At 39.0% G+C, this 72,089-nt stretch overlaps 1 gene segment (V, D, J or C); it reads left to right on the plus strand.

Moving 5' to 3' along the window:
• Positions 1–50,286: 50,286 nt before the first annotated feature.
• On the plus strand, positions 50,287–50,966 carry LOC110542804 (immunoglobulin kappa variable 4-1-like). The segment is given in 2 exon segments: positions 50,287–50,353; positions 50,520–50,966. Coding segments are annotated over 2 exon segments (378 nt in total).
• The last annotated feature ends 21,123 nt before the right edge of the window (positions 50,967–72,089 follow it).

Raw genomic sequence — 72,089 nt, forward strand, 5'->3', positions numbered from 1 at the left:
AGGGGGGAGGGGATGCTCATGAGTTCATGTCAAAAACAATTCCTGTCCTTCATACTAGGAAACCCACTTGGATACTGAGCTACCATGGGTTATGTCTGAGCAGGGGTTATAGGTTATATCCATGCATGGCCCTTGGTTGGATAAACAGTGTTATAGAAGACTCCTGTGCTCAGATATATTTGGACCTTGTGGGGCTCCCTGCCCCCTCTAGGTTATACTAATCCCTCCTTCCTTCATATGATTCCCTACACTCTGCCAAAGGCATGGTTATGGGTCTCAGCATCTGCAACAAAACTAACTTTCCCAATATTGTTTTAGTTTAATTTTGTCACAGAATATATATTTTTCTTCTTTTATGCTGATTGAATGCTTTTCTGGGTATAGTAGTCTTCTATGGCATCTGTGGTCCCTTAAAGTCTGCATGACATCTGCCCAGGTCTTTCCAGCTTTCACAATTTCTATTGAGAAATCTTGTGTGATTCTTTTTTCCCTTTTTAAAAAATTCTTTATTAATTACAATTTATTCACTTTGTATCCCCCCTGTGGTCCCTCCCTCCTCCTGTCTCAATCTCTCCCTTCTTCTGCCCTCTGAAGGCATTCCCTGCCCCAAGTCCACTGATAGCGAGGTCTTCTTTTCCTTCCTTCTGATCCTAGTCAATTAAGTCTCATTAGGAGTGGCTGAATTGTCTTCTTCTGTGGCCTGGTAAGGCTGCTCTCCCCTCAAGTGGGGAGGGTGATTAAAGAGTAGGCCAATCAGTTCATTATTTTTTTCTTTATTTTATTTTATTTTTTTTATTAATTACACTTTATTTACTTTGTATTCCCCCATAGCCCCATAAGCCCCTTCCTCCTCCCCTCCCGATCCCACCCTTCCTCCCCCTTCTTCACGCATGCTCCTCCTCAAGTCCACTGATAGGGGAGGTCCTCCTCTTGTGTGAGTCTTATAGGTCTGCCTTTTTATGTTACTTGGCCTTTTTTATCTTTTAAATATTTTTTATTCTTTTTAAATTATTTTATTAATTACAATTTATCCAATTTGTATCCCAGGTGTAGCCCCTCTCTCATCCCATTTCACACCCACCTTCCTTCCATCCTTCTCATCCCTTGCCCCACCCCTACTCCCATAAGGGGAATTCTACCACCCCTTATATCTGACCCTAGCTTATCAGGTCTTATCAGGACTGGCTGCATTCATTGTCTTCCTCTGTGGCCTGGTAAGGATGTTCACTCCTCAGGGGGAGGTGATCAAAGAGCCAGCCACAGAGTTCATGTCAGAGACAGCCTCTGTTCCCTTTGCTAGGAAACCCATTTGACAACTGAGGTGCCATGGGCTGCATCTGTGCAGGGGTTCTAGGTTATCTCCATGCATGGTCCTTGGTTGGAGTCTCAGTCTCAGCAATGAGCCATGGACCAAGAATTTTGGTTCTGTTGCTCTCCTTGTGGAACATCTGTCCCCTCCTGGTCTGTCATCTCCCCCTTCTTTCCTGTGATTTCCTGCAGTCTCCCCAAAGTTTGGCTATGAGCCTCAACAAGTGCTTCAATACTCTGCTGGGTAGACTCTTTCAGAGGCCCTCTGTGGTAGGCTCCTGTCCTGTTGGCTGTTTTCTTCCTCATTCAATGTTCATCCCATATGCCTTTCTGAATGGGGATTGATCATCTTACCCAGGGTCCTCCTTCTTTCTTATCTTCTTCAGGTATACAGATTTTAGTATGTTTATCCTATATTATATGTCTAATATCCACCTATAAGTGAGTATATACCAGGTAAATCTTTCTGCTTCTGGGATACCTGACTAAGGATTATCTTTTCTAGTTCTCATCATTTGCCTGCAAATTTCATGATTTCCTTGTTTTTAATTGCTGTGTAGTATTCCATTGTTTGAATGTACCACAATTTCTATATCCATTCCCCAGTTGAGGGACATCTGGGTTGTTTCCAGCTGAACGTGGTTGAGCAAATGTCAATGTTGTATATTTGTGTATATTTTGGATATATGCCTAGTAGCTGGATCTTGAGGTAGCACAATTAGGAATTGTCTGAGAAAGTGCCAGACTGATTTCCACAAAAGTTGTACAAGGTTATATTACCACCAGCAGTGGAGGAGAGTTTCCCTTTCTCCACATCCTCTCCAGCATGTATTGTTACTTGAGTGTTTGATCTTAGCCATTTTGATGGATGTAAGATAAAATCTCAGGGTCACTTTGATTTTGATTTACCAATGTTGAGCATTTCTCTAAGTGTTTCTCTGTCTTTCAATATTCCTTTATTGAGAATTCTCTGTTTGCCTATGTACTCCAGATTTTAATTGGATTACTTGGTTTGTATATTCTGGATATTAACTCTCTGTCAGATATAGGGTTGGTGAAGATCCTTTCCTAGTCGGTTCACTGTCGTTTTGTTCTGATGACAGTGCCCTTTGCTTTACAGAAGCTTTTCAGTTTTATGAGGTCCCATTTATTGATTGTTGATCTTAGAGCCTGTACTGTTGGTGTTCTGTTCAAGAAGTTGTATCCTGTGTCAATGTGTTCAAGGCTCTTCCCCACTTTTTCTTTTAACAGATTTAGTGTGTCTGGTTTTATGTTGAGGTCTTTGATCCACTTGGATTTAAGGTTTGTGGAGGGTGATAAATATGGATTTCTTTTCATTTTTCTACATGTAGACATCTAGTTAGACTAGCACCATTTGTTGAAGATCCTCTCTTTTTTTTCCCTTTGTATGGTTTTAGCATCTTTGTCAAAAAGCCAGTATCTGTAGGTATGTGGGTTTCTTGGTCTACATTTCCATTGAGCCACCATTTTGTTTCTATGCCAGTACCATGGTGTTTTTATTACTATTGCTCTGTTGTATAGCATGAGATCAGGGATTGAGATAACTCCCGATGATCTGTTGTTATACAAGATTGTTTTAGCTATTCTAGGTTTCTTGTTTTTTCCATATGAAATTGAGAATTGTTCTTCCAAAGTCTGTAAAAAACTGTGTTGGTATTTTAATGGGAATTGCACTGAATCTGTAGATTGCTTTTGGTAGGATGGCCATTTTCACTGTTAATCCAACTGATTCATGAGCATTGGAGATCTTTCCATCTTTTGATATCTTCTTCAATTTCTTTCTTTAGACACTTGAAGTTTTTTACAGATAGCTTTTTCACTTGCTTGTTTAGAGTCACACCAAGGTACTTTATGTTATTAGTGGCTATTGTGAAGGGTGTAGTTTCCTTAATTTCTTTTTTTTAAATATTTTTTTATTTTAATTTTTATTAATCACACTTTATTCACTTTGTATCCCCCCATAGCCCCCTCCCTGCTCCCCTCCCAATCCCATCTTTCCTCCCTCTTCTCCATACATGCCCCTCCCCAAGTCCAATGATAGGGGAGGTCTTCCTCTCCTTCCTTCTCATCCTAGTCTATCAGGTCTCACCAGGAGTGGCTTCACTGTCTTCCTCTGTGGCCTGGTAAGGCTGCTCCCCCCTCAGGGTAAGATGATCAAAGAGCAGGCCAATCAGTTCATGTCAGAGACAGTCCCTATCCCTATTACTATGGATACCACTTGGACACTGAACTGCCATGAGCTACATCTGTGCAGGGGTTCCAAGTTACCTACACCAATGGTCCTTGGTTGGAGTATCAGTTTCAGAAAAGACCCCTGTGCCCATTACTTGGCCTTTTTACCTTGCTGCTTTTTGTGCTTTTTTCTTTCTTCTGTAGATTTATTGTTTTGACTATGATGTGACATAAGGAGTTTCTTTTCTGATCTAGTCTATTTGGTGTTCTGTAGGCCTCTCGTATGTTTATTGACATCTCTTTCTTAAGTTGAAAAATTTTTCTTCTATGATTTTTTTGAAAATATTTTCTGGACCTTGGATCCTGGAATCCTCTTTTTCATCTGCTACTACTATTCTTAGTTTTCGTCTTTTCATGGAATCTTTGATTTCTTGGATGTGTTGTGTTTCAAACTTTTCCAATTTACTTTTTCTTTGGGAGATGTATCAATTTCTCCAAGTGTATCTTCAGCACCTGAAATTTTCTCTTCCATCTCTTGTATTCTACTGGTGATGCTTACCTTTGTGGTTCCTGATGTTTTCTCTAATTTCTCAGCTCTAGGGCTGTCTCTGTTTGTGTTTTCTTTATTGATTCTAATTCTGTTTTCATGTCTTGGACCATTTCCTTCATCTGTTTAAATGTGTTTTCCCATCTTTCCATGATGGCCTTTTTTTTTTATTCATTTCCTCTCTATATGCCATGAATTGTTCCTCTATCTGTGCCTATATTCGTTTGGCTGTATTTGCCTGTACTCCTTTGAGAGCTTTGTTCCTTTCCTCTTTAATGTGCCTCTAATATCTTGACAAACCTACAACTGAGATTATTTTCTTTTGTTTCCAATGAAGTGTAATGTCCATTGATATTTGTGATTGCTGGTGAAGCCATAATGTCCTGATTTTTGTTATATGTGTTCTTATGCCGACCTCTAGCCATCTCCTTTTCTGTAACCTTCAGTGTTTGTTCATGGAATCTGTGCTTCGGACTGTGTCTCTCTTTCTCTGGTATCTGTAGTATACTTCAGGAAGATGAGAGAGGTCCACCAATTTGAGAGGAGATGTTGTTGTTTCAGCTATAGCTAAGGGAGGAAAGTCACAAAGCAGGTGCACAAGTGTGGGAAAGCAAGTATGGGCATGTGCATGGAAGTGTGCCTTGAAGCACATGGTATTAGAGAGTATAGATGCCTGGAATGTGGGTCTTAAGTGCAGGAGGGGTGCAGGTGCTAGAGCTGTTCACAAGAGCAATTTGCATGTGCAGGTGCCCTGAATATCAAGCCTACTCACCCTGCATTTTTTTCTGCCCTTGTTGAAAAATTAACTGTGTTGGACTTTACTCATTACACACAATGTTGGATTTTAGAAAAGCAATCTTCTTACAAGATTATGTTACATAACCATATTTATACCCAGTACTGATGAGATTTTATGTCAAATTGACACAAACTGAAAACATGATGGACAAACCTCATTTAAGAAAATGCCTTAGTACTAAGTACTAACACATTGGGCAAGCCTGTTGGGCTTTTTCTTTTTTAAAATTGAGTATTTTTTTATTAATTATAATTTATTTACTTTCAATACCAACTCTAGTCCCTTGTCCTCTCCTAATCCCCCCTTCCCCATTCTTCTCTACCCATGCCCCTCTCCCATTCCACTAATAGGGGAGGTCCTCTTTCCCTTTCATGTGATCCTAGTCTATCAGGTCTCATTAGAAGTGGCTGCATTGTCTTCCTCTGTGGCCTGGTAAGGCTGCTCCCCCGTTAGGGTGAGGTGATAAAAAACAGGCCACTGAGTTCATATCAGAGACCGTTCCTGTTCCCATTACTAGGGAATTCACTTAAACAATGAGCTACCATGGGCTACCTCTGTGCAGGGGTTCTAGGTTACCTCCATGCATGGTCCTTGTTTAGGGTATCAGTCTCAGAAAAGATCTCTGTGTCCAGATTTTTTTTTCTCTTTTTGTAAAGCTCCTGTTCCTTCCAGGTCCTTCTATATCTCCCATTCTTTCATAAGATAACCTACACTCTGCCCAATGTTTGGCTATGATTTTCAACCTCTGATTTGACACTCTGTAGGTTAGAGTCTTTTAGAGTCCCTCTGTGGTAGGCTCTTGTTCTGTTCCGTGTTTTCTCCCTCTTCTCATGCCCATCCCTTTGACCTTTATGATTGAAGACTGATCATCTTGCCCAGGGTCTTCCTTCTTGATTAGCTTCTTTAGGTGCACAGATTTTAGTATGTTTATCCTATCTTATTTGTCTAATATCCACTTATAAGTGAGTCTATACCATGTGTGTCTTTTTTGCTTCAGGGATACCTCACTCAGGATGATGTTTTCTAGTTCTCACCATTTGCTTGAAAATTGCATGATTTCTTCGTTTTTAATTGTAGAATACTTTTCCCTTGTGTAATTGTATAAAAATTTCAGTATCCATTCCTTAACTGAGAGAAATCTGGGGTGTTTTCAGCTTCTGGCTATTACAAATAAAGCTGCTACAAACATTGTTGAGTAAATGTACATGTTGTTTGTACTTGATCATCTTTTGGATATATGCCTAGGATGGGTATAGCTGAATCTTGAGGTAGCACTATTCCTAATTGTTTGAGAAAGCACCAGATTTGTTTCCAAAGTGGTTGTATAAGTTTACATTCCTGCCTGAAATGGAGGAGATTTCTCCTCTCTCCACATCCTCTCTAGCATGTGTTGTCACTTGAGTTTTTGATCTTAGCCATTCTGATGGGTGTAAGGTCAAATCTCAGGGATGTTTTGATTTGCATTTCCCTGATAGCTAAGGATGTTGATCATTTCTTTAGGTGTTTCTCTGCTATTCTTTATTCTTCTACAGAGAATTCTCTGCTTAGCTGTGTACCACATTTTTTAATAAGATTACTTGATTTGTTGCTGTCTAACTTCTTGAGTTATTTATATATTCATTATATTAGCCCTCCATCAGATATAGGTTTGGTGAAGATCCTTTCCCAATCTGTAGGCTTTCTTTTTGCTTTGAGGACATTTTCTTTTGCTTTACAGAAGGTTTTCTGTTTCATGAGTTCCCAATTATTTATTGTTGATCTTAAACCCTGTGCTGTTGGTATTCTGTTCAGGAAGTCTTCTCCTGTGCCAATGAGTTCAAGGCTTTTCCCCACTTTTTCTTTTAACAGGTTTAGTGTGTCTATTTTTATATTGAGGTCTTTGATCCACTTGGACTTTAGTTTTGTGTAGGGTGATAAGTATGGTTCTAATTCATTTTTCTACATGTAGATATCCAGTTAGACCAGCACCATTTTTTGAAAATGATGTCTTTTCTCCATTGTTTGGTTTTGGCATCTTTGTCAAAAGTCAGGTGTCCATAAGTGTGTGAGTTTATTTTTGCGTCTTATATTCAATTCCATTGATCCACCATCTGCTTTCTCTGCCAGTACCAAGCAGTTTTTAATACAGTTGCTCTACTGTACAGTTTGCTATCAGGGATGGAGATAACTCCAGATCATTTATTGCAGACCCTAAGAGAACACAGATGTCAGCCCAGACTACTATTCCCAGCAAAACTATCAGTCATCATAGATAGAGAAAACAAGATAATCAATGACAAAAAACAAATTTAAGCAATACCTACCCACAAATCCAGCATTATAGAAGGTACTAGAAGAAAAAATACAACCCAAGAAAATTAATTTCTTTTAAGAAAACACATGAAATAAATAACCTTGCTTCGGTAAAATTAAAAGTAGCCAAGTACACAAATACACTACCACCCCCAACATCAAAATCAAAGTATCTAAAAGCCATTGGTTATTAATCTCTCTCAACATCAACAGACTCATTTTTCAATAAAAAAACACTGACTGACAGAATGGATACTTAAACAAGATCAATCTGTTTGTTGCATACAAGAAACACATCTAAGTCACAAAGATAGACATTACCTGAGAGTAAAAGACTGGTAGACGGTTTTCCAAGTAAATGGACCCAAGAAGCAAGCAGAAGTAGCCATTCTAATATCTAATAAAGTAGACTTACAATCTAAATTAATCAAAGTAGGTGGGGAAGGACACTTAATATTCATCAATGAAAATTCCACCAAGAAGACATCTCAATCCTGAACATCTATGCCACAAATACAAGGGCACCCACATTCCTAAAAGAAACCTTAATAAAACTTAAAGCACACAGAGATCCCCACATTGTAGGTGATGCAGCTATTGATGGTGACCCTGGGTTCCTCAACAAAGCAACCTGAGCAAGCCATTAGGAGGAATCCAGTAAGCAGCACTCCTCCTTGGCCTTTGCTCAGCTTCTACCTCTGGGTTGCTTCTCTTTTTTAATCCTAGCCCAAACTTCCTTCAATGATGGACTGTTATCTGGAAGTGTAAGAAGAATAAAATTTCTCCTCCTTTTAAGTTGTTTTTGTTCATGATATTTTATCATAGCAGTAGTAATCCTAAATAAGACACACCCATTACTCTCCTGTTTCTCTGTTCCATGCTTCATTGACCTCACTCACCAAATTCTACTCCTATACATCCACCACAATTGTGTTCACTTTTATATAGTGATGTTTAAACTATAAGATTTATAAGCAGAGGGTACATGAGATAGTTTTGTTTCAAAGCCATTTGTACACCTCTTCCTTCTGGGTCATATACCACTCTTAATTCTCCCTATCTGCTCTTAAATGTAGAGAACCACAAACATCACTCTATACTAAAGCCTTATATGATTTTGTGTTGATAGACATTAACTTCCAGGCTTTTATCTTGTATTTATGAGTAAATTTCAAATTCATGAAGGGGAAACCCAGGCCTATGTAATCAATATGCTAACTAATGTCATCTATATATTCCTTAAAAACAAATTGGATCAACTGCTTTTGGAGGCCATGGCAGTATTATAGTCGAGATACAATTCTTCATGTTTTGTGTGTCTTCTTACAATTATAATATCTACTTGATGAATTCTCCATTTTTATTAGTTGTTTTTCTATTGTGATAAACATGATAACCAAAGCAACTTCTAATGAAAGTGTTTATTGGGGCTTTCAGATAATTAGAATCCATGATAGCAGAATGAAGGCAGCTGACCAAGTAGTTGCTTGAGCAGAAGTTCAGGGTTCACATCTCCAACTCTATGTATGTATTTAGATATGTATATATGTATGTTTGTCTGTCTGTATGTCTGTCTGTATGTATGTATGTATAACATGTGTGTGCATAACTAGAATTATAGATGGCTGAGATTTATTAAACAATTGCTTGCAATCAAACATGAGTTTTTTAAAAGAGAAACAAATGCTCATAACCATTGACCTGACACTCTACCCCTAAACCTTTCCATTTTAATATTTATCCTCTTTTATCTTCTCTTTTATTTCTCTCCTCTCCACATTTATCATCCCCCCATCCAGATTTCCCTTTTCTTCTCTCCACCTTCTCCTTTCTTTCCTTTCTCTCACCTCCTCTTCTCCTTCCCCTTCTTTATTTCCTTTCTTCTTTATCCCTTCCCCAATTTCTTCCTGCTGTTGTTAATCAGGATATTTATTGTTTCCTCAGAATTGTAATCAAATGTTTTTTCTACCATTATTCCTGTGGAACCCCCTTGGCATAAAATTTTTTGTTTCAACAGAAGTTTGTCATGAGTGCATCTTGATATTTGTGGTTTGAGAAATCTACATTGGTTCTTGAACTTTTATGTTGACTCCCCCACCCCAGTGTTTGCTTACTCACTGTGATGATATTTTTGCCTGTAGATTTAACCTGGACACTCTCACAATGCAATAGCCAGGCTATTTTCTTTTTTATTTGATAACTACTTTGCATAAGTCCCTACAAGCCAACCCAACTTCTCATATTTCATAAACCAGGCCTTTGCCATGAGAACTGAAAAACTTCAGAGAGGCAGGGGAACCAAGATGGAGTCACAGACCCAGGGGTTCATATTCCTGCTCCTCTGGATGTCTGGTGAGACATTAAACACTATTGGAATGTCATCAAAATAATTCATTTGTAGAAAAACAGCTATCTCCTATTGGAATCCCATAGTATGCTGGCAATGTCATTAGAAAAGGCATTTTCGATACCAACATTTGTATCAGGAATTCATTTTGTGTATATTTTTATATTCATTGTCTTTTTCTGATTGCAGGTGCTAAAGAGAACATTGAGATGACCCAGTCTCAATAAAAGAAACCTGTTGGTTTTGTAAAAAAAAGTAAAAGGGGGGAGTCAAGATGGCAGCGCTGGGAGAGCACCACATCTGAGAAGCAGGACAGCACTCTCTGTGCAGCAACCAGGAGACTGAACTCTGGGCCCTGAAACTACATCATTCGTGTTTCCCAGGTAAGGGGAGGCTCCCACGGCGTGGGAATCAGTCAGGTCCACTCACAGCTACCTAGCCAGAACCCGAAGAAATCCCGGGTAACAGGGGCTTTGGGTCTCCAGGCTGGAGCCGCAAGCGTGTGTGTCCCAATCACTTTCCCAGGCTGATCTATGGGCACAAGGGTGCGTGAGACTGGGAGTCCCAGTCGCAAGAAAACCCCATGGGGAAGAAAAGTTACCAGTCTGATCACGGGTCACCCAGTCTTTCCCCAGAAGGTCTCTAGGACAGCAGCTACCCGCCGCCATCACAACAGAGCTCCTGCCGCACAGAGAGCTGCACGCTCAGCTCAGCAGTACAGATAAACTGCGCACCCCAGTACAACAGGGACTGGGAACACCTGTCCAGAGAGGACCCCACAGGGAAGGAAGAAACCGTGCTGCTGGGGTCACCTAGGGAAAGTATAGCAGACTGCAGATCGCAAACAGGTGAGTACACCCAGCCATCACAGATCTGGGCCCAAACAGGGAGCACAGAGTGATTGGAAACTCAGCTCCTGCAGACTAGCAGGTGGGCCCACACTCCGCCAGCCCAGAGGCCAGCTTTGTACCAACTACACCTTACAGACAGAACTGTGTACCCCAAGACACCAGAGCAGTACTCACCTGCCACAGATTACCTCTTGGGTTCTGGGGCACAGAGCCCCAACCTCAGACCTACAAAAGACTGGGAACCCTGAGATCAACCCCCAGATACTGCTCCAAGGGGCAACCAGTTATCCCTAACAAAACCGACCGAACCATGGACACACAGGATAGAGCAGCTGATCACTAAATTTACAGCAAGAAACCCAGAAGGAGGGCAGCTGTCTCCAGGACTTCTCCCAGTGAGAGGAGAGCCCTCTTGACTAATCAGGACCACAGTTACCACCCAGGTATCTAGGCCTGAGGTGAGCTGTAGCAACTCCTGAAAAACACCGGACATCCAGTGACTATACCCAAAAAGCTGGGAAGCCTTCCTTCAGGAAAAACCATCATCCTGCCAAAGAGATTCTCTCCACTACAAGAGTCCAGGAACAACCAGAAACAAATTCAAACAACTAAGATAGCCCAATGGGTAGAGGACAGAGTAAAAGTTCAACCAACAAAAGCCAGAGCAATATGGCATCTCCAGAACCCAGTTATCCAGGGGCAAATAGCCCTAGACACCCCAGCATAAATGAAATAAAAGGAGATGACCTAACATCTATGCTCATGAAGAAGATAACAGAGGAAACAAATAAAATATGAAAAGAAATAGAGGAAGCTGCAGCCAAACAGTCTGTGGCCTTTAGAGAGGAAATGCTTAAATCACTGAATGAAATAAAAGAAACAGTAGATTGTTCAAACAAACAGCTGAAGGAATTGACGGAAAAACATGAAAATACAGTCAGACAGGTGAAGGAAAACAGCAAACTAGCTCAAGACCTGAAGATAGAATTGGAAAAAAAAAACACAAATGGAAGAAATTGTGGAGAGAAAGAACTTAGGGAAGAAAGCAGGAACTACAGAGGTTAGCATAACCAATAGGCTACAAGAAATGGAAGAAAGAATCTCAGGGGTGGAAGATACAATGGAAGAAATAGATGTATCTGTCAAAGAAAATGTTAAATCTCAAAAATTCCTGACACAGACCGTCCAAGAAATTCAAGACAACATAAAAAGACAAAACCTAAGAATAATAGGAATAGAGGAAAAAGAAGATTCCCTGCACCAAGGCCCAGAAAATATTTTCAACAATATCATTGCAGAAAATTTCCCCAAATTAAAGGAGAAGCCAATAAGAATACAAGAGGACTATAGAACACCCAATAAATTAGACCAGAAAAGAAAATCCTCCTGCCACATAATAATCAAAACCGTAAGTATACAGAACAAAGAAAAAATACTAAAAGCTGCAAGAGAAAAAGGCCAAGTAACATGTAATGGCAAACCCATTAGAATCACACCTGACTTTTCAACAGAGACTATGAAAGCCAGAAGGGCCTGGACGGATATCTTGCGGACCCTAAGAGAACACAAATGTCAGCCCAGGCTACTATACCCTGCAAAACTCTCAGTCCTCATAGACGGAGAAAACAAGATATTTAATGACAAAAACAAATTTCAACAATACCTACAAACAAATCCAGCATTACAGAAGACACTGGAAGGGAAAATACAAACCAAGAAACTAGCTACATCCAAGAAAACACAGGAAATAAATAACCCCACTACAGTAAAACAAAAAGCAACCAAGCACACAACCGTATGACCACAGCCAACATCAAATTCAAAGGATCTAACACCCATTGGTCGTTAATCTCTCTCAATAACAATGGACTTAATTTTCCAATAAAAAGACACAGAGGAACAGAATGGATGCATAAACAAAACCCAGCAATCTGTTGTATACAAGAAACACACCTAAGACACAAAGATAGACATTACCTGAGGGTAAAGGGATGGAAGACAGTTTTTCAAGGAAATGGATGCAAGAAGCAAGCAGGAGTAGCCATTCTAATATCTGAGAAAATAAACTTTCAACCAAAATTAATCAAAAGAGATGGGGAAGGACACTTCATACTCATCAAGGGAAAATTCCAAAAAGAAGACATCACAATCCTGAACCTCTATGCCCCAAATACAAGGGCACCCACATTTGTGAAAGAAACATTGATAAAACTTAAACCACACATAGATCCCCACACACTAATAGTGGGAGACTTCAACACCCGACTCTCAACAAAGGACAGGTCAACTAAACAGAAATTAAACAAAGAAACAATATCTCTAACAGAGGTCATGAAACAAATGGACCTAACAGACATTTACAGAACTTTACACCCAAACACAAAAGAATTTACCTTCTTCTTAGCACCTCATGGAACCTTCTCCAAAATAGACCACATAGTTGGTCACAAAGCAAGCCTCAACAGATACAAGAAGATTGAAATAATCCCTTGTATCCTGTCTGATCACCATGGAATAAAGCTGGACCTCAGTAACAACGGAAATAGCAAAAAGCCTACACACGCATGGAAACTGAACAACGTGCTACTAAAAGACAGCTGGGTCAGGGAAGAAATAAAAAAAGAAATAAAATCTTCCTAGAACTCAATGAAAATGAAGACACAACATACCCAAACTTGTGGGACACAATGAAGGCAGTGTTAAGAGGAAAGTTCATAGCACTAAGTGCCTTCAAGAAGAAATTTGAGACAGCTCATTCAAGCAACTTAATGGCTCACTTAAAAACCCTAGAAAAAGAAGAAGCAGACACACCAAGAAGGAGCAGATGGCTGGAAATAATCAAACTCAGGGATGAAATCAATCAATTAGAAACAAATAAAACAATTCAAAGAATCAATGAAACCAAGAGCTGGTTCTTTGAGAAAATCAACAAGATAGACAAACCCTTAGCCAAGCTAACTAAAAGGCAGCGAGACACCATCCAAATCAACAAAATCAGAAATGAAAAGGGGGACATAACTACAGACACTGAGGAAATCCAAGCAATCATTAGGACTTACTTCAAAAGTCTATATGCAACAAAATTTGAAAATTTAAATGAAATGGACAATTTTCTTGATCGATTCCACTTACCAAAGCTAAATCAGGACCAGGTAAATCAATTAAATAGTACTATATCCCCCAAGGTAATAGAAGCAGTCATTGAAAGTCTCCCATCCAAAGAAAGCCCAGGACCTGATGGTTTCAGCAAAGAATTCTACCAGACATTCAAAAAAGAGCTAACTCCAATTCTCTTCAAACTATTCCACAAAATCGAAACAGAAGCAACATTACCAAACTCATTCTATGAAGCCACAGTCACCTTGGTACCTAAACCTCACAAAGACCCAACAATAAAGAGAACTTCAGGCCAATCTCTGTTATGAACATTGATGCAAAAATACTCAACAAAATACTCGCAAACTGAATAGAAGAACACATCACAGATATCATCCACCATGACCAAGTAGGCTTCATCCCAGGTATGCAGTGGTGATAAAATATATGGAAATCCATCAATGTGATCCACCATATTAACAAACTGAAAGAAAAAAAACCACATGATAATCTCTTTAGATGCTGAAAAAGCATTTGACAAATTCCCACATCCAGTCATGTTCAAAGTATTGGAGAGATCAGGTATACAAGGCACATATCTAAACATAGTAAAGGCGATATACAGCAAGCCTATAGCCAACATCAAACTGAACGGAGAGAAACTTAAAGCAATCCCACTGAAATCAGGGACAAGACAAGAATGCCCACTCTCTCCATATCTCATCAACATAGTTCTGAGGCCTTGCTAGAGCAATAAGACAGTTGAAGGAGATCAAGAGCATACAAATTGGAAAGGAAGAAGTCAAATTATCACTATTTGCAGATAATATGATAGTAGACATGAGTGACCCCAAAAACTCTACCAGGGAACTCCTAGAGCTGATAAACACCTTCAGCAAAATGGCCAGATACAAAATTAACTCAAAAAAATCAGTAGCCCTCCTGTATACGAAAGACAAAAAGGCTAAGAAAGAAATTAGGGAAACAACACCCTTCACAATAGCCACAAATGACATAAGGTTCCTCGGAGTAACCCTAACCAAGGAAGTCAAAGACTTGTATGAAAAAAATTTCCAGTCTCTGAAGAAAGAATTAGAAGAAGATATGAGAAGATGGAAAGATCTCCCATGTTCATGGCTTGGCAGGATTAACATAGTAAAAATGGCCATTTTACCAAAATCAATCTACAGATTCAATGCAATTCTCATCAAATTACCAACGCAATTCTTTACAGACCTGGAAAGAAAAATTCTCAACTTCATATGGAATAACAAGAAACCCAGAATTGCTAAAACAATCCTCTACAATAAAAGATCTTCTGGAGGTATCTCCATCCCTGATCTTAAGTTGTACTATAGAGCAACAGTTTTAAAAACTGCATGGTACTGGCATAGAAACAGAATGGTGGATCAATGGAACTGAACAGAGGACCCAGAAATAAACCCACACACTTATGGACACCTGATCTTTGACAAAGATGTCAAAACCATACAATGGAAAAAAGATAGCATGTTCAACAAATGGTGCTGCTCCAACTGGATGTCTACATGTAGAAAAATGAAAATAGATCCATACTTATCACCCTGTACAAAACTGAAGTCCAAGTGGATCAAAGACCTCAACATAAATCCAGACACATTAATCGGCTAGAAAAAACATTGGGAATACCCTAGAACTCATTGGTACAGGAGAAAACTTCCAGAACAGAACACCAACAGCACAGGCAACAATCAATAAATGGGACCTCATGAGAATGAAAAACTTCTGTAAAGCAAAGGACACTGTCATCAAAACAAAGCAACTGCCTACAGATTGGGAAAGAATCATCACCAACCCTTTATCTGACAGAGGACTCATATCCAGTATATATAAAGAACTAAAGAAGCTGAAAAGCAACAAACCAAGTAATCCACTTAAAAAATGGGGAACAGAGCTAAACAGAGAACTCTCTGTAGAGGAATATCGAATGGCAGAGAAGCTTTTAAAGAAATGCTCAACCTCATTAGCCATTAGGGAAATGCAAATCAAAACAACTCTGAGATTTCACCTTATACTCATCAGAATGGCCAAGATCAAAAACTCAAGTGACAACACATGCTAGAGAGGTTGTGGAGAAAGGGGAACCCTTCCCCACTGCCGGGGGAATGTAAACTTGTACAACCACTCTGGAAATCAATCTTGTGCTTTCTCAGACAACTAGGAATAGCGCTTCCTCAAGGTCCAGCCATACCACTCCTCTTTTGGCATATATCCAAAAGAGGCTCAAGTACACAAAAAGGACATTTGCTCAACCATGTTTGTAGCAGCTTTATTTGTAATAGCCAGAAGCTGGAAACAACCTAGATGCCCCTCAACTGAAGAATGGATGCAGAAATTGTGGTACATCTATACAATGGAATATTACTCAGCAATGAAAAATAAGGAAATCATGAAATTTGCAGGTAAATGGTGGGACCTGGAAAGGATCATCCTGAGTGAGTTTTCCCAGAAGCAAAAAGACACACATGGTATATACTCACTCATATAGACATACAAAGTAGGACAAACCCACTAAAATCTGTGCATCTAAAGAAAGTAAGCAAGAGAGAGGACCCTACCTAAAACGGTCAATCCCCATCCTGAAAGGCAAAGTGGATGGACATCAGAAGAAGAAGAAAACAGGAAACAACCTAGGAACCTACCACAGAGGGCCTCTGAAAACCTCTGACCTAGAGTATCAAAGCAGATGCTGAGCCTGATGGGCAACTGCTGGGCAGAGTAAATGGAATTTTATGTAAGAACTGGGAAATAGTAAGACCTGGAGAGGACAGGGCCTCCACAAAGAGAGCAACAGATCAAGAAAATTTGAACACAGAGAACTTCCCAGAGACTCATACTGCAACCAAGGACTATTCATGGAGATAACCCAGAACCCCTGCGCAGATGTAGCCCAGGGCAGTTCATTGTCCAAGTGGGTTACATAGTAATGTGAAGAGGGACTGCCTCTGACATAATCTGACTGGCCTGCTCTTTGCTCACCTCCCCCTGGAGGGGCACAGCCTTACCAGGCCATAGTAGAGGACAATGCAGCCACTTTTGATATGAACTGATAGACTAAGATCAGAAAGGAGAGGAGAACCTCCCCTAACAGTGGACTTGGGGAGTGGCATGCATGGAGAGGGAGGAGGGAGGGTGAAATTGGGAGGGGAGGAGGGAGGGGCTTATGAGGGGATGCAGAATGAATAAAGTGTAATTGATGAAAAATTAAAAAAAAGGAAAAAAAAGATAATTAAAGAACCTTAAAGGACTTTCAAAAGTGGAGGAAAGCATGGAGTTAGTCAATTTACATGGAACACATCTCGCCCCTGGGGGCAATGGTCTCCTGAACCTACTCAGACCTCGGACACACCACTGCTTGTTCTAGAACTGATGCAGGATGTTCCAACGAGGGGGTTAAGGCTTCTCATAATATTTCCTATAAGCCCACACCTGTTTGTTTATATCCCCCATTTTTATTCATTGTTAGCCAGATAGAGCCAAGTAATTGTGGTAATGATACTTGCTTCTTTGCCCAATGCTGGAATGCTAGTGAATTTAGGTATGCCCTGGTTACTCGCATGCCTCACTGGGTGCCTGTGCCCGTTGATGCCCCTCACGCTATGACTCTCTTCAGACAGAAAAGGAATCTTGAAATTACAGCCGCCATTGTTACTGCCATCTCATTGGCGACTGTTGGAGCTACCACCGTGGCATTAGCCATGAGTCATACTGTGCAGACTGCTCAGACCCTGAATAATCTTTTATCCAATGTAGCTCATGCCTTAGATGTACAAAACAGAATTAATGCTCAACTAAAAGGAGGCTTGATGGTGTTCAATCAGAGGATTGACCTTGTGCAGGAGCAAATTGATACCCTATGGCACATCGCTCAACTTGGCTGTCAATGGAAGTATTCTGGACTTTGTGTCACTAGCATACAATATGAGAATTTTTCCTGTGCTGCAAATCTGTCTAAACAATTGTCTAGCTATATTTTAGGTAATTGGACTGGAGAATTCGATACTACGATGGAGCAGCTGAGAGTGGTCATTGTCACGGTAAATTCTACCTGAGTGGACGCAGGACTAGCCACAGGAATATCATCATGGATTGCTGCAGCCATGAATCATCTGAAGGAATGGGCAGGCATGGGAGCGTTAGCAGGCCTTCTGGTGTTGGTCTCCTTGGTTTGCCTGTGGTATATATGCAAGATTAGAGTCTCACAACAGCGTAATGCAGCCATGACCATTCAGGCCTTTATAGCCATTGAAGCAGGACAGTCTTCCCAAGCATTGGAGCTAAAATGTTACACTCAGGATACGAAGCTAAGCACTGCACTCAGGGTCTGTTGCTTTTGACCCAGAGAAGAGCATGTCTGATTGCATGCGGCTTGATGCCCCAGGTCCCGCCTCTGAGAAAAAGGTATTGGACGGGTCTGATGCTCTTTGGGTGGATGATACCTAAATGAACATCGGTACCAAGTCCCAGTTTATTTCTAATATCAGAGATCAGACCTCTACTCTTGCCTGATGCGTCTAAAACAAAAAGGGGGAACTGTAGAGAGCTGCGTAATGCCGTGCCTTAAATATGGAGCTGGTTTCCTCTTTCCACCTTCCCGATGGTGAGTGTTCTCTGTCACAAACAACTCCATATTTGGCTAAGGCTGAGGATCTGGCTTGCTTCCGTGAATGCGGACCTATTTGCATTGCCCATGTGGCACGCTGTAGTTGGCTACCCAGAGGCTATTTAAGCTGTGGGCTGGCTTTCCTCAGAATATAGGGGGAATTTACAGCCAATAAATGACCTTTAATCCAAATCTATAAATGTCTTCAGACAGTAAAAAGCTGATAAGGAAGAGCATGAACTGCAGGTGAATGCTAGGATTGCACACAAGTTGATGAACTTACTTTACTGTGAGTAAAGCAGGATCTTCCTATTGTCTAATCCCAAAGCCAAGGCTGGATGGACCAGATAACATCACAGACTGAAGAATCATTCCATTGGGTTCTATTTAGAGTCAGGAGTATCTAGTCTAGTATCTATCCTAGAACTGAGGAACCCAAGTTGTCTCCTAAGTCACAGTACTTGGTAGAATTATACAGTTATTTGGTTTTATTTTTAAGACACCATACACAAAACTTTTAACATAAATATTTCTTGGAGCTTTGGAGAATAGCTCGAAAAATATTACAGAGGTATGGTGGCCTGAATGCATGAGAAATTTCCTCTATAGACTCAAGTATTTGAGTACCTGGTCCTCAAGTAAGTGGAGCTAATGGAGGGCAGGAGTATGGAATTTTTAAGATGTAGAACCTTGATGAGAGAAGTATTTCACTTTTTTGGGGTTTTGAGTTTTTATGGCCTCCCCTTCCCTTCATTTCACTCTTTAATTCCTGTATGCACTTATAGGTTTAGATGTGCTCTCTCAGCTTCCTGCTCAGCTCTCTTATGACTGAGCTTTCCTTGCCATATGAATATCTAGTCCTCTGGAACTTTAATCCAAAATAAACTCTTTTTTAAGTTGCATTTGATCATGCTGTTTATCCACAGTTTCAGAAAATAGCTAATGCAGGAAGTATTTTAATATATATATAATGTGTATTATGTATATGTATATTATATATTATATATTATATATGTTGTATATATTATTTACATTATATATTATATATGTTATATATATTATCTATTATTCCATATATATGTATATTATATATATGCATATAATATATATTAGTATATTGTGTATATTATGTATATATTATGTATATTATGTATATATATTATATGTTATATATATTATATATATTATTCCATACATATGTATATTATATATGTATATAATATATATTATGTATATTATGCATATTATGTATATATATTATGTATATGTATTTTAATAGATAGATAAGTATACTACAGTCATTATAAAAAAAATTCAGGCCTGTGGAAATAGATCATTGGTGAAATCCTCATATCCACAGAAACATACAACAGTCATTATAAACATAAATAAATATATAAATATATGTCGGGCCTGTGGAAGTAGATCATTGGTGAAATCTTTATATCCACAGAGAAACATTCAACAAGGCCATTGGGTAAAGTCCTTGCTATGCAAGGCTGAAGAACTGAGTCCAGATCCCCATCAGTCACATCAGATGTCAATTATGGTGATACAAGCTTGTAATCCCACAGCTGGGAAGGCAAAGAGAGACCTGAGGATTCCAGAACCTTGTTGCCCAGTAAGATTAGCAAAGTCCATTCATCTCTAAGAGTGAAGAAAGGTAAAGAGAGATTGAGAAGACTCTTACATTGACTTCTTACTTTTATTTGTTCATATATGCAATATTTATGTGTTTAAGTGTGTATACATGTGCATAGGTATATGTATATAGTATACATTTCAACAAAATTGAATTTTTAGATAATAAAAAATTAATTTGTACTTATATACTGTGTTAGCTTTTGTATTACTGTGGTAATGGTCATAACCAAAATAAATGTGGGAAGAAAGGAGCTTATTTGGAATATATGACTCGATTAGTCCAGCATGAGGCAAAGTCCAGTCCTAGACTCACAGTAGTAACATGGAGTCAGGAGCTGAAGCAGAGCATGGTGGAAATGTTGCTTATGGTCTTTCTTTCCATGGGTGGCAAGGAACAAGAATTAAACCTCACTCATGGAGCATGTTTAAATTCCAACTAGAAGGTGGGTGAGTTCTCCAAAAACATCTCTTTCACTATTTGTGCCAGTGGATACATATCACCTGGCATGTCAATGGTAGTTGTATATCACTTGAATTTGGTTTAATCATGATGTTGAGAGGCACACTGATTAGAGGTTTTCCCAGAGGCTCTGATGAAAGGACAAAGATAGTGTCCTTGCCCAGGGCAGGCTTGGCAAGGACCAGTCTGGTTCTGGGTCTTGGGCCTCTAAAGAGTTAAGGTTCAGTTCTTGTGAACAGGGCTTTCCCCTCTGAAGGGAAATATCATTTCATGGTATTAAATTTAATACACATCCTTTAAAATTTTTGTTATTATCAATTATTACAATTTATTCCTCTTTATCCTGGCTGTGTCTCCTCCCAATCCCACCTTCCCTCCTTCTTCTCCCCCTAAGCCCCTACCATAACTCACTGATAATAAATGTTCTAAGAATAAAAGAAAATAATTATTTACTATGAAGTTTCATGGTATTAAATAATAAAAAATGGTATAAGAATGTAAGTTGAATTTATTTTAATAAAAACATAAAACTATTTTAATTAATAAATATTTACATATGAAGGTTGAGATGACTATATGTTTACAGAATAATATTTAAAAGATTTTGACAAGTTCTGATAGTCTAAATAAGTTATATAAAGTCCTAAAGAAGCTAAACAACAAGGAGGTCCCTTGGGAAGATGCTTAACATTTCTTCAGGTATGCTTTTTTGTGTTACTTGGTCTTTTTCGTTAGCATTTCTAAATTATTCTTTCTGCTTTCTGCATGTTTAGTGTTATGCTTAATATGTGACAAGGAGAATTTCTCTTCTAGTCCAATCTACTTGGTGTTCTACCTGTTTCTTGTGCGTTTATATCCATTTCTTTCTTAAGGCTAAGAAAATTTTTTTTCTGTAATTTTGTTGAAAATATATTTTGGGTTTTCTCTGTATTGGCTGGTTTTAATGTGCTTTGGTTTCTGCTTCCTCTCTGGATTTTTAGAGAGAGACTATGTTGCCTGTTTTAGCGGGCTGCTCTGCCTGGTGTGTTCACAGAATGCTGGTGTTGGAAGACAGGTGAAGAAGCCTTTGGGGGAGATGAGGTCTGTTGCAGTGCTAGGGGCAACCCTGAGAATTGGAGTGAAACAGAGAGAGTGTGTCCACAGAAAGCCTACCTGCTCATCTGGCCAGCATACCTGTGGTTTTGCAAGTGGTTTCTGCCCAAGGTAGAAACTTGTAGAGAGTCACAAGGGTAGGAAGGGAGGCAGGAGGTGATGGCCTGTGGCATCCAAAGGATGTATGGATATGGGAAAAGTGAGGATGCATCTGGTGTGCTGTTGCACAGGTAAGGGTGACCCTGAGAATTGGGTCTGAGTGAACAGAGAGTGAAGAAGGTCCATGGTCATCTTGCCTGATCTTCTGGCAGGTGTGCTTGGTCAAGATTCTTGGTTTTCAAACTTTCTTACCAGGGTTATTTTTCCTATTATTCTTTTATTTCCATAAGTTCTGGTAAATTTTATCACATTTTAGTTAATTAATTATTTGTGTGTGTGTGAGTGAGTGAGTGTGTTTGTGTGTGTGCATGTGTGTGTAGTTGCATGTGTTTGTGGAGGTCAAAGGACAGTATTGAATTGGTCCTCACTTTCTATCATGTGGGTTCTGGAAATCAAACTTAGGCCTGACATCTGGCTTGATGGCAAGTGACTTACCTTCTGAGCAATCTTGCTGCTCCCTAAAATTCTTTCGGATCTATACTCACTGTATTCAAGTGTCAGCAAAGCAATGTCTTTCAAGTATCATATATTTGACAATATCCATTAATCTTCCTCATTTTCCCTTCCTATTCTGCTGTTATATATTCTTGACTCTGTGTCTCTTTTATTTTTAACTAACACACACACACACACACACACAGCTTAGATAACATTAGATAAGTTTATGGGTGTTGCTTCTGACATTCACAGCAGACACAACCTTACAGAAAACTTCCTATTCCTCCGGTTCACACAATATTTTCATTTTCACTTTCAAAATTATCTTAAGCTTTAGGTGCAGGAGTTTTGTGTTGTAGGTGTGTCAGTTGTGACGAGGCTCCTGAAATTTACCTTTTGATAAGTTGTGGGTTTTTTGTAAAAGTCTCTCCATATTCTTCAAAAAAAATGTCCTTAATGAGATATGATAATTGCTGTTATCTGTGGGTATAAACACCAATAATAAGATAGAGTCAGAAATTATATGGCTTAGTAAAGTGGTGGTGGTAGTTTCTCCTCCAATATCCATGAATTAATTAGCCCCAGGTAGTTGCATAGGTTTTTGGTACCAGGCATGATTTACCTCTTGTTGAGTGTACTTTAAGTTCAGTGTATGTATGTCATTATTCCACCCTTGTGGTTTCATGTATGCTGGTCATTGTTTTGGTTCATAGGAAGTATAACTAGAAATGATTGCTTTTAATTATTTATTTTATGTATATTGGTGTTCTGCCTGCTTGTATGTGTGTATGAGGGTGTTAGCTCTCCTAGAACTGGAGTTACAAAGAGTTGTGAGTAGGCATATGGGTGCATGGGAATTGAAGCCAGGTCCTTTGGAACAGCAGTCAGTCCTCTTAACCATTTAGCCATCTTTCCAGCCTTCTAGAAAGGATTCCTCTTTTGGAAGCTTGTATGGTGCCTTTTCGTACTATGAAAGGTAGTTCTCAGAGAGTGCATATTAAGGTCACTTGAGTCTTCTAGGTCTTTTTTCTAAAGTGCAATAGGGACTTACCTTCTTCTATCTCTGGATGACACCCAAGAGAAACAACAGTAGCTTACAGTATAAAGAGAAATTATCCATGATCATTCAGGTCTTTACAGCCATTGAAGCAGGACAGTCTCCCCAAGCATGGTTGGCTACCATAAAAAGCTAAAATGTTATGCTCAGGATGTGAGGCTAAGCACTGCACTCAGGGTCAGTCGCTTTCGAACCAGAGAAGAGCATGTCTGATTGCATGCGGGTTGATGCTCCAGGTCCCGCCTCTGAGAAAAAGGTATTGGACGGGTCTGATGCTCTTTGGGTGGATGACACCTAAATGAACATCGGTACAAAGTCCCAATTTATTTCTAATATCAGAGATCAGACCTCTACTCTTGCCTGATGCGTCTAAAACAAAAAGGGGGAACTGTAGAGAGCTGCGTAATGCCATGCCTTAAATATGGAGCTGGTTTCCGCCTTCCACCTTCCCAATGGTGAGTGCTCTCTGTCACAAACAACTCCATATTTGGCTAAGGCTGAGGATCTGGCTTGCTTCCGTGTATGTGGACCTATCTGCATTGCCCATGTGGTACGCTGGGGTTGGCTACCCAGAGGCTATTTAAGCTGTGGGCTGGCTTTCCCCAGGGTCAGAAGATTGTTCAAGGTTCCTGAATAAACTGCATTGAGAAGAAAAAAAAAAGAGAGAAATTATATTTTTTTAAAGATTTATTATCTATCTATCTATCTATCTATCTATCTATCTATCTATCTATCTATCTATCTATTGTTCTGTCCTCATATATTGCTACATGCCAGAAGAGGGCACCAGATCTCATTATAGATGGTTGTAAACCACCAAATGGTTGCTGGGAATTGAACTCAGACCCTCTGGAAGAGCAGCCAATGCTCTTAACCACTGAACCGTCTCTCCAGCACCAAAGAGAAATTTTCTATCCACTTATACATGAATATACACCATGAATTTCTTTTTGGGTTTGGGTTACCTCACTCAGGATGATATTTTCTATAGTTCCTTCCATTTATCTGAAAATTTCTTGATATCTTTTTATTTTTATTCTTTTTATTTATTTTATTTTATTTTTTTCAATGCAGTTTATTTTATTTCTTGATATCTTTTTACTTTTATTCTTTTTATTTTTTTTTATTTTATTTTTTTTCAATGCAGTTTATTCAGGCCTGTAAAGGCTTGAATGATCATGGCTGCATCACAATGTTGTGAGACTCTAATCTTGCATATACACCACAGGAAAACCAAGGAGACCAACACCAGAAGGCCTGCTAACGCTCCCATGCCCACCCATTCCTTCAGATGATTCATGGCTGCAGCAATCCATGATGATAATCCTGTGGCTATCCTGCCTCCACTCTGGTAGAATTTACTGTGACAATGGCCACTCTCAGCTGCTCCATCGTAGTATCGAATTCTCCAGTCCAATTACCTAAAATATAGCTTGACAATTGTTTAGACAGATTTGCAGCACAGGAAAAATTCTCATGTTATATGCTAGTGACTCAAAGTCCAGCATATTTTCATTGACAGCCAAGTTGAGCGATTTGCCATAGGGTATCAATTTGCTCCTGCACGAGGTCAATCTTCTGATTGAACACCATCAAGCTTCCTTTTAGTTGAGCATTAATATCTTTGCTTTTAATAGTTGTGTATTATTCCATTGTGTAAATATATCATATTTACCTTATCTATTTTTTTTTGAGGGACATTTAGGTTGTTTCCAGGTTTTGGCTGTTATGATTAAAGCTGCTATGAACACAGTTGAGCAAGTGTCCTTGTAGTATGGTGGAGCTTCTTTTGGGTATATGCCCATGAATGGTATAGCTGGTCTTGAAGTAGAACTAATCTCAGTTTTCTGAAAAAGCACCAGATTAGTTTTCACAGTCATTGTACAAGTTTGCACTCCTAACCAGCAATCGAGGAATATTCCCCTTTCTCTACAACCTCACCAGCATGTGTTGTCACTCTTGTTTTTGATCTTAGCTGTTTTGTTGTGTATAGATGGAATCTCAGATTTGTTTTGATTTGCCTTCCCCTGATGACTAAGGACGTTTAACATTTCATTAAGTGTTTCACAGCCATTAGGGATTCCTCTGTTGAGAATTCTCTGTTTAGTTCTGTATCCCATTTTTAATTTGATTATTTGGTTTGTTAGTTTCATTTTTTATTTCATTATTCATTTTATATGTTAGCCTTCTTATGGATGTAGTTGGTGAAGATTTCCCCATTATGTTAGCTACCCTTTAGTCCTATTGAGAGTGTCCTTTGCCTTGCAGAAGCTTTTTTATTTTGCTAGGTTCTATTTATTAAATTGTTAGTTTTAGTTCCTGTGTTGTTGGTCTTGTGTTTATGAATGTGGCAATGAGATAAGGCTCTTCCCCACGTTTTCTTCTGACAGATTTTATGTGTCTGGTTTGATGTTGAGGTCTTTGATCCAACTGAACTTTAGTTTTTTGCAGTGTGATAAACATGGATCTAATTGCAATCTTCTACATGCAGACATCCAGTTAGTCCAGCAGTATTTGTTGAAGATGATTTCTTCTTTCCATTGTGTGGTATTGCCTTCTTTGTAAATAAATCAAGTTTTCATAGGTGTGTGTGTTTATTTCTGGATCTTCAGTTTGATTCCTTTGATCAACTAGTCTATTTCTATGTCAATACCGCCACAGAGGATAACATTGCAGTCAGTCCTGATGAGACCTGATAAGCTAGTTTCAGGTGGAAGGGGAGAAGGACCTCCCAAATCAGTGGACTTGGAGAGGGGCACGGAGGAGATGAGGGAGTGAAGGCAAGACTTAGAGGGAATGAAAGATGGGGCTACAGCTGGGATACAAAGTAAACAAACTGTAATTAATATAAAAATATTCATAAAAATACAAATTCTGATTTCTTTACCCTACTATGTAGTTTCATTCTGGATATTGCATTGTGATGTTTATTCTAAGTTCATCTATCTCAAGTATGTGTAAACATGCCTTCATTTGTTCTCTGTATTGCCAAAGGGAAAGTATACGCTGTGACATCCTGGGCCAGAGGGGAGGAGAAATAAGAAGTAGGAAGAGTCTGAAATGAGAGATAGGAAAAAAAGGACTTGGAAAAATGAGGAGAGATGAACCAGACATAAGATATAACTAAAAGCAAGTATAATGTGGGGATCTGAATGGGAGAAATCTATGTGTGCTTAGAGGTTTAGGATGGAGTAACTATTGCAGAGCATTTTGCCCTGGGTTAATTAAGTAAATCCCAATATCTGTGTGGTTATTTCGGTATACAGCTGGTTTAGAAATAACCACTGTTTAACTAAAAGATAAGTCAATAATAAATATTAATAATCAAAAACAGTCTTAGCAAGATGGATAGGAATGCCTGCCAAAACATATTTATCACTTGTCTCACCACCACCAGCCATCCTGTTAATAAAACGTAATGAGATTGTAAGTGATTGTAACTTATCACTCCATTTATAAGCTACAAGTTGTAGAATTCTAAATATAATATTGATGTGTGCATAAATTAAAACATGCTCTAACAGAGCTTGAGGCTAGCATTTTTTCCATTGGTTACCTATAGGAGGAGCTATGAAATGTAGGCTTCTTCTGGGGAAGACTAGAGAGGAGTATTTTCTGCAGGAAACTGGTTGGAGTAGATATCTTCCCTGGCCATATCTGCAGCATAGAGTGTCACCAACAGCTGCAAAATCAGTGGAATCTATACAGCTCTCATAATTACTAATTCTTTATTAGTAATTGATGGAGGAAGATCCAGTCCATTGTATGTGATGCCAGTCATTGATGGTGACACTGGGTTCCTCAATAATCAAATTGTCAAGTCCTGAGGAGAAACCTAGTTAGAAACACTCCCCCATGGCCTCTGCTCAGCTTCTTTCTCTGGGTTCCTTCTATTTTTGTACTTCAGCACTGGCTTCCCTCATTGACGAACTGTTACCTGGAAGTGTAAGAAGAATAAAATTTCCCATATTTTTAAGTGGCTTTTGGTCGTGATGTTTTATCATAGCAATAATAATCCTAAAGAAGACATACCCTTTACACTCCTCTTTCTCTCTGTTCCATGATTCATTGACCAGAAGCGTCCCTCCCTCACCTATTTCTCCTTCTATAAATCCACTACAATTGTGTTCATGTTCATATACTTGTGTTGAAAATATATGATTTATAAATGAGAGGGTACATGTAATCATTTTGTTTCTAAGCCATATGTCCACCCCTACCTCTTCCTCATGGATCATGTACAACTCTGAATTCTCCCTATCTTCTCTCAAATGTACAGACTTGTTAACCTCACTCTATACTAAAGATTGTGTGTTGATAGACTGCCTTCTGAATTGTATCTCATATTTAAGGTAAATTTAACATTTATGGAGGAAAAATCCAAGACCGAATTTAAACAATATGCTATCTAATGCCATCTATGTATTCCCTAAAAATCAAACTGACCAACTGCTTTGGAGGCCATGGACACAGAAGGGCATAACAGTATTATAGATGAGATACAATAGTTCATGCTTTATGTGTGTCTTCTTACAGGTATAATATATTCCTGATGGATTCTCCCTTTTTATTAGTTATTCTTCTATCGTTGTGATACACAACATGACCAAGGCAACTTTTTTGTTTATCACTCTTTTTAATTTTTAATTTTAATTTATTATTTATTATAACTTATCCACTTTGTGTACCAGATCTCTTTCCAATCCTATCCTCCCTAGCTATTCTCCCCCTATGCTCCTCCCCTAGCCAACTAATAGGGGAGGACGTTCTCCCCTTCTATCTTACCATAGCCTATCAGGTCTCATCAGGACTAGTTGCATTGTCTTCCACTGTAGTCTGGCATGGCTGCACCCATGTACTCATGTCAGAGACCGCTCCTGATGCCCTTACTAGTGAATCCCCTTAGATACTGGGCTATATCTGAGCAGGGGTTTTATGTCCCCTCTAAGCAATGGCACTAGGTTGGGGTATCAGTCTTTCCAGGGCCCCCGAGGCCCAATTTTTGGCTCTGTTGGTGTTCTCCAAAGCAACTTAAAAAAAGGTTTCATTGTGGCTTTCAGAGAATTAAAATCCATGATAGCAGAATGAAGGCAGTAGGCTGCAGACCTAGTTGTAGCTGGAGCAGAACTCAGGGCTAAATCTCAAATTCTATGTATATATTTAGATATGTATGTATGTATGTTTGTATGTTTACCATGTGTGTGGCATAAATGAAAGTATAGATGGCTGAGAATCATCAAGTAATTGCTTGGAATCAAACGTGGGTCCTTTACAAGAGAAGCAAATGTTCTTAACTGCTGACCTGATTCTCTGTCCCCAAACGTTTATGTTTTAATGTTTATCCTCCTTTTTATTCTCCATCCCTTCTCTCCTCTCCACATTTCCAATCCCTCTACAATCTAGAATTCATTCTTCCCTTCATCTTATCCTTTATTTCTGTTTTCTCACCTTCTCCTTTCCTTCCCCATCAGTCTTTTTTCATTCTTTTTTTAAGTTTATTGTTAATGGTGTTAAACTTTATTTTCTTATTTTAATCAATTAATTTATTTATTACAATATATTCACTCTGTATCCCTATTGTAGCCACCTCCCTAGTCTCTGGCTAGTCCCATCCACCCTCCCCCTTCTCCTTCTATGCCCTTTCCCTAGTCCCCTGATAGGGGAAGACATCCTACTCTTCTATCTGACGCTAGCCTACCAGGTCTCATCAAGGCTGGCTGCATCATCTTTCTCTGCATTGCAAGGTTGCACTACTGAGGGGTTGAGGATCAAAGATGCAGACACTGACTTAATATCAGAGACAATCCCTCCTTTCATTTTGAGGAAACTCACTTGGAAAATGAGCAGCCTCTGGGCTTCCTCTGAGCAGGGGGACTAGGTCCTCTCCATGCATGGTCCTTGGTTGCAGTATTCATCTCTGAATGATGCCCTGGGCCCTGGGTTTTGGCTCTGTTGTAGTCCTTGGACTTCCTGTACCCACCAGTCTCTGGATCTTCATCTCCTTTGATAACATTTCTGGCACTCTGCCCAAAGTTTAGCTATGAGTCTCAGTGTTTCCTTTGGACCCTAAGATTTCACCTCACACCCATCAGAATAGCTAAGATAAAAAACTCAAGGGATGCTGGAGAGATTGTAGAGAAAGGGGAATACTTCTTTATTGCTGGTGGGAATGTAATCATGTACAAACACTTTGGAAATCAATCTGGTGCTTTCTCAGAAAATTAGAAATAGCATTACCTGAAGACCCAGCTATACCACTCCTGGGCATATCCCCAAAAGATGCCCCACCATTCAATATGGACATTTGCTCAAGTATGTTCATAGCAGCTTTATTTGAAAGAGCCAGAATCTGGAAACAACCTAGGTGTCCCTCAATGGAGGAATGGATACAGAAAGTGCAGTACATTTACACAGTAAAACACTATTCAGCGTGAACAAGGAAATCATGACATTTGCAGGTATATGGTGGAAACTAGACAAGATCATCCTGAGTGAGGTGACCCAAAAGCAGAACGACAAGGATAGTATATATTCATTTATAAGTAGATATTAACTATATAATATGGATAAACATATTAAAATTTCTAGTCCTAAAGAGGCAAAACAATAAGGAGAACTCTAGGGAAGAGGCTGAAACTTCACTCAGAAGGCTAAACAGGACAGGCTTCAGAAGTAGGAGAAGAAAATGAATATGAGAGGAACCTTCCATAGTGGACCTCTGAGAGACTTTCCATTATTCTTTTCCACTTCTCCTTTTTCTTTCTACTGTACTTGATCAGGATATTTATTGTTTCCACAGGATTATAATTAAAGGTTTTTCTAGTATTATTTCTGTAAAACTCTTTCTATGAATGTTTTTGATTTTTATTGGAAGACTGTCATGGGTGCTTCTCCATAGTTTAGGTTTGAGCTCTCTAAGTTGTTCCTGGAACTTTTTTTTTTATGTGGGGATAAATTTTTTTTATTAATTACACTTTATTCATTTTGTATCCCCCCATAAGCCCCTCCCTCCTCCCCTCCCAATCCCACCCTCCCTCCCCTTTCTGCATGCATGCCACTCCCCAAGTCCACTGATAGGGGAGGTTCTCCTCTCCTTTCTGATCTTAGTCTATCAATTCACATCAAAAGTGGCTGCATTGTCCTCTACTGTGGCCTGGTAAGGCTGCTCCCCCCTCAGGGGGAGGTGATCAAAGAGCAGGCCAATCAGATTATGTTAGAGTCAGTCCCTCTTCTTCTCCAGGAACTGCTTACTCACTTTGATGACATTTTTGCCTGTAGATTTAACCTGGATTCTCTCACACCACAGTACCTAGGCTGTTTACTTTTTCATATGATAACTACTTTGCATAGGTCCCTACAAGTCAGCCATTCTGCCCATATTTTATAAACCAGGCCTTTGCAGTGAGAATTGAAGTGTATCACATAGGGTGGGGCATGAAGATGGAGTCACACACCCAGGTCTTCATATTCCTGCTCCTCCTGTATGTCTGGTGAGATAATAAAGAGTATTATAATATCATCAAAATAGTTAATAGTTCATTTGCAGAGAAACAACTATATACTACAGGAATCCAATAATATGCAGGCAAAGACATTAGAAAAAGCAGTTTTGATCCACATCTGTAGGAGACCGGATCACCCTAAGCTGCAATTCCAGTCAGAATGTTGGTATTTCTGTAGCTTAGTACCAACAGAAATCAAGGCAGTCCCCTACACTGCTAATCTACTATGCATCCAATCAAATACTGGGGTCCCTGGTCATTTCACAGGGACTGGATCTGGGACAGATTTCACTCTCATCATTAGCAGTGTGAAGGCTGTAACCTGACAGTTTATTACTGTCAGAATCTTTATAGTACTCCTCCCAAAATGCTTCAGCCTCCAACACAAACGTCCTTGAGATTTCCACCAGCTGCCTGCACCACACACATCTTTGAGGCCTGTACACTTTCCCCTTCTGCATGATATCTTCTATGCATGACTACATGATGCAATGATCAATGGAAAATAAATAAACTGTTGGCTTCCATTCTTTTACAGTATTGGCATCACAGGTGTGTATAGAAAAAAGTGAGAAGCTAAGATATTTAGAGGTTGTGTTTTTGCACTGAAAGGATACAGTACAAGCAAGAAGCATCACTGAAGTTTACAGTGTCATGGTCGCTTCAGATATCTTTATATTAGTCCCTTAGGCTATAGTGAATCTGTATAAAAATTGGATAGAATTTCAAATTATTTTCAAAGAATACATCGTCATGAGATTATTAGTTTTTATTAAGAATCCTCAAATTAGGGAAACAACACCTTTCACAATAGCCACTAATAACGTAATGTACCTTGGTGTAACTCTGATCAAGCAAGTGAGAGAGCTGTTTGAACAAAAACTTCAAGTCTCTGAAGAAAGAAATTGAAGAAGCCATCAGAAGATGGAAAGCTCTCCCATGCTCATGGATCTGTAGGATTAACATAGTGAAAATGGCCATCATGCCAAAAGCAATCTATAGATTCAATGCAATTCCCATCAAAACACCAACACAATTCTTTACAGACATGGAAAGAAAAATTCTCAACTTCATATGGAAAAACGAAAAACCCACGATTGCCAAAAAGTTCTGTACAACAACAGATCATCTGGAGATACCTCCATCCCTGATTTCAAGCTGTAATATAGAGCAATAGTAGTAAAAACTGCATGGTACTAGCACAGAAACAGAATGATGAATCAATGGAATCGAATTGAGGATCCAGAAATAAACCCACATACCTATGCTTACTTGATATTTGACAAAAGAACCCAAAATATAACAATGGTTAAAAAAAACAGCATCTTCAAAAAATGGTGCTGGTCTAACTGGGTGTCTACATGTAGAAAAATGTGAAGAGATCCATATTGATCATACTGCACAAAACTAAAGTCCAAGTGAATCAAAGATCTCAACATTAAATCAGACACACTAAATCGGTTAGAAGAAAAAGTGGAAAAGAGCCTAGTACTCATTGGCACAGGTGACACCTTCCTGAACAGAAAACCAACAGCACAGGCTCTCAGATCAACAATCAATAAATTGGACCTCATGAAACTGAAAAGCTTCTGTAAAGCAAGGGACATTGTCATTAGAACAAAATGACAGCTGACAGACTTTGAAATGATCTTCACCTACTTCATTTCTGACAGAGGTCTAATATCATAATATTTAAAGAACTAAAGAAGTTAAAAAAAAACAACAAATCAAGTAATACAATTAAAAGATGTGGTATAGAGCCAAAAGGAGAATTCTCTGAAGATGAGAAAGGAATGGAAGAGAAACACTTAATGAAACGCTCAACATCTTTAATAATCAGGGAAATGCAAATCAAACCAACCCTGGGATTTCACCTTACACCTATCACAATGGCTAAGACAAAAATCTCAAATAACAATAGATGCTGGGGAGGATGTGGGGAAAGGGAAATCTCCCTCATTGCTGGTGGGAATGTAAACTTGTAAAATCACCTTGGAAATCAATCTGGCACTTTCTCATACAATTAGGAATAGTGCTTCCTCAAGATCCAGCTATACCACTCCTAGGCATATAGCCAAAATATGCTTAAGTACACAACAAGGACATTTGTTCAACTATCTTTATAGTACCTTCATTCCTAATAATCAGAATTTGGAAACAACCCAGATGTTCCTCAATTGAGGAATGGAGACAGAAATAGTGGTACATTTAAACAATGGAATACTACTCAGCAATTAAAAACAAGGAAATCATAAAATTGGCAGGCAAATAGTGGGGACTAGAAAAGATCATCCTGAGTGAGGTATCCCAGAAGTAGAAAGACACATATGGGAAGTGGATACTAGATATATAAAATTAAAAAAAAAAAACTACAAAAATCTGTCTATCTAAAGAAGATGAGTTAGAAGGAGGACTTTGGGTAAGATGATCAATGCTTACTCAGAAAGGCAAATGGGACAGACATATAAAGAAGAAAAAAAAAACAAGAAATAGGACAGGAGGCTAGCATAGCTGTCTCTGAAAGACTCTACCTAGCAGTGTTTCAAAGCAGATACTGAGACTCATAAACAAACTTTGGGCAGAGTGCAAGGAATCTTAGGAAAGAAGTGGGAGATAGTAAGACCTGGAGAGGACAGGAGCTCCAGAGGAGAGAAACAGAACCAATAAATCTGGAAAAAAAAGTTATTTTCTGAGACTGATACTCCAACCAAGGATCATTCATGTATATAACCTAGAACGATTGCTTAAATGTAGCCCATGGTAGCTCAGTATCCAAGTGGGCTCCCTAGTAAAAGGAACAGGGACTGTCTCTGACATGAACTCAGTGGCTTAATCTTTGATCACCTCCCCCTGATGGGGAAGCAATATTGACAGGCCACAGAGGAATACAATACAGCCAGTTCTGATGAGACCAGATAAGCTAGGGTCAGATGGAAGGGAAGGAGGACCTCCCCAATCTGTGGACTTGGAGAGGGGAATAGGATGAGGAAGGGAAGGTGGGGTTGGGAGGGAAGGAGGGAGGAGACTAGAGCTGGGATACAAAGTGAATAAGGTGTAAATATTAAAAATTAATTAAAAATTAATTAAAATTTAATAAATTTAATTAAAAAAGAATCCTCAGGAAATTGGCCTGACCTAGGAGATGCTCATCTTCCATTCATTTACTTTGGAGTTGGCCAGAGATTTGTTGTAGAAGCTGCAAGGATTAAGCCCTATAACAAATGTCACCATTCATTGAGTATTATGCTTGGAGTATTTGTGCTAATTAATATTTGAAAATAGAAGGATATAGTTGCTGGTTTATGGGATCTTGGAGTCTCTTAGCTATTAAAATACATGTACATACATCTGGCATTAAGTTAAAAGAAATAAGGAGCACTTTGAGAGCCAGACACACGCAAAGTGTACTCAGAATCCCCAGAAAATGACAAATAGAATTTTTGTTCTTTGTTGATATTCAAGCTGTCTTGGAAAGGTCCATTGTGAACACAGGGCTTGAGCCTTGAAGGAGTTAAGCTTTCAGTCTTTGGGAACTGGGTGTTTACTCCTGGAGGGCCATGAATATCAGTCCTAGGACAGTTGTGGCTGAGTCATTCTTTGTTTTCTTGCCAACAGTGTTTTATATATCTCCTCTCTCATGTTGATCCAGTACCTCTCTTCAAATATTATAAAAGATGCTACACTTCTTAATAAACTTGCTAGTAATAGTCATCAACTTATGCAAACCTTCCTGGTCACATCTTTTCTTTGTTTCTTCTTAGTTCCTCCTTCTGTCTTTCTTCCACTTGACATCTCTTCATTGCTGACCCTTATATCTGCAGGTTTATGCCACTGTGGAAGGTTTTTCTTCCTCTATTCATTGTTACTGATAGGTTTGTTGAGTATAATAGTGTTGGTTAGAACCTGTGGTCCCTCAGAGTTTCTAGAACACCCTTACAGGACCTTTGTTTTAGTAGCTTTCCTGAGAAATAAGGGGTTATTTTAACGGTCCTGCTCTATATATGACTTTGTCTTTTCCCCTTGAATACTTTAATAATCCTCCCCCCATATATGTTGAGTATTTTGATTGCTATTATTGTGGAAAAATTCTTTTTTTATTTTACTTGGTTTTCTGTATGGGTCTTGTATATCACTTGACAGGCATCTCATTGTTTTTTTTTTTATATCCTGTTTTTATTAAATTTTTTTTCTTTTTTTTTTTCAATGCAGTTTATTCAGGAACCTTGAACAATCATCTGACCCTGGGGAAAGCCAGCCCACAGCTTAAATAGCCTCTGGGTAGCCAACCCAGGCGTGCCACGGGGGCAATGCAGATAGGTCCACATACATGGAAACAAGCCAGATCCTCGGCCTTAGCCAAATGTGGAGTTGTTCGTGACAGAGAGCACTCACCATTGGGAAGGTGGAAGGCGGAAACCAGCTCCATCTTTAAGGCATAGCATTCCGCAGCTCTCTACAGTTCCCCCTTTTTGTTTTAGACGCATCAGGCAAGAGTAGAGGTCTGATCTCTGATATTAGAAATAAATTGGGACTTTGTTTAAATTAGAGAAATATTCTATGATTTTGTTTAAAGAATTTTCTGTGCTTTTGACCTGATTTTTTTTTGTTTCTTTCTAATTAAAGATAAACTGGGAAACAGCCTTCAACATATTCCCATAAGAGATGTGTATGTATGTATGACATTCATTTCTTCCCAAGTGCATGTGCCTGTGGGATATTTATTTGAAAAAAAAAACAAAAACAAAAACAAAAAACCCCTGATAGCTAAAACAATTGTGTACAATAAAAGAACTGGAGGTATCACTATTACTGACTTCAAGTAGTGTTACAGAGTCATTCCAATAAAATTGCATGGCATTTTCATAAAAGACACATTGATAAATTGAATCAAATTGATTCATTAACATAAACATATGCAACTATGGATATTATATTCTTGAAAAATAAGAAAAATGCATACTGGAAAATAGCATCTTCAATAAATGGTGCAGGACAAACTGGATGTCTGCATGTAGAAGAATGCAAATAGATGCACACTCATCATCCTGCATAGTACTCAAGTCCAAGTAATGGAAAGACCTCAACATAAACCAGATACACTGAGCACAATAGAAGACAAACTACGAAATAGCCTTCAAAACATTCCCATAGGAGATGACTGTCTGAACAGAATGGCTATAGCACAGGCAGTAAGATCAGGCAATTGATAAATGGGTCCTCAAGAAAGAGAAACAATTTTGTAAGACAAAGAAACACTATCAATTTGTAAAGTAGCCGACTATCGAGTAGGAAATGATCCATATCTAATAGAAGACTGATTGGTATCCATCATACTTAAAATAAATAAGAAATTAGATGTCAACAAACCAAGCAGTCTAATTAAAAATACAGTACAGAACTAAACAAAGAATACTCAATAGAGGAAACTCAAGTGATTGAAAAATATTAAAAGAAATGTTCAACATACTTAGTCATTGGGAAAAAGCAAACCAATACTACTTTGAGATTCTATTTTGCACCTGTCATGATGGCTCAGATCAATAACACAAACGAGTTCATGCTGGTGAGGGATATAGATCATGGGAAAAATCCTCTACTGCTGGAGGGAGTGAAAACATTTACAACCACTGTGGAAATGAAATGGTGGTTCTTCAGAAAAATTGGGATTGATCCACCTCAAGAACCAGCTCTACCACTTTTGGGCGTATACCCAAAGGACACTGAATCTTATCACAAGGACATTTACTGATCCATGTTCTCTGTGGCATTATTCATAATATCCAGACTCTGGAAACAATGTAGATGTCCTTAAACTGAAGAATAGACATAGAAATTGTGGTACATTTACACAATCAAGTATGACTCAGTTATGAAAAAAAAATGACGGCATGGAACTTGTGGAAGTAGCCAACCAATGTTTAATTTGATTCAGGTCCCAATTCCCAAGAGAGAACCCATACCCAACAAAGATAGAGTAACCAAGAACTAGACTATACAGCTCAGAAAATGCAGGTAAAACCAAACATGATCAGTCATAATAAGTATCAATACAATGAGTTTGAATGATATTCTGCTATATTCATAGATCTGTACTCTTCCACTAATCATCAGAGAGGCTTTCCCCAGCGACAGATGTGAACAGATGCAGAAAATCACACCCAGACATTAAGCAGAGAGAGTGTAAATAGGAGGACTCTATCAAATCTGTTTACTCAGATATCAGGGATTTCCAAGAACAGTTTAAGAGCCAGAGTGGTTGGAGAACAATGACCTGTGAATCAACTAAGCAATGCTCATGTGAGTTCACAGAGACCACAAGGGCAAGCATTATACCTACAATGACCTGAGTTAAGTCTTCTATGTATATATTACAGCTTTTAGGTTAGAACTTTTGTGTTACTTCAGCTGTAATAATGAAGGAGTCTGACTCTTGTGTCTTTGCTAGGGATTCTTCTCCTGTTTTGTTCTAATATCCAAATTGATATGATAATTTTTGCTTCATTTATTATATATTATTTTGTGATGTCTGGTTGTTATCTCTTAATCTCTTAGAAACTGTTTTTTTTTGTTTTTTGTTTTGTTTTATTTAATAAGAGATAGAAAGGGAGTAGATCCTGAGGGGAGGAGCTACACGGAGGATCTGGGAGCAGTAGAGAGATGGGAAAATATAATCAGGATATATTATCTAGAAAGAGAATCTATTTTCAATAACAAAACCCTAAAAACAAATAAATAAAGAAAACCCCCGAAAAAATTGGTTATTTATATTTAAATAGAGTCTTTGGTCTTTCCTGGTGGATTTCACTCTGTAACACTTTCAGGATAAATCCTGTTCATCTCATAGTTGAATCAAAGAAGCATGAAAAGTAGTCCAACCCTAGAGCTTATAGAGTGCCTGCTTTCCTTTCTCCTTGATCTCTCCTGGTATCAGGAGCATTAGCACACAAGGCTAGCCAGCAGAAACCTCATTTTGATAACGAATGACAGTGAGAGTGTAGGCAAGAACAGAACTGAGCTTTCTTCTAATCTTTGAAGAGGAGGGCCTCCCTGAGAAACATGTGCAAATTTTCCAGTGGGCAAAGTAATATGGAGAGAAGCAAGCGGGGTGTGGGTAGCCTATTAGGTGAGGTACTGGTATAAATTGCCTTCTATCTTTGCATGGGCAGGTGACAGTGGTGAAGCAAGGAACACTGTAGCTCATTGCTGCCCATGCCTAGGATGTCAGCAGCATCTCAGGTCACAAGCTTGGTGAGAAGATGACATCCATATCAATCTCTGATATTCTAACAGCAGGTGGTACATTGATTTCTCCTTTTTGAGTAACAAGTGGCTATTAATATAGCATTTCACCAATCTTGAGTCAGGAACTCTACATGAGTAGGAATGGAGCATGAGGGATCTCTTTTTCAGTGTCTTTCAAAGTCTAAACTGAGTGCTTTTAGACAAGATGTATTATTTTTCTTTGTTTCTCATCATGGTTCTTTTTTATTGATAGTTGGAACTGGAGACTACTCCAGATTATATCACGAGTCTTTCTGATCTGTTTCGTCTGCTTGTATGTTATGAGGGGTCCTGTGATTTGATGAGATCCACTCAAATAACCTGCCACTCTAGAGGTCTTCCTTTGTAATATAGCTGCTGAATCCTTATAGAGACATGCACCTTGCTGTTTAACCACACACATTGGGGTTAGTGTGTTGACTGCAGAGTCAGGATTATTTGGGTCAGCAAACTGAGAGTTCTTTCTACATAACATCAGAATAAGTTTCCAAATACTGATTGTGTGGCAATTGTATTTATAAAACTGGGAATTATTCAGAACTTACATTCAAAAGTTTTGTTTGAGATTTTCATGCATGTATATATTAGATTTGAAGCATTTCACTCCAATTCCCTTTAAACTTCCTCTCCTATCTCCTGGTGAATAAACCATTGTTTTTTTTTCAAGTTGCTATTCTTTATTTTTTTCTTCTGATCATTTCCTGGAATATGGGCTACATTCTTTATGAAAATGAGTCCCAGGACTCCAAGATGGCAGCAAGCAGAGCGCACCATTTTGGAGAGGCAGAAGACATGAATCTCCGGAGTTGGTGAGTGGAGAGTCAATCGAAGCTAGAATTTGGACTTTTGGGCTTTCTAAAGGAGAGGGGCCACCACAGAAGTGTGAAGTGCTTTGCTCACATCCGGGAGATCAAGGCAGCAGAGAGAGTGCTCTGGGCCCCTTACAGCAGTGGTCTGCTGTAATCACCCGTTGAACACCCGTCCCCGTTGGACACACATCCCACTCAGGGCCCTCGGGACCGGCAGAGCATCCCCTCCCCCATCCCGCTGGCGATCCCGAGCTAGACCTCAGCAGGAAGTGCAGCAAAGCTCACGCCCCAGAGCGCAATAACTCCAGAAACCTCCTCACAGGAGGAGCACAGGCCCAATCACAGAGCTCCAACCACTGAGCATTAACCACAGAGACTCAGATCCATAATACAATTCTTCCTGGATACCAAAGCTGCAAAGCTCAGTGTCTGGGACCCAAGACAGGCGGAGGCAGGGAGGCAGGGCTCCAGACCCTGCAGCCGCAGCAGAGAGCAGTGACGACCTGCTGAATGCCACCACTCAGAGGAGAACACACCCCACCTAGGGCCCTCTCCCCGAGCTCTTGACCCACGGAACACACCCCCCACTACCACCACCACCCGGCTCTGCAGGAGTGCACACACTGCCGAAACTCCGCCCTGCCAAAGCACACGCCCAATACAGTGCTAGCCACAGAAACTCAGATCCACAGTACAACCATTCCCAGATCCCAAATCTGTAAGTGGCAGCACGGACTACACAGGGCTGCCCAGCCAGTGATTGTAGGGGCCATCCAAACCCTCAGTGGCAGAAAACCAGCTGAATAGACACCAAAGGCCAGCAGACTTGTAAAATCAATATGCGTGCACATTCTTCAAGAGTGCTTGTGATCCCTTAGCGCCTGCAACAACTTCAGTGCCTGCAGGGCACCCCTCTCACACACTGAAGGCCTCTTCATTCACCAAAACACACTCAAACACATGCTACCCCGCATTTGCCCTTCTGCACCTGTGAACTTTCCCCTACAGGTATAGCTGAATAACCAACACACACACTGAAACCACTAGACCTCACACATTTTCCTGAAGAATTCCCAGATACCAGAGAAAAACTAGTCTGACATGGAGAATCCAGGAACAGACAGTGAACACTATGGATAACCAAATGGCCAGAGGTCAGCGAAAGAACACAACCAACACAAATCAAGATATAATGGCTTCACTGGCAACCTCCAAAATTATTGGACACTCCAACTCAGCAGAAACACAAGAAAATGATTTTAAAGCTATGATTATCCAGTTATTTGAGGCACATAAAGAAGAAACCAACAAAATCAGAGAAATAGTCATAGAGATTCAAACAGTTAAAGAGGATACAAAAAAATCCCTTCAAGATTTGGCCTCCCAAATAGAAACAAAGAAAAACGAAGTGAATGAAGAAGCTCTTAAAGAAACACATGCAAATATAGCCAAACAACTGGAGGCAGAAACAGAGGCACTAAGAGAGGAAACAAACAAAAATGTAGAGACCATCTTGGAGACACAGGAATCCACACACAAACAGATGAAGGAAATGTTGCAAGACATTAAAACAGAATTAGAATCAATAAAGAAATCACAAACCAAGAAAACCCTGGAACTGAAGAACTTAGAGAAAAGAGAAGGAATCACAAAGGTAAGCATCACTAATAGAATACAAGAGATGGAAGAGAGAATCTCGGGTGCTGAAGATACACTCATAGAAATTGATACTTCTCTCAAAGCAAAAATAAAATCAGAAAAATCCCAAACACAAACCATCCAAGAAATCAAGGACTCCATGAAAAGGCAAAATCTAAGAATAATAGGAATTGAAGAAGAAGAGGAGTCCAGGCTACAAGGTCCAGAAAATATTTTCAAGAAAATCATAGAAGAAAAATTTCCCAACCTAAAGAAAGAGATGTCCACAAACATACAAGAGGCCTACAGAACACCAAATAGACTAGACCAGAGAAGAAACTCCTCACACCACATCATAGTCAAAACACTTAATCTACAGAACAAAGAAAAGATACTAAAAGCAGCAAGGGAAAAAGGCCAAGTAACATATAAAGGCAAACCTATCAGAATCACACCAGACTTCTCATCAGAAACTATGAAAGCCAGAAGGGCCTGGGGAGATATCATGCAGGCCCTAAGGGACCACAGATGCCAACCTAGACTACTTTACCCAGCAAAGCTTTCAATCAACATAGATGGAGAAAATAAAATATTCCACAAAAAAACTAAATTTAAGCAATATTTGAACAGCAAACCAGCCCTACAGAAGATACTAGAAGGAAAATTCCAATCCAATGAAAACAAATACACCCAAGAAAATATAGGTTAAAGATAATTTCCAACAAAAATCAAAAGCAAACAAGCAATGATTCACACTAACATCGCCAACTCCACAATAATAGGAAATAACATACAATGGTCATTATTATCTATCAACATCAATGGACTCAACTCTCCAATAAAAAGACACAGACTAACAGAATGGGTGCAGAAACAGGAACCAACATTCTGCTGCATCCAAGAAACACACCTACACAACAAAGATAAATATTACCTCAGAGTAAAAGGCTAGAAAACAGTTTTTTCAAGCAAATGGTACCAAAAAACAAGCAGGAGAGGCTATCCTAATATCTAATAAAATAGATTTTCAACGAAAACTAATCAAAAAAGACATAGAGGGGCACTATATTTTCATCAAAGGAAAAATTCACCAAGAACACATCACAATTCTAAACATCTATGCCCCGAATACAAGAGCACCTACATTCATAAATGAAACATTATTAAAGCTTAAACAACACCTTGATCGCAATACCCTAATAGTGGGTGACTTCAACACCCCACTCTCACCAAGGGACAGATCAACTAGACAGAAACCAAATAGGGAAATAAAAGCACTTACAGAGTCCCTAAATCAAATGGACCTAATAGACGTCTACAGATCTTTCCACCCAAACTCAAAAGAGTATACCTTCTTTTCAGCACCTCATGGAACCTTCTCCAAAATAGACCATATAGTTGGTCACAAAGCAAGCCTCAACAGATATAAAAAGATTGAGATAATCCCTTGTATTCTATCGGACCACCATGGACTAAAGTTGGACATCAACAACAATGGAAATAACCAAAAACCTACAAGCACATGGAAACTGAACACTCAATGACAGTTGGGTTAGGAAGAAATAAAGAAAGAAATTAAAAGACTTCCTAGAACTCAATGAAAATGAAGGCACAACATACCCAAATTTATGGGACACATTGAAAGCAGTGCTCAGAGGAAAATTTATAGCACTAAGTGCCTTCAAGAATAAATTTGTAACATCACATACAAGTAACTTAATGGCCCAACTGAAAACTGAAAAAAAAGAAGCAGATACACCCAAGAGGAGCAGAAGGCTGGAAATAATCAAACTCAGGGCTGAAATCAATCAATTAGAAACAAATAAAACTATTCAAAGAATCAATGAAACAAAAAGCTGGTTCTTTGAGAAAATCAACAAGATAGACAAACTCTTACCCAAGCTAACTAAAAATCAGAGAGAATCTATCCAAATCAGCAAAGTCAGAAATGAAAAGGGGGACATAAATACAGACACTGAAGAAATCCAAACAATCATTAGGTCATACTACAAAGGCCTATACACCACAAAATTTGAAAATCTAAACGAAATGGACAATTTTCTTGATAGATTCCATCTGCCCACATTAAGTCAAGATCAAGTAGAAAGACTGAATAATCCTATATCTCCCAAAGAAATTGAAGCAGTCATTAACAGTGTCCCCTCCATAAAAAGCCCTGGGCCCGATGGTTTCGGTGCAGAATTCTACCAGACCTTCAAAGAAATGCTAATACCAATTTTCCTCAAACTATTTCACAAAATAGAAACAGAAGGAACACTACCAAACTCATTCTATGAAGCGACAGTCACTCTGATACCTAAACCACACAAAGACCCAACAAAAAAAGAGAACTTCAGACCTATCTCTTTTATGAATATTGATGCAAAAATACTCAATAAATACTTGCAAACCGAATCCAAGAACACATCAAAGATATCATCCACCATGACCAAACAGGCTTCATCCCAGGCATGCAAGGGAGGTTCAACATACGGAAATCCATCAATGTAATCCACCACATAAACAAACTGAAGGAGAAAAACCACATGGTCATCTCCTTGGATGCCGAAAAAGCATTTGACATAGCCCAACACCCATTCATGTTTAAAGTCTTGGAGAGATCAGGGATACAAGGCATGTAATTAACCATAGTAAAGGCAATATACAGCAAGCCTACAGACAATATCAAACTCAATGGAGAGAAACTTAAATCAATCCCACTGAAATCAGGAACAAGACAGGCTGCCCACTCTCTCCATATCTCTTCAACATAGTACTTGAAGTCCTAGCCAGAGCAATAAGACAACTAAATGAGATTAAGGGGATACAAATTGGAAAGGAAGAGGTCAAAGTGTCACTATTCTCAGATGATATGATAGTAGACATGAGTGACCGCAAAAATTCAACCAGAGAACTCCTTCAGCTGATAAACACCTTCAGCAAAGTGGCAGGATACAAAATCAACTCAAAAAAAATCAGAAGCCCTCCTATATACCAAAGACAAAAAGGCTGAGAAAGAAATTAGGGAAACAACACCCTTCACAATAGCCACTAATAACATAAAGTACCTTGGGGTGACATTAACCAAACAAGTGAAAGACCTGTTTGAGAAAAACTTCAAGTCTCTGAAGAAAGAAATTGAAGAAGATCTCAGAAGTTGGAAAGATCTCCCGTGCTCATGGATTGGTAGGATTAACATTGTGAAAATGGTCATACTGCCAAAAGCAATCTACAGATTCAATGCAATTTTTATCGAAATACCAACTCAATTCTTTACAGACCTTGAAAAAAAGATTCCCAGCTTCGTATGGAGAAACAAAAAACCCAGAATCTCCAAAACAACCCTGTACAACAACAGATCATCTAGAGGTATCTCCATCCCCAATCTCAAGCTGTACTACAGAGCAATAGTAATAAAAACTGCATGGTATTGGCATAAAAATAGAAAGGAGGATCAATGGAACCAAATAGAAGACCCAGAAATAAACCCATGTACCTATGAATACTCGATTTTTGACAAAGAAGCCAAAGCATTCAATGGAAAAAAGATAGCATCTTCAACAGATGGTGCTGGTCTAACTGGATGTCTACCTGCAGAAAAATGAAAATAGATCCACATTTATCACCCTGCACAAAACTAAAGTCTAAGTGGATCAAAGACCTCAACATAAAACCAGATACGCAAAATGTGTTAGAAGAAAAAGTGGGGAACAGCCTAGAACTCATTGGCACAGGAGACAACTTCCTGAACAGAACTCCAACAGCACAGGCTTTAAAAGCAACAATCAATAAATGGGACCTCATGAAACTGAAAAGCCTTTGTAAAGCAAAGGACACCGTCATCAAAACAAAGCAACTGCTTACAGATTGGGAAAGAATCTTCACCAACCCTTTATCTGATAAAGGGCTAATATCGAGTATATATAAAGAACTAAAGAAGCTGAAAAGCAACAAACCAAGTAATCCAATTAAAAAATGGGAAACAGAGCTAAACAGAGAATTCTCTGTAGAGGAATATAGAATGGCAGAGAAACACTTAAAGAAATGCTCAACCTCATTAGCCATTAGGGAAATGCAAATCAAAACGACCTTGAGATTTCACCTTACACCCATCAGAATGGCCAAGATGAAAAACTCAAGTGATAACACATGCTGGAGAGGTTGTGGATAAAGGGGAACCCTCCTCCATTGCTGGTGGGAATGTAAACTGGTACAACCACTTTGGAAGTCAATCCGGCGCTTTCTCAGACAATTAGGAATAATGCTTCCTCAAGACCCAGCTATACCACTGCTAGGCATATACCCAAAATTTGCTCAAGTACACAATAAGGACATTTGCTCAACCATGTTTGTAGCAGCTTTATTTGTAATAGCCAGAACCTGGAAACAACCCAGATGTCCATCAATGGAGGAATGGGTACAGAAGTTGTGGTAGTTTTACACAATGGAATACTACTCAGCAATCAAAAAAGAGGAAATCATGAAATTTGCAGGCAAATGGTGGGAGCTAGAAAAGATCATTCTGAGTGAAGTATCCCAGAAGGAGAAAGAGAAACATGGAATATACTTGCTTATATAGACCTACAAGATATGATAAACATAATGAAATCTATACACCTAAAGAAGATAATCAAGAAAGCAGACACGGGGTATGATGATCAATCCTCATTTAGAAAGACAAATGGGATATGCATTGAACGTATGACAGGAGTCTACCACAGAAAGTATCGGAAAGATTCTACCTAGCAGTGTTCCAAAGTCCATACTAAGACTCATAACGAAACCTTTGGCAGAGTGCAGGGAATCATATGAAAGAAGGGGAGTTTGATGTGGAAAGGATAGGAGCTTTACAAGGACCAAACATATTTGGGCACAGGGTCTTTTCTGAGATGGACACTCAATCAAAGACCATGAGAGGATAAAACCTAGAACCTCTGCTAGGATGTGACCCGTGATAGCTCAGTAATCAATTGGCTTCCCATAGTAAGGGGAACAAGGACTAGTTCTAACAGGAACTCAATGACTGGCTCTTTGACCTCCCCACCTCCCAAGGGAGGAGCAGTACTGTTAGGCTACAGAGGAGGACTTTGCAGCCAGTCCTGAAAATACCTGACAAAACGGAGTCATATGAAAGGGGAGGAGGTACTCCCCAATCAGTGGACTTGGAAAGGGGCAGGGAGGAGATGAGAGAGGGAGGGTGGGATTGGAGAGGGAAGGAGGGATACAGCTGGGATACAGAATTAACAAAATGTAACTAATGAGAAAAATAAAATTAAAAAAAAAAAAGAAAAAAGAAAATGGGTCCCTACTCCCTTTCTCTGTTATTTGTCACTTACTCATTTACTTTCAGGGAAGGATAAGGCAACATTGGCTCCTGCCCCTTGCATGATGAAATGGTGGTGGGTCAAGTCTAGTGCAAATTGCTCCTGTGGCAGTTTGCTCATGAGGGCAACAGACAAGCTATTCCCACAATGCCTTGTCTCACAGCCCTTGTTCACAATGTCTGGTCTATATGCGGATTCTGTCGATTCTCCATGAATGTCCCTGAGATTTGGGGTGGAGACGTTCCTTTTGGGATGACTACTTCACAGTTATATGTTCTCTGTACTTTGACCAATTGTGAACCTCTGTCTTAACCACTTTCTACTGTAAAAAATACTTTTAGGATGAATGGTAAGAATAGCATATTTCTGAGGGCTTAAATAAAAGGACATTGAAAGTAGTTTGATGCCATGTCCATTCAGAAAACAAAAAAGCAAACAAACAAACGAACGAACAAATGAAATTAGTAAGTTTTTTCTTGTCCCCATGACTACCCACACATAGTTTCTTGACCAGGTTTACATTTCTGTTCATTAACATTAATATATTAATATTATTTTGTATGTTTCATATAATGGGAAAATCATCCTAAAAGTTCATGTGTAGACTCCTCCTCTGTGTGTCAGTCTGCAATACAACCCCCCTTTAGAGCTCAGCCTGACAGCCAGTGTCTGAGGCAGCAGCTTTGCTATCTCCACACAGAAATGATAAAACAAAAAACTACTCATTTCCTCCTCCTTTGTGTGTCAACAAAACCTTGACTAAAATATGTCTAGTGAAAATATGTCCTCACTGTGACCATTGTCTCACAAGTTCTCATTGCACTTAGCATTAACCTCAAAATTCTTGACAGATTTCCCAAATCAGGCAGTCTCAGTCATATACACAGGCTATGTTAACTTCTTCTACATGTTGAGCTTTCCCAGGCTCTTTTCATTTAATATCTTCTGCTTTAAATGAACTCAGGGTCCTAAGCATGGCTCTAGAAACCTTCTTTGCACTTTTGCACTAACAAATCTCTTCTGTCAGGTCTGCTCTCAAGTAGGTGCTTCTGGAGAAGGCATTCTTAGTACTCTCTCATCAAAGAAAACAAATAGATAATTTACTTGGTAGATAGAAGAGTGTGTACATACATACACACACACACATATATATATATTCGATAAGATCTAATATATATCATATATATTATAATATTATAATAGATAATAATATATAATATATAATATAATAATATATATTATATATATTCGATAAGATCTAATATATATAATATACATATAATATAATGTGTATGTATTATACATATATATATATACATATAATATATATTATACATATATATTATAATATATGATATATATACATATATATTATATGTATATTATATATATATTAGATCTTATCGAATAAAGTATTTATCATAAGTTGCTGGCATATGCCAGTTTCTCCTCTGCCAGCATCTAAAATTCTCAGATTATAGGCACCCGTCATCAAACTGGGCAGAGGTGTGACTCTGAAAACAGCAGTATGTGGCAAGTTAAGTCCATAATGGTATAGGAGTAGTGTCTTAGGAAGATGGATTGTAATGCCAGACAAAACATTTCTATCACATGCCACCCCACAAGACATCCTGCTATAAAACCTAATGAGATTGGAAGTGATTATAACCTATGGCCACATCTATACACTACAAGTTGTGGGATTCTAGATACACTATTGATTGTGTACATAAATTAAAACACTCTAACAGAGCTTGGAACAAAAATAATTTCCAGTTGTTACCTCTAGGAGGAGCTATGAACTGTAGGCTCCTTTTGGGGGATACTAGAGAGGAGCAGTTTGTGGAGGAAACTGATGGAAGTAGAGATCCTCCCTGGCCATGTCTGCAGCACAGAGGGTCATCATCAGCTACAAAATCAGTAGTATCTACACAGCTCTCACAACCAGCTATTTAACCTGATTCCACCAAAAGCACAGAAAGGCTACTCATTTGTTCACCTGGATAACTTCCAGGCATCTTGACTGCTCAAGGATATAGGACAGAGTTCAGTTTCAGCACCATCAGCATTCAGACTGAAGAGGTGACAGGTTATTACTGTGAAGGCTGTTGCAGTCTCCTCAGGTCCTTAGCCTGCAATACAGACACCTTTAGAGCTCAGCCTGACCGCCAGAAAACTTTTTATTTCTACACAGGCTGGTAAGTACCCTCCTTTCTGTCCAAGGATCAGTGAGCCTTGCCTTACTCAAGTAGACTTGAAAGTATAGGAGAGCACTGAAGGGCCAATGTGTCCTTTAATCTTTCATGGGATGTACTACTTTGAGTCAAGATTAAATAATTATTTTTCACTTCTTTTGCCTATTTTGATAGTATGTTTTCAAAGGTCATTTGACACAAAATATCCTCATTATTAGGGGCTATGTTCATTAGTGTAATCATTTATTTGGAAACAATTTAAAAGTATTCTTTTCATGTTAGTATCCATACTGTTTAAAAATGGGTAATCTTTAAATTCCAGTAATGCTCTCCTTTTACTTTTCGGTATGTTTTCTTCTGATATTACCTATTAATAAATATTAACTATACATAAAATTTGTTTGTGTCTGAGTTATTTGGTGAAACTGAAAGTGCTTACAGTAACCACAAGGAATTATGTTATATAACTAGACACTTGAGGTAGGCAGGAATACATCAAATTTGTGGCAGACACTGAATAAGGAAACAATTAAACTGAAAATTTTCACCTGTCTAAATTCTACGGTCTCCATGTGTTCTGCATATGGGTAGAACACACTTGGGCAACAGTGGAACCTCAGATCACCTACCTACTCACCCTCCTCTTTATCTTGTGCTTGTTGAAATATTAACTGTATTTTCATATACTCATTACACTTAATACTGAATTTTATAAATGCAGACATCTTTTAAGATTATGTTACATAACCATATATATGCCCAGTATTGATGAGATTTTATGTCAAATTGACAGAAATGAAAAATTTTCTGAGAGGGACAACCCTCATTTGAGAAAATGCCTTAGTACTACTGAGCATTGGACAAGTTGCAATTGCAGGGATTTTTCCTGATTAGTAATTGACGGGGTAGGATGCAGTCCATTGTAGGTTATGGTGACCTTGGGTTCCTCAACAGAGCATCCTGAGCAAGCCATGAGGAGGAATACAGTAAGCAGCACTCCTCCATGGCTTCTGCCTCTGGGTTCCTTTTCTATTTTAATCAAGCCCTAACTTCCCTCAGTGATAGACTGTTACCTGGAAGTGTAAGGACGATAAATTTTCCCATCTTTGTAAGTTGCTTTTGTTCATGATGTTTTATCAAAGCAATAGTAATCCCAAATAAGACGCATCCTTTACCCTTTCAACCTGTTCCCTGTTTTAGTTACTACAATTTTCTTCCGTCACTGAGTTCCCCTTCTATAAACCTACTACAGTTGTGTTCATGTTTATATATTTATGTTTAAATTAAAAGAGTTATAAATCATAGGGTACAAGTAATACTTTTGCTTCTAAGCCATATGTTCCCCTCTGCCTCTTTGTCATGGGTCACATTCCACTTTAAATTCTCCCTATCTGCTCTCAAATGTAGAGAACTGGATACCTCACTCAATATCAAAGTAGTACAATTGTTTGTTAATAGACTCTACCTTAGAGGATTTTATCTTATAATTATGAGTAACTATAACATTTAAAGAATGGGAATCTCGAGGCACAATGTAAGCAATATGGTAACTAATGCCATCCATTCATTCTCTAAAAACTAATTGATCAGCTGCTTTTGGAGGCCACTGCTGTTGGAGGGTATGAGAGAATTATAGACCAGATACAATTTCTAATATTTTGTGTGTGTCTTCTTACAGGTATAATATACTCTTTATGGATTCTCCCTTATCATAAATTATGTTTTATAGTTGTAATAAGCAACATGACCAAAGCAACTTTTTAAGAAAGAATGGGGTTTTCAGAGAATTAGAATCCATGATTGTAGAACGAAGGCAGCAGAAGGCAGTCCAAGTAGGAACTGGAGCAGAACTCAGGGCTCACATATCCAACTCTATGTATGTGTGTGTGTATAGATATGTATGTATGTATGTATGTATATGTGTGTGTGTACCATGTCTGTGTCATAAATGGAATTACAGATGTCTAAGAATCATCAAACAACAGCTTGTAATCAAACCTGAGTCTTTTACAAGAGAAACAACTGTTGTTAACCAGTGACCTGACACTTTACCCCAGACCTTTTTATTTTAATATTTATCTTCTTTTATCTTCTCCATTAAACTTTCCTCTCCACATTGAGCATCCCTCCCCAGTCACATTTCCCTCTCCTCTCTTTCTTTTTTTCACCTCATCTTTCCCATTCCCCATTCCCCTTCATTCTTTCCTTTCTTCTCTTTCCCTCTCGTTTCTTTCTGCTGTTGTTGATCAGAATATTTATTATTTCCTTAGAATTGTTATCAAAAGTTTTTCAAGTATTATTTATGTAAAACTCACTTGGTTTAAAGATTTTTGAATTTTAATGGAAGACTGTCTTAAGTGCATCTCATTATTTGCAGTTTGAGAGCTCTAAGTTGGTCCTTGAGCTTTTGTCTTGATTTTCCCACCCAAGTGATTGCTTATTTTCTTGGATGATAGTTTTGGCTGCAGATTTCACCTGGATACTCTCACACCACAGAACCCAACCTATTTCCTTTCTTATTTGATGACTACTTTGCATAAGTCCCTACAAGCCAGCCCAGCTGCCTATAAATTATACACCAGGCCTTTGCAGTGAGAACTGAAAAGCATCAGACAGGCTGGGGCACCAAGATGGAGTCACAGACCCAGGCCTTCATATTCCTGCTCCTCTGGATATCTGGTGAGACATTAGAGAGTATTAGAATGTTGTCAAAATAATTCATTTGTAGAGAAACAGCTATTTACTATTGGAATCCAATTCTATGCAGGCAATGCCATTAGAAAAGGAGTTTTGGATCCCAACTTTTGTGTATATGTGTATAGTCATTGTCTTTATCTGATTGCAGGTGCTGAGGGGAACATTGTGATGACCCAGTCTCCTGAATTCATGTCCATATCTACAGGAGACAGGATTACCATAAGCTGCAAATCTAGCCAGAGTGTGAAAAGTTATGTAGCTTGGTACCAGCAAAAATTAGGGGAGCCTCCTAAACTGCTAATTTATGGTGCATCCACTCGCCCCTCTGGGGTCCCTGATCACTTCACAGGCAGTGGATCTGGGACAGATTATATTTTCACTATCAGCAGTGTGCAGCCTGAAGACTCTGCAGTTTATTACTGTCAGCAGGGTTACAGAACTCCCACAGTGCTTCAGCCCCCAACACTAACTCTTTAAGAGTCTCACCTGCTGCCTGCACCACACACAGCCCTGGCCCTGCACACTTCCCCTTTCTGCCTGAGATCTGCTATGCATGACTAATTGATTCACTGTTCATCAGAAAATTAATAAAGAGATGGCCTCCATTCTTTTACAGTTTTGGCAATACAGGTGTATATAGATAAAAAGTGAGATGTTAAGTTAAGAGATTTAGAAATTGGGGTGTTACATTAAGAGGATACAGTACAAGCAAGAAACATTGGTGAACTTTACAGTGTCATGCTGGCTTTAGATATATCTTTGTTATGCTTTCAGGATATGATGAATCTCTATAAAATAGGACAGAATTTAAAATCATTTACAATGAATACACCATCATGAGATTATCAGTTTAGATTAAGAATCTGCAAGCTTTAGTAAATGAAATCTATCAAGAAAATTGACCATTTCATTCAATCCTACTGCTTTTGAAGTAGGACCTAGTGATTCTTTGAATTTTCTCAGTGTCTGTCATTTTTTCCACTTTTTTGTTTATGATTTTGCTGATTTGGATAGTTTCTCTCGGCCTTTTAGTTACTTTGGCTAAGGGTTTGTGTATCTTGTTGGTTTTCTCAAAAACCAGCTCTTGGTTTCACTGATTCTCTGAATTTTTTTTCATATAATAAATAGTTAATTACTGCAAGTATAGATGGCTGTATAAATATGAAAGACCAGGATTGCATTATCTGCACACAGAAAGATGAGGAACTCTGGGCAACTGCTCATGTGGTATGCTTTGGTGTATTTGTCTGTGTCTCCTGCAAATATGCATCTGATTTTCATTTATTCATTACAGTTTATTCACTTTGTATCTCAGCTGTGGCCCTCTGTCTCATCTCCTCCATAACCCACCCTCCCTTCCTCTTCTCCTCCCATGCCCCTCCCTCAGTCCACTGATATGGTTGGACCTCCTCCTCTTCCATCTGACTCCAGCCTATAAGTTCCCATCAGGACTGGCTGCATTGTCTTCCTCTGTGGCCTGGTAAGGCTCTTCCCCACCCTCTCTTGAGGAGGTAATTAAAGAGCCAGCCAGTGAGTTTATGTCAGAGACAGCCCCTTTTCCCCTTACTAGGAACCCACTTGGAGACTGAGCTCCCATGGGCTACATTTGTGCAGGGGTACTAGGTTATCTCCATGCATGGTCCTTGATTGGAATGTCAGTCTCAGAAAAGACCCCTGGGGCGCAGATTTTTTGGTTTTCTTGTTCCTCACTTTTTTTTTTCAAACATGTTTAGTGTGTCTGGTGTTGTGTTGTGGTCTTTGATCCATTTGGATTTGAGTTTTATTCAGGGTGATAAGTATAGATAGATCTATTTGCATTTTTATATATGTAGATATCCAGTTAGACCATCGCCATTTGTTGTAGATGCTGTCTTTTGTTCAATTGTATGGTTTTAGCATCTTTCTCCAAAGCCAGGTGGCCAAATATGTGTGGGTTTATTTCTTGGTCTTCTATTCAATTCCATTCATCCACCATTCTATTTCTATACCAGCACAATGAAGTTTTTTTTTTTCTTGCCAAACATATTTTATTCTTGATTTTTTTTTTCAATGCAGTTTATTCATTCAGAAACCTTGAACAATCCTCAGACCCTGGGGAAAGCCAGCCCACAGCTTAAATAGCCTCTGGGTAGCCAACCCAGGCGTGCCACGTGGGCAATGCAGATAGGTCCACATACATGGAAGCAAGCCAGATCCTCAGCCTTAGCCAAATGTGGAATTGTTCGTGGCAGAGAGCACTCACCATCGGGAAGGTGGAAGGCGGAAACCAGCCACAATGAAGTTTTTATTTGTTTGGTTCATAGTACCGCTTGAGATCAAGAATAGAGATATTCCATAAGACCTTTTATTGTACAGATTCATTTTATCTATTCTGGGTTACTTGTTTTTCTACATGAAGTGGAGAAATTTTCTTTAATATATGTATGTAAATAACTGTGTTGGTAACTTAAGGGGACTTGCATGGAATCTGTAGACCACTTTTGTTTAGATGACAATTTTTACTATGCTAATCCTGCAGAACTATGAGTTCTGTCCATGGGAGTTCTTTCCATCTTCTGATAGGTTCTTCAATTTCTTTCTTCAGAGACTTGAAGTTTTTTCATACAGGTCTTTGACTTGCTTGGTTAGAGTTACACAAAGATACTCTATGACTTTTTGTCCTTTGTGAAAGGTGTTTTTGTCACTAATTGCTTTCTCAGCCAAATTGTCTTTTATATGCAGGAGGGCTATTGATATTTTTTACTTAATTTTGAATACAGCCACTTTGCTGAAGGTGTTTATCAGCTGAAGGCATTCTCTGGTAGAGTTTTGTGTTCACTCATGAATACTATCACATCATCTGTACATAGTGATATTTTGACTTCTTTTTTGATTTGAGTCCCTTGATCTCCTTTAATTGTCTTATTGCTCTAGGAAATATTTTCCAGAATTATGTGGAAGATATATGGAGAGAGTGGGCAGCCTTGCTTTGTCCCTGATTTCAGTGGGATTGATTTAATTTTTTTTCTTTGTTTAGCATGATGTTGGCTATATGCTTGCTGTGTATTACCTTTACAATGTTTAGGTAAGCACCTTGAATACCTGGTCTCAGGAATTTAAACATAAATGAATGTTGTATTTTGTCACATGCTTTTTCAGCATTTAAGGAGCTTATCCTGTGGTTTGTTCCTTTCAGTTTGTTTCTATGCTGGTGTAATGCCAGGCTCACAGGACCATCAGAGACCACAAGGAGGCGACTTGATGCAATAGCAAGAGATCTTTATTATGAGAGTTATTGAACTCGGTATCCAAGTCTCTCTGATGCATCAGTAAAGAAGCGGGACCCTGAGCTCTGAGTAAACAGGATTTTTAAAGGGAAAGTCTGTGAGCAGGGGGTTTCCATGGCAGCAAGCAGGGGGGGGCACAAGCCTTGGCATTACAGAATTGGGTGAAGTTTAGCAGGGCAAGGTGACCTTTTCTGAGGCACACAATCACAGTGGCTAAGGCATATAATCACAATGGCTAAGGCATGTAATCACAATGGCTATTTTTCTAAACCACATCTGAAACATTGGGGAGAATTTTCCCACCCAATTCTCTACTGATTCCCATTGATTATTGCCAGGGAGTTTGTCTCTATTTTCTATGAAGCATTTATTCTGTTGTATTTCCTGGAGGCTGTTGATAGGAGAGTTAACTTTGTTTTCTGCCAAGTGTACATTCTGTGATATTTCCTGGTACCTGAATTCAGTTCTTAGTCAAGATCTTTATTTTAAAATAGAATTATATTCAGGCTAACTTAAACTCTTCACTGGATTACATTGATGTATTTCCGTATATTGATCTAACCCTGCTTATCTGGGATGAAGCCTAGGTGCTTATATTCTTTGGTGGATGATATTTTTGATGTGTTTTTGGATACAGTTTGTGAGTATTTTGTTAAGTATTTTTTATCAATGTTCATAAAGGAGATTGGACTGAAATTCTCTTTTTGTGTGGGGTCTTTGTGAGAGTTAGGTATCAAGGTGACTGTGCCTTTATTGAATGAGTTTGATAACTTTCCTCTTGTTTCTATTTTGTAGAATAGTTTAAAGAGTACTGGTGTTAGCTCTTTTTTGAAAGTCTAGTAGAATTCTGTGTTGAAACCATATTGTCCTGGGCTTTATTTGGATGGGAGACTTTTGATGCTAGCTTCTACTTCCTTAGGGGATATAGGAATGTTTAATTTATTTACCTGGTCTTGATTCAGCTTTGCTAGGTGGAATAGGTCAAGAAAATGATCCATTTCATTTAGATTTTCAAATATGGTGCTTATAGGCTTTTGAAGGAAGACCCAATTATTGTTTGGATTTACTCAGTGTCTGTTGTTATGTCCTCCTTTTAATTTCTGATTTTGTGGATTTGGATAGTTTCTTTCTGTGTTTTAGTTAGTGTGGTTAAGGGTTTGTCTATTTTGTTGATTTTCTCAAAGAACCAGCTCTTGGTTTCATGGATTCTTTGAATTGTTCCCTTTATTTCTAGTTCATTGATTTCGGTCCTGAGTTTGGTTATTTCCAGCTGTCTATTTCTCTTAGGTGTGTTGTTGTCTCCTTCTTCTTCTTCTTCTTCTTCTTCTTCTTCTTCTTCTTCTTCTTCTTCTTCTTCTTCTTCTTCTTCTTCTTCTTCCTCTTTTTACTTTTTCTTGTCAAGGGCTTACAGGTGAGCCAGTAAGTTGTTTGTATGAACTGTTTTGAGTTTTGTGAAGGCTCATAATGCTATGGCCTTTCGTCTTAACACTGCTTTCAGTGTGTTTGGTAAGTTTGGTTATGTTTTGCCTTCATTTCCTTTGAATTCTAGGAAGACTTTAATTTCTTTCTTTTTTTCCCCCTGACCCATGGAGTTGTTCATTTTCAGTGTGTGTGTGTGTGTGTGTGTGTGTGTAGGCTTTTTGCTCTTTCTGTTTTTGTTGAGATCCATGATTGTTTGATAGGATACAGGGGATTATTTCAATCTTTTTGTATTCATTGAGACTTGCTTTGTGACCAACTATATGGTCTATTTTGGAGAATGTTCCTGGAGGTGCTGAGAAGAAGGTAAATATTTTTATGTTTGGGTGAAAGGTTCTGTAGATGTCTGTTATGTCCATTTAAATCATGACATCTGTTAGAGTCATTATTTCTTTAGTTTCTGTTTCTTTTTGACCTGCCCTTTGTTGAGAGTGGTGTATTGAAGTTTCCCACTCTTAATGTGTCAGGATCTCTGTGTGGTTTAAGTTTTGTTAATGTTTCTTTTAAAAATGTGGTCATCCTTGTATTTGGGGAATCAATGTTCAGAATTGTGATGTCATCTTAGTGGAATTTTTCTTTGATGAATAAGAAGTGAGCTTTCCCACCTCTTTGGATTAATTTTGGTTCATAGTCTATTTTATTAGATATTAGAATGGCTACTGTTGCTTGCTTCTTGGGTTCATTTCCTCGAAAAAACTTCTTCCAGCCTTTTACTCTCAGTTAATATCTGTCTTTGTGATGTAGGTGTGTTTCTTGTATGCAACAGATTGTTGGATCTTGTTTATGCATTCATTCTGGTAGTCTTTATATTTTTATTGGAAAATTGAGTCCATTGATGTTGAGAGAGGTTAATGACTAGTGACTTTTAGGTCTGTTTATTTTGATGTTGGTTGTGGTAGTGTTTTTGTGTCCTTGTTCTCATTTAGTTTTGATGTAGCATTCTTTTTTTGTGAGTTTTCTTGGGTGGAATTAGCCTTCCTGGGCTATAATTTTTCTACTAGATTCTCCTATAAGCTGGTTTTGTGGGTAGGTACTGTTTAAATTTGTTTTTTTTTTTTTTGTTGAATATCTTATTTTCTCCATCTAAAATGATTGAGAGTTTTTCTAGATATAGTGTTCTGGGCTGACATCTGTGTTCTTTTAGGGTCTGCATGATATCTGTCCAGTGTTTCATAGTCTCTGTTTAGAAGTCAGGTGTGGTTTTGATGGGTTTGCCATTATATGTTCCTTGGCCTTTTTCCCTTGCAGCTCTTAGTATTGTTTATCTTTTTTCTGTATACTTTCTATTTGGTTTATCATGTGGAGGAAGGATTTTTGTTGTTGTTGTCTAATTCATTATGTATGCTGTAGGTGTATTTTATGCTTACAGGCCTCTCCTTTAAGTTGGGTAACTTTTCTTCTCTCATTTTATTGAAAATATTTTATGGTCCTTCTTTTTTTTACTATTCCTATTATGCTTAGGTTTTGTCTTTTCATGTTGTTCTTGATTTCTTGGATGCCTTATGTCAGTAATTTTTTTTTTTTTTTTTAGATTTAACATTTTACTTGGTGGATACATCAGTTTCTTCCATTGTGTCTTCCACACCTGAGATTCTTTTTTTCTGTCTCTTATAGTCTGTTGGTAATGCTTACCACTGTAGTTCTTGTTTTCTTCCCTAATTTCTTCCTTTCCATGATTTCCACCTTTAGTGTTTTCTTTAATTTTCCAATTCCAGCTCCATATCCTGAACCATTTTGTTGATTTCCTTCACTTGTCTGACTGTATTGTCATGCTTTTCCTTAAATTCCTTCATATGTTTGTTCGAACATTCCCCTGTTTTTTAAATTTCTTTTGCTGACTTAATTATTTCCTCTACGAAGGCAACAAACTGTTCGGCTGCATTTTCCTGTATTTCTTTATGCATTTTATTTTTATTCTCCATTATCCTCTTTATAAACATAGATTTAATGTCATCTTCCTTAATTTCACTTATGTTAGGTAGTCCAGTGCTACTTGTCCCTGGATATCTGGGTTCAGGAGATGCCATATTGCTTTAGCTTTATTGATTGTACTTTTTCACTGGACTCTACCCATCTGGCTCCCTCAGGTGTTTGCTGTCAGTTTCTGGTGTCTGCTGGAATCCTGGGGTGGTGAGAATTCCCTTGGAAGGAAGATGGTTGTTCCTGAAGTAGGCCTCCTCAGGTTTGTGAATGGTCACCATATGGGCTGATGCCTCTCAGGGAATTATCACAGCCCACTTCAAGTGTTTGACTTGTGGAGTAACTGGTCATTTGTAGTCAGGGGGTATTGACCTCTCACCAGGAAAAGTCCTGAAGACAGCCACCTTACCACTGGGTTTCTTGCTCTGAATTTAGTGAGCTGGTGCTGCAACTCTGATTCTGTGTTTCCTGAGTGCAGCCCTCTTGAAGAACAAGGGAGCCTTCCGATTTTTTCAGTTTAGCTAGGGTGACAAGTTGTGCCTTTTAGCAACATCTGGGTCTGATCCAGTGGATCCCAGGCTTCTGTAGGTCTGAGGTTCTAGCTCTGTGCCCCAGTACCCAAGTGGTAATCAGTGGCAGGTGAGCCCAGTACTCAGGCATGTGGAAGGAACCTAGATCCTGGAGCTTGCAGGAACCCAGAAACTTTTCTTGGGATCAGCTGAGTGTCCTGAGATTTGACCTGATGTTTACCTTACCATGGCATTTCATCCTGAAAGTAAATCCCAGTTTCTGGTGTTTTGAGGGCCACGGTTCTCTCTGAGATGGTGAGTAGGGCATGCAGGCTTGTGTCTCTGTGCTGGCAACTGAGTGCCTGCTGGAGCCAGGACCTTTTCCAGGAATTGTCTGAGTGATATGTGGTTCCTGTGCCTTGATTTTACTCTTCACCATGGGGTTTTCTCTTGACTGCAAAACCCAATCTATGGTTTTGCTGGGCCCTCAATTGATTATGGTAAAGGAGGACCTTCTGGGACATGGGAACTCTTCCTGGGTTTACCTGTGTGACCTGTGAATAGACCCAGTTGTTTTCCACTCCTCTGGGTTTAGTCTCACCTGGAAACAAAATCGCTGGTATTTTGGGGCCCACACTTCTATCTATTGGTGGTCATGCAGTCACTGCTCTCCTGTTCTTCAGACACAGTGTCCTCTGAGTGCCACCATCTTGCATCAACAATCTCTTTTTGCCTTTTGTTAAAAATTAATTTTTTATTGATTTCAATTGATTCACTTTGTATCCCAGCTATAGCCCATAGTTCATCCTTTACTAATCCCGCCCTCCTTCCCTCATCTCTTCCCATGCACCTCCCCAAGTCCACTGATAGGGGAGGTCCTCCCCTTCCTTCTGACCCTAGCCTGTCAGGACTCATCAGGACTGGATGCATTGTTTTCCTCTGTGGCCTTGTATGACTGCTCCTCCATCAAGGGTTGGTGATCAAAGAGCCAGCCACTGATTTCAAGCCAGAGACACTCTCTGTTCCCCTTACTAGGAACCTACCAGGATACTTAGCTACCCTGGGATACATCAGTGCAGAGGTTCTAGGTTATCTCCAGGAATGGTCCTTGGATTGAGTATCAGTCTCAGAAAAGACTCCTGTGCCAAGATTTTTCAGTTCTGTTGTTTTCCTTGTAGAGTTCCTGTCCCTTCCTGGCCTTTATATTACCCCCTTCATTCAAAAGATTTCCTGCATTCTGCCCAAATTTTTCCTATGAGCCTCAGTATCTGCATTAATACCCTTCAGGGTAGAGTCTTTCAGAAACCCCCTGTGGTAGGTTCCTGTCCTGTTCCCTGTTTTATCTATCTTCCAATGTCTATACTGTTTGCCATTCTGAGTGAGGATTGATCATCTTACCCAGGGTCCTCCTTCTTGCTTATCATTTTTAGGTGTACAGATTTTAGTATGCCTATCCTATTTTATATGTCTAATATCCACTTATGAGTAAGTAGAAACCATATGTGTCTTTCTGCTTCTGGGATAACTCACTCAGCCTGACCTTTTCTAGTTCCCATTATTTTTTAGCAAACTTCATGATTTCCTTGTTTTTAATTGTTGAGTAGTGTTCCATTGTGTAAATGTTCCACAATTTCTGTATCCATTCCTCCTTTGAGGGACATCTGGGTTATTTCCAGATTCTACCTATTATGAATAAAGCCACTATTAACATGCTTGTGGAACTGTCTTTATTGTGTACTGGCACATATTTGAGATATATGCCTAGGAGTGGTATAACTGGATCTTGAGAAAGCACTATTCCTAACTGTCTGAAATAGTGTCATATTGATTTCCAAAGTGGTTGTACAAGTATTCCAAAGTGGTTGTACACATATTTGAGATATATGCCTAGGAGTGGTATAAGTGGATCTTGAGAAAGCACTATTCCTAACTGTCTGAAATAGTGTCATATTGATTTCCAAAGTGGTTGTACAAGTATTCCAAAGTGGTTGTACACATATTTGAGATATATGCCTAGGAGTGGTATAACTGGATCTTGAGAAAGCACTATTCCTAACTGTCTGAAATAGTGTCATATTGATTTCCAAAGTGGTTGTACAAGTTTATATTCCCACCAGCAGTGGAGGAGGGTTCACCTTTCTCCACATCCTCTCCAGCTTGTGTTGTCAATTGAGTTCTTGCTCTTAACCATTCTGATGGATGTAAGATAAAAATCTCAGTATCGTTTTGATTCACATTTTCTAGATGACCAAGGATGTTAAAATTTTCTTTTAGTGTTTCTCTGCCATTTAATATTCCTCTATAGAGAATTCAGTTTTGCTCTGTACCCCATTTTTTAATTGAATTACTCGATTTGTTGCCCTTTAACTTTTTGACTTCTTTACATATCTGGGATTTTAGCCCTCTGTTAGATATATGGTTGGTAAAGACCCTTTCCCAATGTGTAGGCTGTCATTTTGTTTTGATGTGTGGCAGCCTTTTGGAGTTATTGGCAAATTGGCATGAGCACCTCAACATGGGAATTCTTGGTCTTGTTCCTATCTAAAAGCTTGGTGGCTAAGAGATTGACCTTGGCAGCAGAGGGCTCAGACCCTGAAAAATAGACTGCAAATTTCATGTAACCATGGTAACCAGACATCAGGTTCTGTATAATCTTGAGTGAGCCCTCATATGTTTTGACTAACTAAAATTGCCTGCGTGAGAAACTGTTTGTACTTTTTGCCTACTTAACTGTTAAGCTGAGGTCCATTAAACTGACACGTGGATCAGCATGTAGACTTGGTATCCTTCTCTGTGTTGCTCTGTCTCTCTCTCCCCAGCCCTCTCTCAGGTGGTATACAGGTATCACTGCTGGTCGGTGATACTGATGACAGCGCCCTTTTTTTACAGAAGCTTTTCAGTTTCATGATGTCCTATTTATTGATTGTTGATCTTAGAGTCTGTGCTGTAGGTCTTCTGTTCAAGAAGTTTTCTCCTCTGCCAATGAGTTCCATGCTCTTCTCCACTTTATTATTTTTTTTCTAACAGATTTAGTATGTCTCCTTTTATGTTAGGGTCCTTGATCCATTTGGACTTTAGTTTTGTGCAGAGTGATTTATGTGGATTTTTTGCATTTTTTGACATTAGACATCCAGTTAGAGCATCACCATTTGTTGAATATGCTATCTTTTTTCCATTGTATGGTTTTGGCTTCTTTGTCAAAAATCAATATCCATTGGTGTATGGGTTTATTTTTGTGTCTTCTATTTAATTCCATTGATCCATCATTCTGTTTCCATGTTAGTACCATGCAGTTTTTATTACTATTGCTCTGTAGTACAGCTAGAGATCAGGGATAGAGATACCTCCTGAGAATCTGTTGTTGTACCAGATTGTTTCAGCATTTTTTTTTCTTTTTCTACACGAAGTAGAGAAATGTTCTTTCAAGTTCTGTAAGGAATTGTGTTGATATTTTGAGTGACATTGCACTTAACCTGTAGATTGCTTATGGAAGGATGGCCATTTTCACTATGTTTTTCTTATAAATCCATGAGCATGGGAGATCTTTTCATCTTCTGATATCTTCTTCAATTTCTTTCTTCAGAGACTTGAAGTTTTGTTTGAACAGTGCTTTCACTCACTTGGTTAGAGTCACACCAATGTACTTTACGTTATTTGTGGCTATTGTGAAAGGTGTAATTTCCCTAACTTCTTTCTCAGCTCTTTTGTATTTGGTATACAGGAGTGCCACTGATTTTTTTTAACTTAATTTTCTATCTAGACAACTGCTGAAGCTGTTTTTCAGCTGAAGAATTTCTCTGGTTGAATATTTGGGGTCACTCATGTATACCATCATATCATCTTCACATAGTGATACTTTGACTTCTTCCTTTCAGATTTGTATCCTGTTGATCTCTTTTAGCTGTCTTATTGCTCTAGCTAGAACTGCAAGTACTGTGTAGAAGAGATATGGAGAAAGTGGACAGCTTTTCCTTCTTCCTGTTTCAGTGGGATTGATTTATATTTCTCTCCATTTAGCTTCTTTTTGGCTATAGGCTTGCTGTATAATGTCTTTACCCTGTTTAGGTATGTGTCTTCTATCCCTGATCTCACCAAGACTTTAAACTTAAATGGGCATTGGATTTTGACAAAGCTTTTTCGGCATCTAAAGAGATGATCATGTGGTTTTTCTCCTTCAATTTGTTTATATGGTGGATCACAATGAAGGATTTCTATATATTGAATCTCCCCTGCTTGCCTGGGATGAAGCCTACTTGGTCATAGTGGATGATATCTTTTTGTGTTCTTGCATTAAGTTTGCCAGTATTTTTTGAGTATTTTTGCATCAATGTTCATAAGAGAGTTAGGTCTGAAGTTCTCTTTTTTTGTTGTTTGTTTGTTTGGTTTTTGTGTGGTTTAGGTATCAAGGTGACTGTGGCTTCATAGAATGAATTTGGTAATGTTCCTTCTGTTTCTATTTTGTGGAATAGTTTGAAGAGTATTGGTGTTAGTTCTTCTTTGAAGGTCTGGTAGAATTCTCCTCTGAAACCACCTGTCCCTGGGCTTTTTTTTTTTTTTTATTGTGGAATGGAGAATTTTGATGACTGCTTCTCTTTCCTTGGGGATATAAGATTATTTAATCTATTTACCTGATCTTGAATTATTTTTTGTTAAATGGAATCTGTAAGGAAAATTGTCCATTTCATTTAAATTTTCAGTTTTTTGGCATATAGGCTTTAGTAAGACCAAAGGATTGTTTTTATTTCCTCAGTGAGTGTTAATTATATCTCACTTTTAATTTCTGATTTTGCTGATTTTGCTAGTTTCTCTCTGCTTTTTAGTTATTTGGCTAAGGGTTTGTCTATCCTGTTGAATTTTTTTAAAAATCAGCTCTTGGTCTCATTCATTCTCTTGAATTTTTTTTTTTTTTGTCCCTAAATAACTGATTTCATCTCTGAGTTTGATTATTTCCAATCTTCTACTCCTCTTGGGTGTGTCTACTTTCTTTTTTTCTAGGGCTTTCAGGTGAGCCATTAAGTTGCTTTTATGAGATGTCTCCACCTACCTTCTGGAGGCACTTAATGCTCTGAACTTTCCTCTTAGCACTGCTTTCATTTTGTCCCATTAGTTTAGGTAAGTCGTGCCTTAATTTTCATTGAATTTTAGGAAGTCTCTAATTTCCTTTTTCATTTCTTCACTGACCATGCTGTCATTGAGTAGACAGTTCTTCAGTTTCCATGTATATATACACTTTTTTTTTTATTTCTGTTGTTGCTGAGGTCTAGGTTTAAGCCATGGTAGCCTGACAGGATACAAGAAATTATTTTGATCTTCTTGTATCTCTTGAGGTTTGCTTTGTGACTGAATATATGTTCAAATTTTTAGAGGGTTCCATGAGGCGCCTAACAGAAGTTACGCTCTATTGAGTTTGGATGAAAAATTCTGTAGACATCTATTAGTTATATTTGATTTAGGATTTCTCTAAGTATCATTATTTACCCATTTAGTTTCTGTCTTGATGTTCTGTCCCTTGGTGAGAGTGGAATGTTGAAGTCTCTCACTATTAGAGCGTTGGAATCAATGTGTGAGTTCAGCTTTAATAATGTTTCATTTACAAATGCAAGTGATCTTGTATTGGGGGCATAGATGTTCAGGATTGTGATGTCCTCCTGGTACATTTTTCCTTTGATGAGAATGAAGTGCCCCTCCTCATGTTTTTTGATTAATTTTGGTTGAAAGTGTATTTTATTAGATATTAGGGTAGCTACCCCAACTTTTTTTTCTGTGTCCCTTTGCTTGAAAATTATTTTTCCAGCCGCTTACTCTGAGGTGGTGTTTATATTTGTTGGAGAAGTGTGTTTCTTGCATGCAGCATAATGTTGGATCCTGTTTCCACAACCATTTTGTTAGGATGGTGTCTTTTTATTGGAGAGTTGAGTCTGTTGATGTTGATAGATATTAGTGACAAATGAATGTTAATTCCTTTTATCGTGGAATTGGTGGTGTTACTGTGTTTCCATGCTTTTCTTTGTTTTAATTTTTGGTTGTGAAGTTATCTGCATCCTATGTTTTCTTGGGTGTAGTTGAATTTGTTGGATTAGAGTGTTCATTCTAGTATCTTTTGTATGGACGGGTTGCTGTGTAGATATTGGTTAAGTTTAGTTTTGTCATGGACTATTTTGTTTTCTTCATCTTTGTTGTTTGAAAGCGTTTCTGCGTATAGTAGTCTACCTTGGCATCCGTGGTCTCTTAGACTCTGCATGACATCTGCCCTGGCCCTTTTGGCTTAAGGAGTGTCTGTTGAGAAGTATAGTGTGATATTATTATTATTATTATTATTATTATTATTATTATTTACATTTTATTAACTCTGTATCCCAGCTGTATCCCACTCCCTTATTCCCTCTCAATCCCACCCTCTCTCCCTCAGCTCCTCCCTGCCCCTTTCCAAGTCCACTGATTGAGGAGGACCTCCTCTCCTTTCGTCTGGCCCTGTTTTATCAGGTATCTTTAGGACTGGCTGCAAAGTCCTCCTCTGTGGCCTAGAAGGACTACTCCTCCTTTGGGAGAGGGGAGGTCAAAGAGCCTGCCATTGAGTTCCTGTCAGAAATAGTCATTGTTCCCCTTACTATGGGAAACCAATTGGTTATTGAGCTACCACAAGATTCATCTGAACAAAGGTTCTAGGTTATATACATACCTGGTCCTTGGTTGGAGAAACAGTTTCAGAAAAAAATGCTGTGCCCAGATATAAGTTGGTCTTTGTGGAGCTCATATCCTTTCCATGTCATACTAATTCCCATTCTGCTGAAGGTTTGGTTATGAGCCTTAGTATCTGTTTTGAAACTCTGCTAGATAGAATCCTTCAGATGGCTTCTGCAGTAGACTTTCTGTCATATGTCCAATGCACATCCCATTTGTCTTTCTAAGTGAGGATTGATCATATTACCCCATGTCCACTTTCTTGTTTATCTTCTTTAGGTGTACAGACTTCATTATGTTTACCATATCTTGTAGGTCTATATAAGCAAGTATATACCATGTTTGTCTTTCTCCTTCTGGGATACTTCACTCAGAATGATCTTTTCTAGGTCCCACCATTTGCCTGCAAATTTCACGATGTCCTAATTTTTGATTGCTGACTAGTATTCCATTATGTAAAAATACCACAATTTCTGTATCCATTCTTCCATTGATGGACATCTGGGTTGTTTCCAGGTTCTGGCTATTATGAATAAAGGTGCTACAAACATGGTTGAGCACATGTCCTTGTTGTGTACTTGAGTAAATTTTGGGTATATGCCTTGCAGTGGTATAGCTGGGTCTTGAGGAAGCATTAATCCTAATTGTCTGAGTAAGTGCCAGATTGACTTACAAAGTGGTTGTACCAGTTTGCAGTCCCACCAGCAATGGAGGAGGGGTCCCCTTTCTCCACAACCTCTACAGCATGTGTTGTCACTTGCATTTTTGATCTTGGCCATTCTAATGAGTATAAGGTGAAATCTCAGGGTCATTTTGATTTGCATTTCCCTAATGGCTAATGAGGTTGAGCATTTCTGTAAGTGTTTCTCTGCCATTAGATATTGCTCTATCAAGAATACTCTGTTTAGCTCTGTTCCCCATTTTTTAATTGGATTACTTGGTTTGCTGCTTTTCAGCTTCTTTAGTTCTTTATATATACTGGATATTAGCCCTCTGTCAGATAAAGGATTGGTGAAGATACTTTCCCAATCTGTAGCCTGTCATTTTGTTTTGATGATGGTGTCCTTTGCTTTATAGAAGTTTTTCAGCTTCATGAGGTCCCATTCATTGATTGTTGCTCTTAGAGCCTGTGCTGTTGGTGTACTTTTCAGGAAGTTGTCTCTTGTGCCAATGAGTTCTAGGCTGTTCCCCACTTTTTTTTTTTTTCTAAACGATTTAGACTATCTGGTTGTATGTTGAGGTCTTTGATCCACTTGGACTTTAGTTTTGTGCAGGGTGATAAATATGGATCTATTTTCATTTTTCTGCATGTAGACATCCAGTTGGACCAGCACCATTTGTTGAAGATGCTGTCTTTTTTCCATTGAATGGTTTTGGCTGCTTTGTTAAAAATCAAATATTCATAGGTGTGTGGGTTTATTTCTATTCGGTTCCATTGATCTTCCTTTCTGTTTCTATGCCAATACCATGCAGTTTTTATTACTATTGCTCTGTAGTACAGCTTGAGATTGGGGATGGAGATACCTCCAGATGATTTGTGGTTGTACAGGATCATTTTTGAGATTCTGGGTTTTTTGTTTCTCCATATGAAGCTGAGAATCTTTTTTTCAAGGTCTGTAAAGAATTGAGTTGGTATTTTGATGGGAATTGTGTTGAATCTGTAGATTGCTTTTGGCAGGATGGCCATTTTCACAATGTTAATTCTACCTATCCATGAGCACGAGAGATCTTTCCATCTTCTGGTATCTTCTTCAATTTCTTTCTTCAGAGGCTTGAAGTTTTTCTCAAACAGGTCTTTCACTTGCTTGGTTAGTGTCACCTCAAGGTACTTTATGTGATTAGTGTCTACTGTGAAGGGAGCTGTTTCCATTATTTCTTGCTTGGCCCTATTGTCTTTGGTATACAGGAGGGCTTCTGATTTTTTTGAGTTGATTTTGCATCCTGCCACTTTGCTGAAGGTGTTTACCAGCTGGAGGAGTTCTCTGGTTGATTTTTCTGGGTTGCTCATATATACTGTCATATCATCTGCGAGTAGTGACACAATGACCTCTTCCTTTTCAATTTGTAACCCCTTGATCTCTTTTAGTTGTCTCATTGCTCTGCTTAGGACTTCAGGTACTATGTTGAAGAGGTATGGAGAAAGTGGGCAGCCTTTTCTTTTCTCTGATTTCAGTGGGATTGATTTAAGTTTAACTCCACTGAGTTTGATTTTGGCTTTAGACTTGCTGTATATTGCCTTTACTATGTTTAGGTATGTGCCTTATATCCCTGAACTGTCCAAGATTTTAAACATGAATGGTTGTTGGACTATGTCAAATGCTTTTTCGGCATCTAAGGAAATGATCATGTTTTTTTTTTTCCTTCAGTTTGTTTATTTGGTGGATTACATTGATGGATTTCCATATGTTGAACCACCCTTGCATGCTTGGGATGAAGCTTACATGGTCACGGTGGATGATATCTTTGATGTGTTCTTGGATTCAGTTTGCAGGTATTTTATTGAGTATTTTTGCATCAATGTTCATTAGAGAGATAGGTCTGAAGTTCTTTTTTGGGGGGGGGCTTTTTGTGGTTTAGGTATCAAGGAGACTGTGGCTTCATAGAATGAGTTTGGTAGTGTTCCTTCTGTTTCTATTCTGTAGAATAGTTTGAGGAGAATTGGTGTTAGCACTTCTTTGAAGGTCTATTAGAATTCTTCACTGAATCCATCTGGCCTAGGACATTTTTTGGAAGGAAGACTGTTAATGACTGCCTCTATTTCCTTGGGGGAAATAGGATAATTCAATCTTTCTACCTGATCTTGACTTAATTTTGGTAAATGGAATCTATCAAGAAAATTGTCCATTTCTTTTAGATTTTCTAATTTTGTGCCATATAAGCTTTTGTAGTACGACCTAATGATTGTTGGGATCTCCTCAGTGTCTATAGTTATGTCCCCCTTTTCATTTCTGATTTTGCTGATTTGGATAGTTTCTTTCTGCCTTTTAGTTAGTTTAGCTAAAGTTTTGTCTATCTTGTTGATTTTTTTAAAGAACCAGCTCTTGGTATCATTGGTTTTTGAATAGTTTTATTTCTTTCTAGTTGATTGATTTCTGCCCTGAGTTTGATTATTTCCAACTGTCTGCTCCACTTGGGTGCATTTGCTTCTTTTTTCTCTAGGTCTTTCAGTTTGGCCATTAAGTTGCTTGTATGAGATGTCACAAATTTCTTCTTGAAGGCACTTAGTGCTATGAATTTTCCTCTGAGCAGTGCTTTCATTGTGTCCCATAAATTAGGGTATGTTGTACCTTCATTTTCATTGAATTCTAGGAAGTCTTTAATTTCTTTCTTTATTTCTTCCTTACCCCAGCTTCCATTGAGCAGCAAGTTTTTCAGTTTCCATGTGCTTGTAGGCTTTTTTTCTAATTCCTCCATTGTTTTGAGATCCAGATTTAGTCCCTGGTGGTCAGATAGAATACAGCAGATTATTTCAATCCTCTTGTATCTGCTGAGGCTTGCTTTGTGACCAACTATATGGTCTATTGTGGAGAAGGTTCCGTGAGGTGCTGAAAAGAAGGTCTACTCTTTTGAGATTGGGTGGAAAGTTCTGTAGACATCTATTAGGTCCATTTGATTTAGGACCTCTGTAAGTGTCTTTATTTCCTTATTAGGTTTTTGTCTAGATGATCTGTCCCTTGGTGAAAGTGGGGTGTTGAAGTCTCTCAGTATCAAGGTGTTGGGATTGATGTGTGATTTAAGTTTTAGTAATGTTTAGTTTATGAATGTAGGCCCTCTTCTATTTGGTGCATAGATTGTTCAGAATTGTGATGTCTTCTTGGTGGATTTTTCCTTTGATGAGAATATAGTGTCCCACCTCATCTTTTTTGATTAATTTTGGTTGAAAGCTCTTTTATTAGATATTAGGTTAGCTACCCCAGTTTGTTTTCTGGGTCCATTTGCTTGAGAGATATTTTTCCAGCCCTTTACTCTGAGGTAGATTTTATCTTTGTTGCAGAGGTACATTTCTTGGATGCAGCAGAATGTTGGCTCCTGTTTCCACACCCATATTGTTAGTCTGTGTCTTTTTATTGATGAGTTGAATCCATTGATGTTGATAGATAATAATTACCAATAAATGTTAGTTTCTTTTGTATTGAAGTCAGTGGTCTTACTGTGCTTCATTGCTTGTTTTCTTTTCATTTTTTGGGATATTATCTGTATGCCACATTTTCTTGGGTGAAGTTGTTTTCCTTGGATTGGAGTTTTCCTTGTAGTATCTTATGTAGGGCTGGTTTGCTGTGTAGATATTGAATGAATTTAGTTATGTCGTGAAATATTTTGTTTTCTCCATCTATGTTGATTGAAAGCTTTGCAGGGTATAGTAGTCTGGATTTACATTTGTGATCTCTTAGAGTCTCCATGACACTTGCCCAGGCCCTTCTGGCTTTCATAGTTTCTGATGAGAAGTCCGGTGTGATTCTGATAGGTCTACCTTCATATGTTACTTGGCCCTTTTTCTTTTCTGCTTTTAATATCTTTTCTTTGTTCTGTAGATTTAGTGTTTTGACTATGATGTGATGTGATGTGTTTCTTTTCTGGTCTAGATTATTTGGTGTTCTGTAGGCCTCTTGTACATTTATGGACATCTCTTTCCTTAAGTTGGGAAAATTTTCTTCGATGATTTTCTTGAAACTATTTTCTGGACCTTGGAGCCTGGAGTCTTCTTTTTCATCAATTCCTATTATTCCTAGATTTTGTCTTTTCATGGTGTCCTTGATTTCTTTGATACTTTATGTTTGGGACTCTTATGATTTTACTTTTTTCTTTGAGAAATGTATCAATTTCTGCGAGTGTATCTTCAGCTCCAGAAATTCTCTCTTCCATCTCTTGTATTCTGTTGGTGATGCTTACCTTTGTGGTTTCTGATCCTTTCTCCAAGTTCTCCAGCTCAAGGGTTTTCTCAGTTTGTGTTTTCTTTATTGATTCTAATTCTGTTTTCATGCCTTGCACCATTTCCTTCATCTGTTTGAATGTGGATTCCTGCTTCTCTATGATGTTCTCGATTTCTTTGTTCATTTCCTTTCTATATGCCACTAATTTTATCTCTACTTGTGCCTCTATTTGTTTGGCTATGTTTGCCTGTGTTTCTTTAAGAATTTTGTCTATGTCTTCTTTCTTTACCTCCAATTTACTGGTCAAATCTTGGAAAGATTTCTTCACTTCCTCTTTAACTGACTGAATTTGCATGGTTATTGTTCTGAGAGAGTTGTTTCTTTCTTCTTTATGAGCCTCAAATAATTGAGTAAGCATAGTTTTAAAGTCATTTTCCTGTGCTTCTGATGAATTGGAGTATCCACCGATTTTGGGGGTTGCTGATGAAGTCATGATGTCCTGATTTATGTTGGAAGTGTTTTTTCGCTTCCCCCTGGCCATTGGCTTATCTGAAACCTTCCCTGTTTGTTTTTGGGTTCTGCAGTTCAGACTGGTACTGTCTCTCTCTGGCATCTGGAGAATTTTTCAGGAAGCTGAGAGAGGTCCTGTGTCCTCAGCATGTGCTGAGGCTTAGCTGTACCTGTGGGAGAAATGTACGCAGGTGCAAAAGGGGGAAATGCAGGCGTGAGTGTGTGTGTGTGTGTTTGTTTATGTGTGTGTGTATGTATTGAAGTATGCATGGAAGTTTGTCTCGGGGATAGAGTGATAGATAATGTTGAAACCTTGAGTGTCGGGGGCTCTGCACTGTATATGTAGTAGGCGCTAGTGATGGACGCGGTGCAATTTCTGGCATTAACTACCTTAACTCCTCAATTGGACCCACAGAACAGGGGCTTCAATGTCCCAAGTGACCCTCTGTTTCCCAAAGTGGGTATGTGGGTGGGAGGGGTTCGATGCCTGGCTTCTGTTTTATAAGGACCCTGGATCTGGGGCTCTGCAGATTCTCAAGTGTGCACTCACTCTCAGGCAGGTCACTTGTCAGGGATCAGGGTATCCAGGCTCTCTGCTCTCTGGTTGGGCCCTGCTTGTTTGATGTGCTCTGCCAGCTCAGTGCTGCTGCAACTGCCAGCTTAGGAGGTCCTGCTGTAGATGAAGACCGGGATGCCAGTCCAGATGTTTTCTGGTAAGACCTAGGGGCCCTTCACTGTACTCTCCAAGCCTGGGAGGCCCAGTGCCTGGTGTGCTTAGCTTGTATGGCTGGTCTGCTTGGCTTTGGTGGGTATATAGTGTAATATCTGTCACTGAGGGATTGGGCAGGCCATGCAGTCAGTGTCTGAGTGACCCTGCAGGACCAGTATGTTGGCTAGCAGACCCGGGACTCTGGGATGATGATGCCGTGGGTCTGGACCCACAGTGCAGGGGCCTCAATGTCCCAAGTGACCCTCTGTATCCCACAGTGGATGTGTGGGTGGGAAGGGACCAATGCTTGGCTTCTATTTTAAAAGGGGCTTCGATCTGGGGCTCTGCAGACAGGCAAGGGTGTATTCACTCTCAAGGTGGTCCCATCAGCAGGGATAGGGGTAACCTATCCTAGGTTCTCTGCTCTCTTGTTTGGCCCTGGTTTGTCTTAAGCTAGAGGACTGATGCGCCCTGCCAGCTCAGTGCTGCTCTGGCACCAGGTTAGGAAGTCCTGCTGTAGCTGAGACTGGGTTGCCAGTCCAGATGCTTTCTGGGAAGTCCTGTGGCTCTCCACTGTGCTCTCCAAGCTTGGGAGGCTCAGCGCCTGGTGTGCCTAGCTTGTATGGCATTTCTGCCTGGTTTTGGTGAGTATATACAGCATTCTCTGTCACTGTGGGATTGGGTGGGCCATACAGTCAGTGGATGGGTGATCCTGTGGAGCCAGTATGGTGGCTAGCAGATTCGGGCCCTGGGAGGATGGTGCCACTGATCAGGTCTGGGATGCCAAGACTGGTACAGCTGGAAGTTGCTGCTAAAAGGCTAGGAGCTCTACCTCAGCCACTGCAGACCCCAGGCAGTTAGGTCTGCACTGAGAATCTCGCTGAGTCTGCTGTGCTGAGGAGGAGGGAGGTCTGAAAGAGGGGAGTGCTGGCCACTCTCTCCATATCTTTTCAACATATTTTTGGAAGTCCTTGCTAGAGCAGTTAGACAGTTGAAGAAGATCAAGGGGATACAAATAGGAAAGGAAGAAGTCAAATTATCACTATTTGCAGATGATATGATAGTATACATTAGTGACCCCAAAAACTCTACCAGGGAACTCCTACAGCTGATAAACACCTTCAGCAAAGTGGCCGGATACAAAATTAACTCAAAAAAATCAGTAGCCTTCCTGTATACAAAAGACAAAAGGGATGAGAAAGAAATTAGGGAAGCAACACCCTTCACAATAGCCACAAATGACATAAGGTACCTCGGAGTAACCCTAACCAAGGAAGTCAAAGACTTGTATGAAAAAAATTTCAAGTCTCTGAAGAAAGAATTAAAAGAAGATATGAGAAGATGGAAAGATCTCCCATGCTCATGGCTTGGCTGGAATAACATAGTAAAAATGGCCATCTTAACAAAAGCCATCTGCAGAGTCAATGCAATTCCCATCAAATTACCAACACAATTCTTTACAGACCTGGAAAGAAAAATTCTCAACTTCATATGGAATAACAAGAAACCCAGAATTGCTAAAACAATCCTCTACAATAAAAGATCTTCTGGAGGTATCTCCATCCCTGATCTTAAGTTGTACTATAGAGCAACAGTTTTAAAAACTGCATGGTACTGGCATAGAAACAGAATGGTGGATCAATGGAACTGAACAGAGGACCCAGAAATAAACCCACACACTTATGGACACCTGATCTTTGACAAAGACGCCAAAACCATACAATGGAAAAAAGATAGCATGTTCAACAAATGGTGCTGGTCCAACTGGATGTC

The sequence above is a fragment of the Meriones unguiculatus genome, chromosome 5 (assembly GCF_030254825.1).
Source record: "Meriones unguiculatus strain TT.TT164.6M chromosome 5, Bangor_MerUng_6.1, whole genome shotgun sequence".
NCBI classification, from domain to species: domain Eukaryota; kingdom Metazoa; phylum Chordata; class Mammalia; order Rodentia; family Muridae; genus Meriones; species Meriones unguiculatus.